At 41.1% G+C, this 53,152-nt stretch overlaps 2 protein-coding genes across 3 annotated transcripts; both read left to right on the top strand.

Annotated features, from left to right (window-relative positions):
* The first annotated feature begins 17,367 nt into the window (after nt 1-17,367).
* On the top strand, nt 17,368-41,486 carry LOC109890816 (DCC-interacting protein 13-alpha-like). Of its 2 annotated transcripts, none has more exons than XM_020482861.2 (22): nt 17,368-17,553; nt 30,010-30,108; nt 30,289-30,348; nt 30,550-30,621; nt 32,180-32,267; nt 32,496-32,537; nt 32,648-32,706; nt 32,846-32,992; nt 33,628-33,710; nt 33,884-34,042; nt 34,317-34,505; nt 34,657-34,699; nt 34,817-34,873; nt 35,112-35,203; nt 35,550-35,735; nt 35,890-35,939; nt 36,153-36,327; nt 36,416-36,452; nt 38,099-38,245; nt 38,553-38,603; nt 38,719-38,808; nt 39,000-41,486. In XM_020482861.2, the coding sequence occupies exons 1-22, from the start codon at nt 17,500-17,502 to the stop codon at nt 39,153-39,155; spliced, it is 2,136 nt and encodes a 711-aa protein (XP_020338450.1). In that variant the 5' UTR covers nt 17,368-17,499; the 3' UTR covers nt 39,156-41,486. The 2 variants fall into 2 exon arrangements, with proteins under 2 accessions (XP_020338450.1, XP_020338449.1); XM_020482860.2 differs by having other exon boundaries at nt 35,887-35,939.
* Nucleotides 41,487-42,312: 826 nt separating this feature from the next.
* On the top strand, nt 42,313-47,180 carry LOC109890817 (homeobox protein ANF-1). The gene is made up of 4 exons (XM_020482862.2): nt 42,313-43,212; nt 43,306-43,490; nt 43,818-43,919; nt 45,999-47,180. The coding sequence occupies exons 1-4, from the start codon at nt 43,074-43,076 to the stop codon at nt 46,104-46,106; spliced, it is 534 nt and encodes a 177-aa protein (XP_020338451.1). The 5' UTR covers nt 42,313-43,073; the 3' UTR covers nt 46,107-47,180.
* The last annotated feature ends 5,972 nt before the right edge of the window (nt 47,181-53,152 follow it).

Raw genomic sequence — 53,152 nt, 5'->3', positions numbered from 1 at the left:
CAGATTAGGATTGTGACTTTTTCTTCCACAGTCAAAGTATGTCAAGACCTTCTCTGCCATAAGAAAAGGCGAGTATTAAATAGGCCTATTAGTCCAGCAGATAAGAACCAAATAAACCTAAGATCATGCATTTTATGATAAAATTATCAAACTTGGTACACTCATATTTTTTATGATTTGAGGCAGTCTGGGAAGCCTTTAAGTCAACTAAGGTGGCCATTTTAATAAAATGGCTGCCATTTGTATTTTCATTTATTAGGGATCCCCATTAGGTGCTGCCAAGGCACAGGTATAAGTACACAGGGGATAATGAGAGGAGATGGGAGACATCTGGTGGGGGTAGAGACAAGCACGAAGACAGGTGAAACAGATCAGGGTGTGACAAAAAGATAAAACAGTACATCATATAGCAGTATTACACCCCTACATATATACAATACAACATGTATTGTGTATATATAGGCTTTACTCAAAGCCAGGGGCTTGTCGATAATAAAGATTGAAAAAAGTAAGGGGCCTAAACAGCTGCTATGGGGAATTCCTGATTCTACCTGGATTATGTTGAAGAGGCTTCCATTAACCATTTGACGCGTAAATTCTAAATATTAATAATGGCATGAGTTCTTTTTGCACGCGGTACCAGAATTATATGCTGCTCTTCTAGAATTTGATTGCTGCATTTTGCTGCTAATCTCTACACCCCTCATTGTATCAATACTGCAATGTCTGCTTCCTGAGGCTTCATAAAACATTCTTCCTATAGTAGTAGCAGTGACTATCTACAGTAGTATTGATAATTTTATAATTATTATTATCATCTATATTACATGTATTAACATCTGAAAGAGGCTTTGGTATTAACCTGTCTGAGGGGCTGCACGTGTGAGATAGGGTGGTACACTGGTGGCAAACAAAAAGTGCGAGCAGGGAATGAGCATATATTACATATGCCGACCATGGCTAAGGCCGGGAAAGGCTGGCATCCTAAATACTTTTTCTTCATTTTGAAAAATATATTTCATTTATCACCACTGGACGTGTAGCCTACAGATGCCTGACTCATCACCAAGCAAGGAAGATTTCTCATCAATTGCTGTGAGTATTATGGCTTGGATAGGTTTTAGCCTGGTCGAGGCAGAGGATAATGAGTACAGAGGGGTTGGACAAAGTCCTGTAAGCAACAAAGTGAGGTAGTTTGTGCGTGCGATCAGATTGAATGGTGTGCGAGTGTAATCAGCTATATTGTGTGCAGAGACTGTGGCATGAGTAAAGCGAGGTTGTAGATATAATTGGTTATCATAAACTATGGCGCTAGACAGGATGATCTAAATTTATATTTTGGCGCCATCTACAGGCTGAATGTTACATGGGCGGACCAGTTAGTTATCGCTCTCCATCCAAAACGTGGTTACATATATAAACTTCAAGTATTACTAACTATACAGTACATTCCTAGGAAAAGTCTATGTAAATTAACAAACCAAATCGTACTCTTCGGTCTACAGTAGTCTACAGATTAGGCTAAAGTTCGTTGTCTAGGGAAAATGTTTATTTGATTGAAATAATCTAAATCATATTTTCCCTAGCCAACAACCATTTGGCCAAATGATAAAACATAATTGCTAGAATGCATTAGAAATCAAGTAATATATACTTTTCTTTTTCATTTCAGAAATGTAGCCCAGGAGTCCATTTCCAGGGGTGTTATTTTTATTCAGCTTTTAAACTTCTCCTGTGTTTGCCTCTCATTAATTGATCAATCCCCCATCATAGTAATATTTCCTCCATCATATCCCCCCCACGATACCTTCCCCCATTTCCAGCCCTCATGCACCTGAAATGACCCCCCCCCCTCCCCCTCCCCCTCCCCTTAGATTTGTAATATGCTGAAAAGTGGCCAAACTAAATTGCTATTTTCTGGGCAATGGGCGGAGCCATCTTTGACTTTGTTTATTTGCCTCTTATGTTGGTTCAAAACAACTGGGCACAAGGTAAACAAGGTAAATTCATGACATCAGTGATCTTCAGGTCGGAAAGTTGGAGCTCTAGAAAGAGCCCAGAGTTGGAATTCCGATTTGGATTACCTTTCAAATCTATGTTTTCCAGTCTGAGCTCATTTTCTTTTCAGAGATCACAGTCGTTTTGAAATCACTGAAGTCTGAGATTTCCGAGCTTCCAGTTGTTCTGAATGCGGCATTACATTAGTCCCTATACATTTAGTCCCTTGTGCTCACCAGATATGTGGTATATTGTAAACTAGTCTAGCTATTAGGTTGCAAACTTATGTTTTGTTTTTTTGTCAGCGCAACTTGTTATTTAGACTGGTTTATGGAATGAGTTTGGCTGTGGATGTGTTCCGTGTGATGCTTAGATGATGAAGTTAGTGTTTATTTTTCACAATAAAAGGTCAAATTGAGGAATAAAGATAAAGACCTTTATTTTCCATCAGTACAATACAATATTTAGATGCTGTTCAGACAACAATGGTGTTTAGACTCCTTTGTTGTGTCATACGATCTGTTGCTACTGTTCCAATCACATATTTGAGATCGTAAGCTGCAGGGACCACTCAACAATGATCACAAATATGTGATTGCATGTGTCAAATGGTTAAAGAAAACCCTCTGTGTTCTGTTAGACAGGTAACTCTTTATCCACAATAAAGCAGTGGGTGTAAAGCCATAACACATTTGTTTTTCCAGCAGCAGAATATGATCGATAATATCAAAAGCCGCACTGAAAAAAAAAAAAATAGCCCCCAATTTTTTTAATCATCAATTTCTCCCAGCTAATCATCAATAATTTGTGTAAGTGCTGTGCTTGTTGAATGTCCTTCCCTATAAGCGTGCTGAAAGTCTGTTTGTTTGTCAATTTGTTTACTGTAAAATAGCAGGCTTTCCTGTTAGAAGGAAATACGGTAAAATCATTCCAAACAATATCAAAATGACTTTGTAATGTTATCTACCCACCAAATAAAACCCACAGATATTATAGACAATAATCCTGATCATAAAGTACTTTTAAGATCTTCATGGGGGTCATATTAAGGTCTTTTTGACCATAATCCAGAGGCTACACAGTTGTTGGGGTAACTTTGTGATAGAGCATCACATTTCACACACAGCTAGGGCATGTCGAAAGATGTATATTTGGCTATAGTGTCATTGCAGATTTTGTCCATTACCACCCTGGCGGCCATTTGGGGTTTCCACTAAATAGCACAGCCACAAAGTCCAAATTTATGAAAACAAAGATGAGCTTTTTGGTCTTAATTTAAGGTTAGGCGTAAGGTTAGCAGTGTGGTTAAGGTTAGAGTTACATGCTGACCACACCGGCTCTGTTGCGTGCGCGAGCATTGAAAATAAATGTACACATACATGTTATTCAATCATTTCATCCAAACTGCTGATGCGCGTCAACAAGCGCTGCAAGTCCCGTATCTCCCATCTCCTCATTGGTTTTTAGGAGCATATACCAACGTGGCTGATTGAAAGATGAATGAGGTCCACACCCCAGTCCAGTTAGTTGCAGTAATGCACCTTAAAGTTGATTGCAAACAGCCATATAAATCCACAGAAGAAGAAGACTGAACCAGGAGAGATTGCTAGAAACTGACTGCTTTCCCTTTTACTTGTAGATTAATTGTTGTATAGTAGAGAACACATTTTATGTGACAAAATGGATCGATATTCTACAAAGATCCAGCAAAAACAAGGACCTTGTATAGTTCAGGTAAAATAAACAACCCAATGTTTATATTGCAGGACAAATTAGCTAGCAACTGCGAGCTTGCTAGCTAAATGTCCATGAACGTTTTATGTGTTTCGACCCGTCTGGTGTGGATGGACAAAATCAACATGAGCTCGATGGTGCACTCGTGTGGTCGGTGTACTCAGCATGTTAGGTTTAAAATGAAATTTTAAATAGATACATTTTAGAAATAGGCAGGGTTTATGATATTGTGGCTATGGTAACTAGTGACAACCACTGTATGGGAACATATTGGACACGATTCCCATGGCCATATCTCTCTCTGTGCAGCAAACACTGGACAAGCCAGAAGCTTCACAGTTTGAAACTATTTTAAGGCAGACTGACAAACCTCAAGTTGATTTCCAAATTGTATAAAGGGTTGATAGAGGCTTTTCCCGATGACACAAAACATGTCAAACAAAAATGTGAGGAAGAACTGGGAGACACTACTGATGATGATGAATGGATACATATATGTTTGAATGCCTAGCCATGTTCATATAATCGCAGTCATAAATGACTATAGTTTAATACCATTCATAGAACGTACTATTTGACTATGAAACTGAATATCAAGCACTCAGAAATGTAATTCCTCTGCTGGAGGTGTAAAACACAAAAGGGGACATACAGTGCATTTGGAAAGTATTCAGACCCTTTTACTTTTTCCACATTTTATTACGTTTGCCTTATTCTAAAATTGATTAAATAAATATTGTTCCTCCTCAATCTGCACACAATACCCCGTAATGACGAAGTTAAAACAGGATTTTATAAATGTTTGCAAATGTATTAAAAATTAAAAACAGAAATACCTTATTTACATAAGTATTCAGAACCTTTGCAATGAGACTTTAAATTGAGCTCAGGTACATCCTGTTTCCATTGATCATCCTTGATGTTTCTACAACTTGATTGGAGTCCACCTGTGGTAAATTCAATTCATTGGACATGATTTGGAAAGGCACACATCTGTCTACATAAGATCCCACAGTTGTCAGTGCATGTCAGAGCAAAAAACAAGCCATGAGGTCAAAATAATTATCCGTAGAGCTCCGAGACAGGATTGTGTCGAGGAACAGATCTGGAGAAGGGACACCAAAACAGAAGGTCCCAAGAACACAGTGGCCTCCACCATTCTTAAATAGAAGAAGTTTGGAACAACCATGACTCTTCCTAGAGCTGGCTGGCCGCCCGGGCCAAACTGAGCAATCGGGGTAGCAAGGCCTTGGTCAGGAAGGTGACCAAGAACCCGATGGTCACACTGAAGGAGCTCCAGAATTCATCTGTGGCGATGGGAGAATCTTCCAGAAGGACATCCATCTCTGCAGCACTCCAACAATCAGGCCTTTATGATAGAGTGGCCAGACAGAAGCCACTCCTTCGTAAAAAAGGCACATGACAGCCCGCTTGGAGTTTGCTAAAACAAGAAACAAGATTCTCTGGTCCAATGAAACCAAGATCAAACTCTTTGGCCTGTATGCCAAGCGCCACATCTGGAGGAAACCTGGCACCATCCCTACGGTGAAGCATAGTTGTGGCAGCATCATGCTGTGGGGATGTTTTTCAGCGGCAGGGACTGGGAGACTAGTCAGGATCGAGGGAAAGATGACAGTACAGAGAGGTCCTTGATGAAACTTGCTCCAGAATGCTCAGGACCTCAGGCTGGGGCGACGGTTCACCTTCCAACAGGACAATGACACCAAGCACACAGCCAAGACAACACAGGAGTGGCTTTGGGACAAGTCTCTGAATGTCCTTGAATGGCCCAGCCAGAGCCCAGAGTTGAACCCGATTGAATATCTCTGGAGAGACTTGAAAATAACTGTGCAGCGATGCTTCCCATCCAACCTGACAGAGCTTGAGAGGATCTGCAGAGAATAATGGGAAAAACTCCAAATACAGGTGTGCCAATCTTGTAGCGTCATACCCAAGAAGACTCGAGGCTGTAATCGCTTCCAAATGTGCTTCAACAAAGTACTGAGTAAAGGGTCTGAATACTTATGTAAATGTCATATTTCAGCGTTTTTTTTGTTTTGTTTTTACATTTGCATTATGGGGTATTGTGTTTAGGTTGATGAGGGGAAATAAACATTTAATCAATTGTACAGTAAGGCTGTAACATGACAAAATGTGGAAAAAGTCAAGGGGTCTGAATACTTTCCAAATGGACTGTATTTAAATATGTTATGCTCTTGTAAAGGCTAACCAAATTCTGGGAAAGAGTATGTTATTTTATCTCAGCATGTATACAGATTCTCCCTTCTTCCTGTTTTAGGGTTAGGGTTAGGGTTTTTGTTTGCTTGGAAATGTTGATACTGGAGACTGTTATCAGAAGAAACTGTGTCACCTAGCATTTATAGTGTCTAAGAAATGCATTGCCATTAATTGGAAGATTGGTTATCCTCCCACAATGTCACAATGAATGTCAGAAACGTCATGTTATGTGTCACTAGATTTCATTTATTACAAATTAAGGGTATACTGTGCAACTTTCATAAGGTCTGGATGCCTTATAAGGAGTCTGTATCGAAAACATGCCCACGGTCAGGGGAGACTTGTTTAGGCAATCCCTAGCTGCTAGGCTGCTCAGTCCTGGCCCTGGGGGTCTGCCAAACTGTTGGTTGTCACTCTGGCCTCGGCCTAACACACCTGAAACAAACAATAATAAATGTTTCACTAAGATCCTAAAGCTGAGTGGGATGTGTTGGGTTGGGGTGTTGCAGAGCAGTGAACCCCTAGAGGCCAGCTATATTGTGTGCAAGTAAGAGAGCTCTACAGTACTATCAGGCCCTCCGTAATTATTGGGACAGTGAAGCATTTTTTTTCTGTTGGCTCTGTACTCCCTAAGTTTGGATTTGAAATCAATGAAGTTAAAGTGCTGATGGTAATCTTCATCCATATCGGGTGAACCATTTAGAAATTACAGCACTTTTTGTACATAGTCCCCTTATTTTAGGCCCAAAAATATTGGGACAAATTTACTAGTATGTGTATTAAAGTAGTAAAAAGTTAAGTATTTGGTCCCACATTTATAGCACGCAATGACTACATCAAGCTTGTTACTCAACACATTTGTTGGCTGCATTTTTTGTTTGTTTTGGTTATTTCAGATTCATTTCTATTGGGCACAAAATAATGTATTGTGCCATTTTGGAGTCACTTTTATTGTAAATAAGAAAATAATGTTTCTAAACACTTCTACATTAATGTGGATGGCCTTCACGATTACAGATCATCCTGAATGAATAGTGAATAATGATGAGTGAGAAAGTTACAGATGCACAAATAAATAAACTCTTTTTTCAGGAGCCTGTCTTTCAAAGATAATTAGTAAAAATCCAAATAACTTCACAGATCTTCATTGTAAAGGTTTTAAACACTGTTTCCCATGCTTGTTCAATGAACAAGCTTGTTCAATGAACAAGCATGGGGCGGCAGGTAGAGTAGTGGTTAGAGCGTTGGACTAGTAACCGAATGGTTGCAAGATTGAATCCCCGAGCTGACAAGGTAAAATATGCCGTTCTGCCCCTGAACAAGATAGTAAACCCACTGTTCCTAGGCTGTCATTTAAAACAAGAATTTGTTCTTAACTGACTTGCCTGTTTAAATAAAGGTAAATATATATATTTTTAAAATTAACCATAAACAATTAATGAACATGCACCTGTGGAACGGTCGTTAAGACACAAACAGCTTACAGACCGTAGGCAATTAAGGTCAGTTATAAAATCTTAGGACACTAAAGAGGCCTTTCTACTGACTCTGAAAACTACCAAAAGAAAGATGCCCAGGGTACCTGCTCATCTGCGTGAACGTGCCTTAGGCATGATGCAAGGAGGCATGAGGACTGCAGATGTGGCCAGGGCAATAAATTGCAATGTCCGTACTGTGAGATGCCTAAGACAGGGAGACAGGATGGACAGCTGATCGTCTTCGCAGTGGCAGACCATGTGTAACAACACCTGCACAGAATCGGTACATCCGAACATCACACCTGTGGGATAGGTACAGGATGGCAACACCAACTGCCCGAGTTACACCAGGAATGCACAATCCCTCCATCAGTGCTCAGACTGTCCGCAATAGGCTGAGAGAGGCTGGACTGAGGGCTTGTAGACCTGTTGTGAGGCAGGTCCTCACCTGGCAACAACGTCACCAATGGGCACAAACCCACCGTCGATGGACCAGACAGGACTGGCAAAAAGTGCTCTTCACTGACGAGTCGCGCTTTTGTTTCACCAGGGGTGATGGTCGGATTTGCGTTTATCATCAAAGGAATGAGCGTTACACCAAGGCCTGTACTCTGGAGCGGGATCGATGTGGAGGTGGAGGCTCCGTCATGGTCTGGGGCAGTGTGTCACAGCATCATCGGACTGAGCTTGTTGTCAGTGCAGGCAATCTCAATGCCGTGCGTTGCAGGGAAGACATCCTCCTCCCTGACATGACCCTCCAGCATGACAATGCCACCAGCCATACTGCTCGTTCTGTGCGTGATTTCCTGCAAGACAGGGATGTCAGTGTTATGCCATGGCCAGTGAAGAGCCCGCATCTCAGTCCCATTGAGCATGTCTGGGACCGGAGGGTCAGGGCTAGGGCCATTCCCCCCAGAAATGTCTGGGAACTTGCAGGTGCCTTGGTGGAAGAGTGGGGTAACATCTCACAGCAAGAAATGGCAAATCTTGAGCAGTCCATGAAGAGGAGATGCACTGCAGTACTGAATGCAGCTGGTGGCCACACCAGATATTGACTGTTACTTTTGATTTTGAACCCCCCCTTTGTTCAGGGACACATTATTACATTTCTGTTAGTCACATGTTTGTGGAACTTGTTCAGTTTATGTCTCAGTTGTTGAATCTTGTTATGTTCATACAAATATTTACACATGTTAAGTTTAACTGAAAATAAATGCAGTTGACATTGAGTGTGAGTTTTCTTTTTTTGCATTTTATAGACGCACAATTATGATAACCCCCCCAAAAAGCTAACCTCCATATCAGATTGTGAAGAAACAGCGAAAACGAGCTTTAGATGCCCAAATAATTCTGAGGGAGGTTATGTCCCACCAGTTCTAAAACAAAGTTGCGCACCTGGATCTGAGGAACCATTTTAGCAGCTACAGAGTAACTTGCTTGGCCCTAGCGACTGCTCCATAATGGCTGCGTGTCAACCTCCCTCTCCTCATGGTGTGCCAGTTGGGGTTGGTGCGCTGTCCAACAGTTGCCTGTCGAATAGCCTCATGCTGCTCCACCAACAGCGCCATACCAGCTAGGTGCCCTTGTTTTTTAACAGACAGGAAGGACAGGGAGGGTAGCGGTTGTTCTGGCTCAAGTTCAAGGAGCCATGCCATTCCACTGAAAATGCCCTTGTCGAACGTTGTATACATTGTATTGCTAAGATGCTCAAAGTAGCTACACTCACTGACACAGGAGAAACTTTATCCCTCATGCTGGCCCTGACCAAACCAGTAAGTTGCCCCTCACTATAGCTGCACTTTTCCACATGGCCAGAGTTATAGAGAGTTATAGAGGTCTTCTCCCTTTTGAAAAATGCCACAAGTTTTGAAATGAACACCAAAGTCAACATACTGTACAAACAATTACAGTATCTAGGCTAAGTAATACAAAATACTTTTTTGATCTACTGCCCTGCTAACTAGCTAGCTAAAGTGTAATCAGTGGCTAGATAAGACAGAGAAAGGGGTTGGGAAGAAGTTTCACACTTCAATTCATTTCAATACATCACATGGATTCTTCATGGATTGGGCACAGGTCTCTGATTGCGCTGGTGAACAGTAGCTGACAGTGTCAACTAGAGATTACGTGCAGGATCTTCCTGCAGCAATTAATAGTCTTGATGAGGTCTTCTCTGTCGCTAAAAGTGGAGGCTCCTCAGAGGAGGAAGGGGAGGAACATCCTCCTCAGTGAATTTCATAAAAATAAACATAGTGAAACATTAAAGTTATCATTTTTAGATAAATATATTTAGTATAGTTTTTCATGTCACTAAATCATTTATTAAAACACACTGTTCTACAATGAAGGTCTACATTAGCCTCACCAGCACTCTGTAGGGTAGCACCATGGTGTAGCCGGAGGACAGCTAGTTTTCGTTCTCTTCTGGGTACATAGGCAATACAAAACCTGGAGGAGCATGCTTGTCACCCCCTTCCATAGAAGACTTACACAGTAATTAGAACAATTTATAGAGGACGTCCTCCAACCTATCAGAACTCTTGCAGCATGAACTGACATGTTGTCCAACCAATAGAATGAATCAGAGAATTAATCTAGTACTGAAAGCATATGCTACAGCTAGCTAGCACTGCAGTGCATAAAATGTGGTGAGTAGTTGACTCAAAGTCAGGGAAAGACAAGAGTGTCTGTCAGAACAGGTCTCCAGAAGTGTACCACGCGGTGTTCAGCAGGCCTTGTGCTCCACTCGGTTTGATTATAATAGATACCTATAGTGGTAAGAGGAAATTGTTCTTTGTCTCTCATCTTCAGGCTGAGTTTCCTAGGCTAAAAGTGCATAAACAGCTGCAGACTGAATGTCCCTGTGTAGTCTTCTTCGAGAGAGTTTCAAAGGGTTTAACCATTTTCTGGTATTGTAGTCTTAAACCATGGTTTATACTGATCTTTATTTTTAAACCATTTCTCAGCGCTGTCTGGTCTGTAGAGATTCCAACCTGTGGATGATCCTCACGTTCTCTGGTCTAAATGGTTGATTATTCAGGGTACAGCTAAGACCACTGTCCACACCGGCAGCAACCCGGCATGTTTCGGTCTCATACACTGGTTCTCAATCCTGGTCCTTGGGACCCAAAGGGGTGCACATTTTTGTATTTGCCCTAGTACTACACAGTTGATTCAAATGATCAACTCATCAAATGGCTTTGATGATTTGAATCAGGTGTGTAGTGCTAGAGCAAAAACACAAATATGCACCAGTTTTGGATCCCCAGGACCAGGATTGAGAACCACTGGTCTAATATATTAATTCTTTAGGAGTCCTTTATAAGCACTCTGGCAAAAGGGGTGTTCCCTCCTTTTTGCATAATGTCTGTGCTCGCGTGAGCTTGGTTACTGACATGAAAAACTATTCTCATCTAGAAGGCTAAAATCACATTTAATCTTCTCACCAATAGTTTAATATTTAATCATATAAATTCCACAACATTTAGATGTAAATCTAATAACTGGGATATAGACATTTGTAGAGTTACCGTTATTTGGTTACACCGTCCTTCATGACTTATTTGACATGATTATTGTTTCGAGCCCCACCAAACATTTCCCACATTATTTACATTAGAAATATTGTTTCAATGTCCAAACTTTTGATGTTAAAGTTTTGGCCAAGTGTCTCTCTGTTGTAACACTCAGACATTACATTTTCAATACTGCAGAGATCAAGGCAGGTATTTATGATCTGGTTGTTAAGTCATAAAACCGGGCCAACTTCATCCCTCTCCCCCTCTGCAGGAGAGAGAGGGCGCTGTAGAGCTGACCCACTGCAACCTGATCCTACGAATCCTCACAGTAGAGTCATGACAGTCCCCCTCTGGTGGATTCAACTTGGAAGGATCCTGCAAGTTGCAACCCACCATAAGAAATGTCCTGGTTTGTGGATCAGCATAGCAGTCTCCTCTCTCTCCCCCCCCCCTGCAAACCACCACAAGAGTGGCCAGGGGATGTCTTGGTTGGTGACCTCTGGGGGGGGGGACCACAATGGGACCACAATGTGCGCTTACATACTCTAAGCGCACATTTAAAAAAATCTATTGACCCTTTATTTAACTAGGCAAGTCAGTTAAGAACAAATTTTTATTTACAATGACGGCCTACCCCAGCGAAACCCGGACGACGCTGGGCCAATTGTGCACCTCCTATGGGACTCCCAATCACGGCCATATGTGATGCAGCCTGGATTCGAACCAGGTAGTGCAGATAAATCAAACCTGTATAGACTATTTGGGAATTCCACTTTAATTAACCTGAAGGCAGTGTTGTGGGATCTAGGTTAATGTAGGAACGTTTAGATTGTCTCATAGACAGAAAGAAATCCATTTGGATATTATGGTCTCCTGAAAAGATTTGTTCGGCAATTTACTTCTTAGTTAAGGGGGATGATACAACGATATCCAATCAGTGGAGACTGGCTGGATATCAGAAGATTAACCACTTCTTACAAATGTGAGACAACGTTGGACCTCAATGGAACATTTTGTTTTTAATCTTTACCAGCAGGGGTCACTTTTCCCTGAGGGCTGAAACCACATGGGATTCCCGTGAAGGCGGGACTTCCGTCAATACTAGATCAGTGAAGTGGGAGTTGGACTCAATGATCTTGCTAAAGCAAATTGAATTGATTAATCAATGTTAATGATAAATCAAACCTGTATAGGCTATTTTGGAGTTAATCTTTAATTAACCTGAAAGCATAGTGTGGGATCTAGGTTAATTTGGAAAAGTTTAAAATTGTCTTATTTGTAGAGCCCAATGAATTTGGATATAATTCACAAAGATCCACCTGAAAAGGTAAGTCTGTCAATTTTGACTTCTTAGTTAAATTGAATGAGACGACGATATCCAATCAGGTTGAAATTGGTTGGATATGATACAGTGTACCCCGTTTCAAGAATTTTGCACGCCCAATTTTTCAGTTTTTGATTTGTTAAAAAAGTTTGAAATATCCAATAAATGTCGTTCCACTTCATGATTATGTCCCACTTGTTGTTGATTCTTCACAAAAAAATACAGTTTTATATCTTTATGTTTGAAGCCTGAAATGTGGCAAAAGGTCGCAAAGTTCAAGGGGGCCGAATACTTTCGCAAGGCACTGTACATACATTTTACATATACATGGTAATTTTATATAAAGCAGTCACATAACAATAATACAATACCAAACAAACTCTTTAATCCCAACCTTCAGCCAATCTTAGCCCATCCCACCTATCACCAGACCACACTCGTTTGGTTTCCATGTGCCATATATTTTTAATTTTGTTTTAGACAATTTTTGAACCTATCATATATTATCCACAAATTGTGAGCTAACGATAAAAACCTTTCCCACAAGTATTATTACATTATTTATTGACTGCCTATGGCTTTCAAAATCACTCAACACTGCTATTTGTAAGGTTACTTTTATGTGCATGTTGTGATTTTTTTTACTATTCCTGAACCAGTGACCAGAGACAAGCTACAGTTGAAGTTGGAGGTTTACATGCACTTAGGTTGAAGTCATTAAAACTTGTTTTTCAACCACTCCACAAATTTCTTGTTAACAAACTATAGTTTTGGCAAGTCGGTTGGGACATCTACTTTGTGAATAACACAAGTAATTTTTCCAACAATTGTTTACAGACAGATAATTTCACTGTATCACAATTCCAGTGGGTCAGAATTGACATACACTAAGTTGACCGTGCCTTTAAACAGCTTGGAAAATTCCAGAAAGTGATGTCATGGCTTTAGAAGCTTCTGATAGGCTAATTGACATAATTTGAGTCAATTGGAGGTGTACCTGTGGATGTATTTCAAGGCCTACCTTCAAAACTCAGTGCCTCTTTGCTTGGCATCATGGGAAAATCAGAAGAAAACAGCCAAGACCTCAGAAAAAAATGTAGACCTCCACAAGTCTGGTTCATCCGTCGGAGCAATTTTGAAATGCCCAAAGGTACCACGTTCATCTGTACAAACAATAGTATGCAAGTATAAACACCATGGGACCACGCAGCCGTCATACCTCTCAGGAAGGAGACGCGTTCTGTCTCCTAGAGATGAATGTACTTTGGTGCGAAAAGTTAAACTTAATCCCAGAACCACAGCAAAGGACCATGTGAAGATGCTGGAGGAAACATGTACAAAAGTATCTATATTATCCTCAGTAAAACGAGTCCTATATCGACATAACCTGAAAGGCCACTCAGCAAGGAAGAAGCCACTGCTCCAAAACCACCATAAAAAAGCCAGACTACGGTTTGCAACTGCACATGGAGACAAAGATCATACTTTTTGGAGAAATGTCCTCTGGTCTGATGAAACAAAAATAGAACAGTTTGGCCATAATGACCATTGTGATGTTTGGAGGAAAAAGGGGGAGGCTTCCAAGCCGAAGAACACCATCCCTACCGTGAAGCACGGGGTGGCAGCATCATGTTGTGGGGGTGCTTTGCTGCAGGAGAGACTGGTGTACTTCACAAAATAGATGGCACCATGAAGAAAGAACATTTTGTGGAAGTTGAAGCTTGGTCACAAATGGGTCTTCCAAATGGATAATGACCCCAAGCACACTTCCAAAATTGTGGCAAAATGGCTTAAGGACAACAAAGTCAAGGTATTGGAGTGGCCATCACAAAGCCCTGACCTCAATCCCATACAAAACTTGTTGGCAGAACTGAAAAGGCGTGTTCAAGCAAGGAGGCTTACTAACCTGACTCAGTTGCACCAGCTGTCAGGAGGAATGGGCCAAAATTCACCCAACTTATTGTGGGAAGCTTGTGGAAGATTAGCCGAAACGTTTGATACAAGTTAAACAATTTAAAGGCAATGCTACCAAATACTAATTGAGTGTATGTAAACTTCTGACCCACTGGGAATGTGATGAAAGAAATAAAAGCTGAAATAAATAATTCTCAACTATTAATCTGACATTTCACATTCTTAAAATAAAGCAGTGATCCTAACTGACCTAAAACAGGGAATTTTTACTATGATTAAATGTCAGGAATTGTGAAACACTGAGTTTAAATGTATTTGGTTAAGGTGTATGTAAACTTCTGATGAGGGGCAATACCAGAATAAATTATCTATTGATTCTGTCTTTTCGCAACAAAATCTACAGAGATGAGATTGTTGTATGCTCCATATATAAGCACTCTGTTGGTGACACGAATTGTATATAATAATTTTAATTGAAAAACTCTAAGTGATGAATCAAGTGTAGTTTTTTTGTACCAGTTCAAAAACCATGTGCCATGGAATTGGTACATCGAAAATCTCCTCCCATTTATTTTGCAACCCATTTATTTTGGTCGGAAATGAGAAGTTGTAATCTGTATGAAGGCAAAAAGGCCATTTTTGAACAAAGGATGAGCCTTTCTTAATAATCTGCTAGAGAACCATTTGGGGTTTAAGTATAACTTATGTATGAGTGAAACTTTTAGTGAGAGGTTTAAAGCTTTAATATTTAATAATTGTATCCCCCCCAAACTCATATTCATTGTATAAATAAACACGTTTAATTTTGTCTGGCTTAGCATTCCAAATAAAATGAAATTCTTTTTGCTCATATGATTTAAAAAACGAGTCATCCGGAGTAGGCATTGCCATTAGTAAGTAAAACTGTGATAGGACCAGAGTTCATCAATCTGATTTTTCCATAAATAGACAAGTATTTACCTCTCCATGGTTGCAGAATCTTATCTATTTTTGCTAACTTTCTATTGAAATGAATTATGGTAAGTTGATTTATATTTTTGAAGATGTGAATACCAAGTATGTCTACTTCACCATCCGCCCATTTTGTTGGTAAATTACAAGGTAGTGTAAACACTTTTTTTTACGATACAATATGTAATATGGTACACTTGTAATAATTAGGTTTTAATCCAGAGTCTAGAAAAGTGATCAAGATCTTCAATGAGACTGTGCAGGGATCCAGATTGTGGATTTAAGAAAAAAAAATTGTCATCGGCATACATTGACACTTTTGTTTTTATCCCCCTGGATTTATTGATGATTCTAATTTTAATAGCTAGCATTTCAATGGCCATAATAAATAGATATGGAGACAATGGACAGCCTTGTTTTACTCCTCTTAAAAGCTCAATACTTTCTGAGAAGTAACCATTATTTACTATTTTACATCTGGGGTTGCTGTACATAACTTTAACCCTTTGTATAAGAGATTCACCAAAATTAAAGTAGCCCATGCATTTATATATACATTCTAGTTGTACTTTATCAAATGCCTTTTCAAAATCTGCTATGAAGACCTGACCTGGTAAACTTCTGACACACTGGGAATGTGATGAAAGAAATAAAAGCTGAAATAAAATCACTCTACTATTATTCTGACATTTCACATTCTTAAAATAAAGCAGTGATCCTAACTGACCTAAGACAGGGAATGTTTACAAGGATTAAATGTCAGGAATTGTAAAAGACTGAGTTTAAATGTATTTGGATAAGGTGTATGTAAACTTCTGACTTCAACTGTAAGTTATCCTGTACAAGATTTTGTACCGAATACATTACGTTGTTACAGGTGTCAAGCTTATGGGCATATGGCAGCAGTGTGTAGGAGGGAGGTTCCTAGGTGTGAGAAGTGTGCAGAATGGAATTTATTGTATGCCAACCTCCGTTAAACCTCATCGAAGAAGAATTCTAGCATGTACACGCTCATTCATGCTCTTTACAAACCGCTTATTGTTTGACATGGGCTGTGTTTCAAACTCATAAAAGACACCCTCGTCCACTTAATCTCACTGATGCCCTTGGCGGAATCTCTGTCACCATCTTGGACGTCGGTCCAAACTATTAGCCAAACAAGGGAAGTTCGCAACGTAAGCCCCTCAGCCCTCATTCTTGATTGAGTTTGCAAGTGTACAATTATGTTCCCTTCGGGGCCTGAAACGCCCCATAATTCCATTCGCGATGATTGTACATCCAGTAAGAAAAGTCAGCCAAAACTTAAAACCTCAACGGCAATATGGAGAAGTCAAGAGTAAGTCAAAACAAATGTAAAAAGGTTACAAATTGTGCTGCTAATGCACATGATGGCACAAACACATCTCATAAAAGAAAATGTTTTTGTTTGGTTAGCTTTTGGAAATTTTTGAAATAAAAACATTTTCCTTCTTCAGAAGTTCCAGCTAAGCAGGCTAACATTAGTTAGTTAATTTGCTAGCTATCATACAGTAGGTGTATAGTAATAATTATATAGTTTATATAAGTAGACATGCAATCAAAATTGACTGTAGCGCATATAAAGCAACCACAACCTACCGGTGGCTGAAAACACAATAATCCCGGGATGAACGAGTTACGAATTTCCAGGCAAGGGCGGTCCATTTAAAAATCATTCCTTCCTCCCTTGCCCTGCAAGTGTATACTCGTCCGAAGTCATGATACGTCATCAGAAGTGTCCACTTAATTTGAGGGCTGAGGGGATAGGGTGTATTTTTTAAGTGTTTGGAATGCAGGCATGGATTTAATGGTAGTTTCTCGCCAAATTGTTAATGTACAGGCCGTCATATCAAGGGCACTCCTTCGATTTAAAGTTGTTTTTTGACGAAAATCTAAAAGTGTCAGTTTGTCACTTTCACGAGGTTGAAGTAATATCATGTTCAACTACATAAGACATTGGCTCGAATGTAGGTTGTGCCTTTAGATTTCAAGAAAATGAACAACTACGGAATCTTTTTTCACTTCTCATATTGACTTCTCAAACCCCGGCATGGTCTGTTTCGGAAGTTCCCGGAAGTATCGCGATGTTGCGCCTCTGGGTTTAGAAACTCTGTGGTTTAGCCATAATTATGACTTCGTGACTGAGGTAACTAGTGACTACCGCTCCAAGTGTGTCCCATATCCGCATGTGGGAGGAGCTGTTTGGGGTGTTGTGGATCTATCTGTAAAGGGAAAAAAATTCAGTGGGAGTGATTGTCAGCTCTTTTGTTTCTTATTGACATATTACAGTTCATATTGATACGAATTGAAATAGCTAGCTATAGCCATGCCTGGAATAGATAAATTACCGATAGAGGAGACATTCGAGGACAGTCCGCAGGTAATATATTTCACGCTATGCTCTGTAGCCTGCTAGCTTTATATCTCTCGTCTTTGTGCCGTGCAAAAGCGCAGCAAAAGCTAGCCCTGCTAACTCGCTCGAGCAAGCATCAAGAGTTGTCAAATTGCTCAAAAAGTGATAACTGGCCTCGTCATATTTGCCAGCTGTCAATGGTATTATCTATTTATGCAACATTATTAATATCGGCCTTTGCACCACCTGCTAAAAGTATGCACGCGAATGGTTTTCTAGTGAAACACATCACACCCTTGTGTTGATGAACACATAAATGAGCTACTGCCAGGTTACGTGACCATCCTTACTCTATCTGGCTGGCTACTGTTAGTCTCTGGCAGGGTGCACCACTTTCTCCTGCCTAGGGACGAGGTTGCCAAATAACAAAGCACAGAATGTTTAATGAAATTACGTTTGACCATACTCTACCGCATGTTGTTGTCTGTGTGGTTGGTCCTTCAGCTGGTCGACATGTTTTTTTTTAAATATCCACAAGACACTATTATTTACCCGATTTTTTGGAGCGCATGTACTGAGGTTGACATTTCACCTGGCACATGCGCAAACATTCCTTACCCCAGGATACTTCAACTGGCGATAACCCGGGAGAATAAAGAAAAGGAGCACACTCTGTTGCTGCGTAAATCTGGTAGATTTATTGACGGGACAAGTAAACGATCAGATTTATGCTGCAACAGAGCGCTCCTTTTTTTATTAACCTGGAAAGACACTAGTTGAAGTATCCTGGGGTAAGGAATGTTTTGGGGATTTTCAAGTCCCTCAGTCTAGTACCGGATTTCCCCTTTTTCATTTAAGATGGGCTGAAGCGAGTTTGGGTATACCTTCGTTCCATTGATATACAGTACCAGTCAAAAGTTTGGACATACCTACCTATTCAAGGGTTTTTCTTTATTTTTTAATTTTCTACATTGTAAAATAATAGTGAAGACAAAACTATGAAACACACATGGAATCATGTATTAACCAAAAACGTGTTAAACAAATAAAAAATGTATTTGAGATCCTTCAAAGTAGCCACCCTTTGCCTCTATGACAACTTTGAAAACTCTTGGCATTCTCTCAACCAGCTTCATGAGGTAGTCACCTGGAATGCATTTCAATTAACAGGTGTGCCTTGTTCATTTGTGGAATTTCTTTCCTTCTTAATGCATTTGAGCCAATCAGTTGTGTTGTGACAAGGTAGGGGTGGTATACAGAAGATAGCCCTATTTGGTCAAAAAACAAGTTCATATTATGGCAAGAACAGCTCAAAAAAGCAAAGAGAAATGACATTCCATCATTACTTTAAGACATGAAGGTCAGTCAATCTGGAAAATTTCAAGAACTTTGAAAGTTTCTTCTAGTGCAGTCCCAAAAACCATCAAGCGCTATGATGAAACTGTCTCTCATGAGGACTGCCACAGGAAAGGAAGACCCAGAGTTACCTCTGCTGCAGAGGATAAGTTCATTAGAGTTACCAGCCTCAGAAATTGCAGCCCAATTAAATTCTTCAGAGTTCAAGTAACACACACATCCCAACATCAACTTTTCAGAGGAGACTGAATCAGGCCTTCATGGTCAAAGTTTTTCAAAGAAACCACTACCAAAGGACACCAATAATAACAAGACTTGCTTGGGCCAAGAAACACAAGCAATAGACATTAGACCGGTGGAAATCTGTCCTTTGGTCTGATGAGTCCAAATTTGAGATTTTTGGTTCCAACCTCCCTGTTTTTGTGAGATGCAGATTAGGTTTACGGATGATCTCTGCATGTGTGGTTCCCAACGTGAAGCATGGAGGAGGTGTGATGGTGTGGGGATGCTTTGCCGGTGACACTGATTGTGATTAATCAGCATGGCTACTACAGCATTCTGCAAGAATACGCCATCCCTTCTGGTTTGCGCTTAGTGGGACTATAATTTGTTTTTCAACAGGACAATGACCCAACACACCTCCAGGCTGTGTAAGGGCTATTTGACCAAAAAGCAGGGTGATGGAGTGCTGCATCAGATGACCTGGCCTCCACACTCACCCAACCTCAACCCAATTGAGATGGTTTGAGATGAGAATCTAAAATATATTTAGATTTGTTTTACACTTTTTTTGGTTACTACATGATTTCATATTGTTATTTCATAGTTTTGATGTCTTCACAAATGATTCTTCAATGTAGAAAATAGTAAAAAAATAAAGAAATTATTACGTTTTTCTTCCATCGAAAGAGAGTCGGACCAAAATGCAGCGTGGTTAATTCAATACATCTTTAATAAACGAAAAAACACAAACAATACAAAAACAAGAAACGGAACGTGAAAACCTAAACAGCCTATCTGGTGACAACTAACACAGAGACAGAAACACTCAAATAATATGGCTGCCTAAATATGGTTCCCAATCAGAGACAACGAGAATCACCTGCCTCTTATTGAGAACCCCTCAGGCAACCATAGACTTTGCTAGAACACCCCACTAAGCCACAATCCTAAAACCTACGAAAAACCCCCATACATAAATACAACACAAAATAAACCCATGTCACACCCTGGCCTGACCAAATAAATATAGAAAACACAAAATACTAAGACCAGGGCGTGACAGAAATACCCTTGAATGAGTAGGTGTGTCCAAACTTTTGACTTGTACTGTATATTCATGTCACCAGTCAACTCCATTACACTCAAGTTACTTTAACTTCAACCAGTGAATTCTAGCGATGGCTAGCTATGCTAGTTATTCTACCAGTCTGCCTTAGTGGGTGTTAGCATGCTAATAGCACACCCTGCACATGAAAATTTGATTTTGTAAGGGGTATGCAGTGGGTTGAAAGCTATGTCACCAACGTATGTTGTATCGGACATTTCAAACAACACCCCCAGCTAATGCAATAACAGTCATTGTATTTCATTTAAGAGAATGAACCAGATTTATCAAGGCAACCTTCGGCCTAATTTGACTGGGTGCCAACGGCAGATTTAGGTCTTTTTTTCCTCATCTGTAACCCCAGTATGATCCATGTGAGCGCAGCGAAAGTTCACTCCGTGAGGAACTAATGTGCAGCGCTGTATTTGGTGTCCACCGCCTAGCTCACGCAACTCTAAGAACAAAGGAATGTTTGGGCCAAAAAGAGGGTCCGACCACTGAGATTTGAGCTAATGATCAACATCTACATAGGTGTGAATTGCAGTATATTACCAGGTGCCATGTACTCAGGTAGAAGCCACATGAGCCTAGTCCAAACAAAGAAAACCATGTTTCAAAGCTGACACGTGCATCCAGGTATAATTGTGTGGGTGAGTCAATTTATTTTAACGACATTGTTTACCATGATTTAATACATGTTATTAACAGTGTACTCCATTTTAAAATAAACTTTATTTACATGAAACAAAATGTTTAGCCTAAGGGCATTTCCATCGAAAAGGACGCGTGAGCACCAACATGTAAAGTTCTTAGGAGCATATCAAATTGGGGGTTAAATGAAAGCGAAGACTATGTTTTTGGTAAATGAAGTCAATGATATATTTTGGGACAATTTTCCATCTTAAAAATATGGCATAAGTTCATGGTTTCATTTTCTCAATGAACAGATGGAAAGGGGTTCTTAGACAACATCTACCAGAACAAGTTTTAAAGGGAATCAAATGAATCGAAACACAATCATGTTGACGTAAAGACCCCTACCAACTAATATCAACACTTATCTATAGTGTAGAAGAAATTGTTTACCTTCTGTAAGATATGTTGCCTTGTAATTCTGTTACCAAAAACCCACATCTTTAATATATTTTCTAATGTCTCTCCCTTACAGAAGTAACAAGTAATGGTAGACCTACCAATGGTAGACCTATAGTGATTTTACTGATGTCAATTTTGTTTATGAATTATGAATTGATTCAAACTCATTACCTCTCCCAGCTCTTACGGACACCTAGCCATGAGCCCCCCCTCTTTCCATATACTGTAACCATCATTGGATCGTACAGTACAGTGGGTAGAGTAAAGTACAAAACAGTAGAGTATAGTACTGTGAGTAGAGTAGAGTACAATAAAAAAAGAGTACAGTAGAGTAATGTAATGCCTTTTATAAATAGTTTTTGGCTTGACTATGAGCGCTGCACAGAGAGAACCATCACATTCATGCATTTTAATTTTCTAAGCATTTGATATGTCATCCAATCCCTATCAGCTACTGTACTGTATGTAGCTAGCTACCTAGAGTATCCAACAAAACATGTACAATACAGTTGTAGGCTATTCGTCAGTCTTTCCTGTCTGTTGCAGAACAGTCTGGCTCTGAACAGCAGTGTCAATGGAAATAGGCCATAGAAATAGAATACATTCCATTCTAGTCATTCTATTTCTATGGTTGAGGCGCTATACTATACTAGAGTTGGTCCATATTGCGATAAATTACCTGAATTAATGCGATAACAATAAAGTGCACCACAATTATAAATATTTATTATCCTTTAAACTACTACTCACTGTTGTCGTGCTCGAGACCGTTCTCAAGTCTGGACTCAAGACCACATATTGAGTGTCTCGGTCTTGTCTCGGATACATTTTTACTCGGTCCCGGACAAAGAGGACTCAGGCAAGACCAGAGGAGTAAAAAATACACTGCTCAAAAAAATAAAGGGAACACTAAAATAACACATCCTAGATCTGAATGAATGAAATATTCTTATTAAATACTTTTTTCTTTACATAGTTGAATGTGCTGACAACAAAATCACACAAAAATGATCAATGGAAATCAAATTTATCAACCCATGGAGGTCTGGATTTGGAGTCACACTCAAAATTAAAGTGGAAAACCACACTACAGGCTGATCCAACTTTGATGTAATGTCCTTAAAACAAGTCAAAATTAGGCTCAGTAGTGTGTGTGGCCTCCACGTGCCTGTATGACCTCCCTACAATGCCTGGGCATGCTCCTGATGAGGTGGCGGATGGTCTCCTGAGGGATCTCCTCCCAGACCTGGACTAAAACATCCGCCAACTCCTGGACAGTCTGTGGTGCAACGTGGCGTTGGTGGATGGAGCGAGACATGATGTCCCAGATGTGCTCAATTGGATTCAGGTCTGGGGAACGGGCGGGCCAGTCCATAGCATCAATGCCTTCCTCTTGCAGGAACTGCTGACACACTCTAGCCACATGAGGTCTAGCATTGTCTTGCATTAGGAGGAACCCAGGGCCAACCGCATCAGCATATGGTCTCACAAGGGCTCTGAGGATCTCATCTCGGTACCTAATGGCAGTCAGGCTACCTCTGGCGAGCACATGGAGGAAAGAAATGCCACCCCACACCATGACTGACCCACCGCCAAACCGGTCATGCTGGAGGATGTTGCAGGTAGCAGAACGTTCTCCACGGCGTCTCTAGACTCTGTCACGTCTGTCACATGTGCTCAGTGTGAAACTGCTTTCATCTGTGAAGAGCACAGGGCGCCAGTGGCGAATTTGCCAATCTTGGTGTTCTCTGGCAAATGCCAAACGTCCTGCACGGTGTTGGGCTGTAAGCACAAACCCCACCTGTGGATGCCGGGCCCTCATACCACCCTCATGGAGTCTGTTTCTGACCGTTTGAGCAGACACATGCACATTTGTGGCCTGCTGGAGGTCATTTTGCTGGGCTCTGGCAGTTCTCCTCCTGCTCCTCCTCCGCACAGGCGGAGTTGGCGGTCCTGCTGCTGGGTTGTTGCCCTCCTACGGCCTCCTCCACGTCTCCTGATGTACTGGCCTGTCTCCTGGTAGCGCCTCCATGCTCTGGACACTACGCTGACAGACACAGCAAACCTTCTTGCCACAGCTCGCATTGATGTGCCATCCTGGATGAGCTGCACTACCTGAGCCACTTGTGTGGGTTGTAGACTCCGTCTCATGCTACCACTAGAGTGAAAGCCCCGCCACAGCATTCAAAAGTGACCAAAACATCAGCCAGGAAGCATAGGAACTGAGAAGTGGTCTGTGGTCACCACCTGCAGAACCACTCCTTTATTGGGGGTGTCTTGCTAATTGCCTATAATTTCCACCTGTTGTCTATTCCATTTGCACAACAGCATGTGCAATTTATTGTCAATGTTGCTTCCTAAGTGGACAGTTTGATTTCACAGAAGTGTGATTGACTTGGAGTTACATTGTGTTGTTTAAGTGTCCCCTTTGTTTTTTTAGGCATGTTATATAATTACCAGCTCCCGTTCAGTCGGTATATGAAACTTCTTGGTCGGGTCAAACATCCACACTCCTTTCATGACACATACATTTTTCTCAATCACGTACAAGCATTTTCTGATCTGTTGAAACAGCAATGAGCAAGTGCTCAAATACATTTATATAACTTATGATATTTTTTTTTAGCCTTTGTGCCTGTTGAATATCTTAGATCCCCTTATGCCAACCTTTAAAAACCAATATCATCCGTGAATACAAAATTCACTGTTAACTGTTTTGTTCACAGAATCTTAAGACATTGTTTTGATCAGAAGAGAAATGTGTGCAATTGTCTTCACTGTTTCCAGCAATCAGTAAATACTAGTGCACAAATGTCTAAATCCCCCCCCCCCTCCCCATCAGTGTCCCACCATGTACAATATAGGCAACGAGCTAGGCAATGGTGATTGTTTAATTTTATATTGCAGAGAATGAAGTTGGATTACTTCTAAGTGACTTTGGGTTAGTCCTAAATCGTCTTAACCAACATTGTGACTTTCCAATTATAATATTGCTTTGGTGTGGATTGAGGCCTGTACAGTGCATTTGGAAAGTATTCAGACGTCTTGACTTTTTCCACATTTTGTTACGTTACAGCCTTACTCTAAAATTGATTCAATCGTTTTTTTCTCTCATCAATATACACACAGTACCCCATAATGACAAAGCAAAAACAGGTTTGGAAATATCTCATTTTACATAAGTATTCAGACCCTTCACTCAGTACTTTGTTGAAGAACCTTTGGCAGTGATTACAGCCTCAAGTCTTCTTGGGTATGCTTGGCACACATTTATTTGGGGAGTTTCTCCCATTTTTCTCTCTGTCAGGTTGGATGGGGAGCGTTGCTGCACAGATGTTCGATTGGGTTCAAGTCTAGGCTCTGGCTGGGCCACTCAAGGACATTCAGAGACTTGTGCCGAAGACACTCCTGTGTTGTTGGCTGTCTGCTTAGGGTCGTTGTCCTATTGGAAGGTGAACCTTTGCCCCAGCCTGAGATCCTGAGTGCTTCGGAGCAGGTTTTCATCAAGTATCTCTCTGTACTTTGCTCTGTTTATCTTTCCCTCGATCCTGACTAGTCTCCCAGTCCCTGCCGCTGAAAAATATCCCCACAGCATGATGCTGCCACCACAATGCTTCACCATAGGGATGGTGCCAGGTTTCCTCCAGACGTGTCGCTTGGCATTTAAGCCAAAGAGTTCAATCTTGATTTTATCAGACCAGAGAGTCTTGTTTCACATGGTGTGAGAGCCCTTTAGGTGCCTTTTGGCAAACTCCAAGCGGATTGTCAGTTAAGAACAAATTCTTATTTACAACGGCAGCTTAGGAACAGTGGGTTAACTGCCTTGTTCAGGGGCAGAACGACAGATGTTTTACCTTGTCGGCTCGAGGATTCGATCTAGCAGTCTTTCAGCCACTGGTCCAACTCTCTAACCACTAGGCTACCTGCCGCCCCTGTAACGTAAGTGAGTGTATATACTGTACTCGATACCATCTACTGCATCTTACCTATGACGTTCTGTACTATCACTCATTCATATCTTTATGTACATATTCTTTATCCCTTTACACTTGTGTGTATAAGGTAGTAGTTTTGGAATTGTTAGGTTAGATTACTCGTTGGTTATTACTGCATTGTCGGAACTAGAAGCACAAGCATTTCGCTACACTCGCATTAACATCTGCTAACCATGTGTATGTGACAAATACATTTGATTTGATTTGATTTGAAATGTGGAAAAAGTCAGAGTCTGAATACTTCCCGAAATGCACCGTATATGTGGGATACAGCGTTGAGGTAGTTATTAAAAAATAATGTTAAACACTATTATTGCACACAGAGTGAGTCCATGCAACTTATTATGTGACTTGTTAAGCACATTTTTACTCCTGAACTTATTTAGGCTTGCCATAACAAAGGGGTTGAGTACTTCTTTCCAATTTGACATTAAGGGGTATTTGCAAATTAATACATTTTAAATTCAGGTTGTAACACAACAAAAGTCAAGGGCTGTGAATAATTTCTGAAGTCACTGTCATTTTTAATGATTGTACAGTGCCAGTCAAAAGTTTGGACAAACCTACACATTCAAGGGTTTTTCTATAGTGAAGACGTCAAAACTATGAAATAACACATATGAGTCATGTAGTAACCAAAAAAAGTGTTAAACAAATCAACATATATTTTAGATTTGAGTTTCTTCAAAGTAGCCACCCTTTGCCTTGATGACAGCTTTGCACACGCTTGGCATTTTCTCAACTAGCTTCACCTGGAAAGTTCCCACATATGCTGAGGACTTGTTGGCTGTTTTCCTTCACTCTGCAGTTCAACTCATCCCAAACCATCTTAATTGGCTGGAGGTCGGGGGATTGTGGAGGCTAGGTCATCTGATGTTGTACTTCATCAAATCAAATCCATTTTTATTAGTCACATGCGCCAAATACAACCAATGTAGACCTTATAGTGAAATGCTTACTTACTTAACCAACAGTGCAGTTAAAAAACAATCAGAATAAAAAATGAAAGCAACAAGTAATTAAAGAGCAGCAGTAAAATAACAATAGTGAGACCATATACAGGGGGGTACCGGTACAGAGTCAATGTGTGGGGGCACCGGTTAGTTGAGGTAATACAGTTGAAGTTGGAAGTTTACATACACTTAGGCTGTAGTCTTTAAAACTAGTTTTTCAACCACTCCACAAATTTCTTCTTAACAAACTATAGTTTTGGCAATTCGGTTAAGACATCTACTTTGACCACACAGCCGTCATACCACTCAGGAAGTAAACACGTTCTGTCTCCTAGAGATTAATGTATTTTGGTGCAAAAAGTGCAAATCAATCCCAGAACAACAGCAAAGGACCTTGTGAAGATGCTGGAGGAAACAGGTACGAAAGTATCTATATCCACAGTAAAACGAGTCCTATATCGACATAACCTGAAAGGCTGCTCAGCAAGAAAGAAGCCACTGTTCCAAAACCGCCATAAAAAAAGCCAGACTACAGTTTGCATCTGCACATGGGGACAAAGATGGTACTTTTTGAAGAAATGTCCTTAGGTCTGATGAAACAAAAAGGAAGTGTTTGGTCATAATGACCATCATTATGTTTGGAGGGAAAAGAGGGAGGCTTGCAAGCCAATGAACACCATCCCAACCGTGACCCACAGGTGGTGGCAGCATCATGTTGTGGGGGTGCTTTGCTGCACGAAGGACTGGTGCACTTCACAAAATAGATGGCATCATGAGGTAGGACAATTATGTGGATATATTGAAGCAACATCTCAAGACATCAGTCAGGAAGTTAAAGCTTGGTCGCAAATGGGTCTTCCAAATGGACAATGACCCCAAGCATACTTCCAAAGTAGTGGCAAAATGGCTTAAGGACTACAAAGTCAAGGTATTGGAGTAGCCATCACAAAGCCCTGACCTCAATCCTATAGAAAATGTGTGGGCAGAACTGAAAAGGCGTGTGTGAGCAAGGAGGCCTACAATTCTGACTCCGTTACACGAGCTGTCAGGAGGAATGGGCCAAAATTCACCCAACAATCGTGGGAAGCTTGTGGAAGGCTACCTGAAACGTTTGACTCAAGTTCAACAATTTAAAGGCAATGATACCAAATACCAATTGAGTGTATGTAGACTTCTGACCCACTGGGAATGTGATGAAAGAAATAAAAGCTGAAATAAATCATTCTCTCTACTATTATTCTGACATTTCACATTCTTAAAATTAAGTGGTGATCCTACCAGCCTTAAAACAGGGCATTTTTACTATGATTAAATGTCAGGAATTGTGAAACTGAGTTGAAATGTATTTCGCTAACGTGTATGTAAACTTCCGACTTCAACTGTATATACATGTAGCTAGAGTTATTAAAGTGACTATGCATATATGATAATAACAGAGTAGAAGCGGTGTAAAAGGGGAAGAGGGGGCAGTCTGCGTAGCCATTTCATTAGATTTTCATTAGTCTTATGGCTTGGAAGTAAAAAACTGTTTAGAAGCCTCTTGGACCTAGACTTGGCGCTCCGGTACCCCCTTGCCATGCGGTAGCAGAGAGAACAGTCTATGACTAGGGTGGCTGGAGTCTGACAATTCTTAGGGCCTTCCTCTGACACCGCCTGGTATAGAAGTCCTGGATGGCAGGAAGCTTTGCGCCAGTGATGTACTGGGCCATACGCACTACCCCCTGTAGTGCCTTGCGGTTGGAGGCCAAGTGGTTGCCATACCAGACAGTGATGCAAAAAGTCAGGATGCTCTCGATGGTGCAGCTGTAGAACCTTTTGAGGATCTGAGGACCGATGCCAAATCTTTTCAGTCTCCTGAGGGGGAATAGGTTTTATCGTGCCCTCTTCATCACTCTCCTTCTTGGTCAAATAGGCCTTACACAGCCTGGAGGTCATTGTCCTGTTGTCATTGTCCTGTTGAAAAACAAATGATAGTCCCTATAAGCGCAAACCAGCATGGCTACCACAGCATTCCTCAGCAATTAAACCATCCCATCTGGTTTGCGCTTAGTGGGACTATCATTTGTTTGAGTAGGTGTGTCCAAACTTTTGACTGGTACTGTATGTATTTTGCGAAATTTGTGTTTTGAGAAGACAACTACATTTTAAAAACGCATTTACTGTTTTACAAAAGGCCACAGACTTCTGTGTCTTGTGGACTCTGTTTTGAAAATCTACAACATTGTTCTGAAAAATGCTTGTACACGATTGAGAAAAGACATTACAGTTCATCTATTGAAACCTGGGCATCCTACTTTACTTGTGACATTACTGTCCTTTTACTTTCATTGAAACATATTCTCAACCTTTCCTTCATTCGCTGGTAGGGAAGAATGGGGGAAATTGTTTGAAAGTTGGCGCATTTACTATTATTAGGGGAGACCGGGGAAGTTGTAACATATTTAGTCTTCATCTATTATGGACCTGTTTGGGAATTTTTGTACTTGTTTCATTCCGTTTGCATCTTTTTAAGAAACGTTTTGCAACAGAATCGGCAGAATGTGCAATATACGACTGATTGTCGTATATCTCCCTGATCACACACGCACACAGTTCACTTTCATAGCAGTCACATAAAGCATAACTTTTCTCGTTATATAATTCCTTCTTGCATCTACACACTCTCCTCTCTTCTTTTCCCTTCACTTGTGGACTTCACAACATAACACAACAGCTGTCTGTGACCAGGCGCAAACACCTCTCCAAGCCAAACCTTCATACCATAACCGCTAACCAGCCTACATCGTTGTTACCATATTAACTTTATAGTCAACAAACTAGAACTAACGCAGTAGTAAACCCACAATCTAATCCATGTGTACAATCACGCAGTACAGTGTACAGCAAGCAGTTTAACAGTTACACTGGTGGTCCCCGGTGTCAATAAATTAATAAAACCGAAAGCTTACCTTGGCTTGGAAGAGTTGCGTTGTTGGTTAGCCTTAGCCAGCTAGCTAACATAAATAGCATTCCTCTCTGTTTGAGCCAGGTTGAGTATGCTAAATTAGCTGCTTTAGCGAAGTAAGTGAAAGGTAAACTAAGAAGAAGAAAAAATACAATTAAATATCTCTCTTCTCTGCTGCTTCTCAATTTTTTAAGAAAATAATTTGTTCAAAACTGTTCAACTATTGCCTTCCTCTCTTTGAGTCAACTACTCACCACATTTTATTCACTGCAGTGCTAGCTAGCTGTAGCTTATGCTTTCGGTACTACGTTCATTCTCTGATCCTTTGATTGGATGGGCGAGATGTTAGTTCATACTGCAAGAGATCTGATAGGTTGGAACACGTCGTCATATTTACTCTATAAGTCTGTGGAAGAAGGTGTGAACCATGAGCCTCCTAGGTTTTGTATTGAAGTCAATGTACCCAGAGGAGGGTGCTGTTGAGGCTACTGTAGAACTTCATTGCGAAACAGTGTCTTTAATCAGTTATGTAGTATTTAGTCAAATTGAATTTAAAAAGGATTAAACATTTTATGATCATTATTTCAATTTTTATGAAATTCACTGAGTCGGATGGACCTTCCATTCCACTGAGGAGCCTCCATCGGTGGCTATAGTCAGAGGGGTTGGCTAAAGCTACAGATCTGGGACCAGATTAGCCTTGCACAAGGGTGACATAAGTGTGCCATCTAAGCTACCTACTTCAGGTAAACCTAACCTGAATGTTTCCTGAGTTGAGTGCTTCCTTCATCCAGTGTGTTTCTCTGTTGCCAGACGCGCTCCCTGCTCGGCGTGTTTGAGGAGGATGCAGCTGCCATATCGAAATACTCCCAGCAGCTCTTCCAGGCCATGCACAGAATCTACGATGCACAGGTGAGCAATGACCTCTGGGATATGCTCATGCCAGTTAGTGTCCGGGCTTTTAAAAACAAGCAAAAATGCAAGCATGCACACACTCAATACTCTCACTCACACACACACACACACACACCTTTTCTTTATATTGCTCCTACAGCTAGTTAGATGAAACGGACATGACTCTTTTTTTTTCAGAATGAGTTGAGTGCTGCCACCCATCTCACCTCCAAACTTCTGAAGGGGTATGAGAAACAGGTAGGCCTATGTTCTCAGTGTCAACATGCTGGAATGATGTACAGTATGTATGTATTTCTTTTTCATGCATCTTCCAAGAAACCCTTACGGTTTGAACATTAGTTGAATGCGCTGACTATGTCCCTCCAGATAAGAGCGTCTGATAAATGGCTGAATTCGCAAATGTAAAATGGTTTAGGGCTGACTGGGCTGTCTTTGCAGCGTTTCCCTCTTTGCTGCGATGACGAGGTCATGAGCTCCACTCTGCAGCAGTTTGCCAAAGTCATAGACGAGGTGAGAACACACGCAGCGTGTCCACTGCTCTGCCCTCATTAACTCATCCTCCTCACTGTGGCACGCTGCTGCTCAAATAGGATTACACCGTCTTAACCTTTTTCATCTCTACATTTTCTTAATTACACCACACTATACACACTCTCCCACTTTGCACATTCACCTCTCCTCTACTCTTCTTTTCTCTGTTCTCTTCATCTTAACCTTTTTCTTCTCTCCTTTCCTTTTCTTCCTTCTTTCTTTCTCTCTGTGTCTTAACCTTCATTAGTTACACCACACTGTAAACACTCACACTTTAACCGCTCCCTTCCTTTCTCTTTCTTTCTTTCTTTCTTTCTTTCTTTCTTCTATTGCTTCCTCCATTCCATCCATCTTAACCTCTCCCTTTCTGTTCTCCTTTCCTCCTGTCTGTCTTAACCTCTCCCTTTTTTTCTCTCCTTTCCTTCTATCTGTCTTAACCTCTCCCTTTCTGTTCTCCTTTCCTTCTGTCTGTCTTAACCTCTCCCTTTTTTTCTCTCCTTTCCTTCTCTCTGTCTTAACCTCTCCCTTTCTGTTTTCCTTTCCTTCTCTCTGTCTTAACCTCTCCCTTTCTGTTTTCCTTTCCTTCTCTCTGTCTTAACCTCTCCCTTTCTGTTCTCCTTTCCTTCTGTCTGTCTTAACCTCTCCCTTTCTGTTTTCCTTTCCTTCTATCTGTCTTAACCTCTCCCTTTCTGTTTTCCTTTCCTTCTGTCTGTTTCAACCTCTCCCTTTCTGTTCTCCTTTCCTTCTGTTTGTTTCAACCTCTCCCTTTCTGTTCTCCTTTCCTTCTGTCTGTCTTAACCTCTCCCTTTCTGTTTTCCTTTCCTTCTGTCTGTTTCAACCTCTCCCTTTCTGTTCTCCTTTCCTCCTGTCTGTCTTAACCTCTCCCTTTCTGTTCTCCTTTCCTCCTGTCTGTCTTAACCTCTCCCTTTTTTTCTCTCCTTTCCTTCTCTCTGTCTTAACCTCTCCCTTTCTGTTTTCCTTTCCTTCTGTCTGTTTCAATCTCTCCCTTTCTGTTTTCCTTTCCTTCTGTCTGTCTTAACCTCTCCCTTTCTGTTCTCCTTTCCTTCTGTCTGTCTTAACCTCTCCCTTTCTGTTCTCCTTTCCTTCTGTCTGTCTTAACCTCTCCCTTTCTGTTCTCCTTTCCTCCTGTCTGTCTTAACCTCTCCCTTTTTTTCTCTCCTTTCCTTCTCTCTGTCTTAACCTCTCCCTTTCTGTTTTCCTTTCCTTCTGTCTGTTTCAACCTCTCCCTTTCTGTTTTCCTTTCCTTCTGTCTGTCTTAACCTCTCCCTTTCTGTTCTCCTTTCCTTCTGTCTGTCTTAACCTCTCCCTTTCTGTTCTCCTTTCCTTCTGTCTGTCTGTCTTAAACTCTCCTTTCCTTCTGTCTGTCTTAACCTCTGTCTTAACCTCTCTCTTCCTTCTCTCTCTTCCATCTCTCTAACCTCCCCCACCTCTCCTCTCCACCTGTCTGATGAGGAACACAAGACACATTTCCCTGAGGAGATTCAATAACGTAACTAACCTGTCTTCTCTCCCACAGCTGAGTTCCTGTCATGCAGTGCTGTCCACTCAGCTGGCTGATGCCATGATGTTTCCCATCACTCAGTTTAAGGAGAGGGACTTGAAAGGTAGGACTCTAAACGAGTTCCATTCTCATGTTGTATTGTTTATACAGAGATCATGTACATTAACGAGAGATGGAGACAGATTAGAGGGATGACTGGTGAAGAGGTGGGACTGGGGATCGGAGCCCTGGTCCCCAAGGGCATGTCGTTCAAGGGTGGCTGCGCTTGGTAGTGGCAGAATGTGAGCCGTTTGAAATGGACGTTAACCTTCTCTCTCTCTCTCCCCTACAGAGATCCTGACCCTGAAGGAAGTGTTCCAGATTGCCAGCGATGGTGAGTGAGAACTATTCAGTAAAACATGAACATTTAATGTTGTGATGTTGGCATGATGTCTTGTTACAAAGCCCATGTTGTAAATGTAATAACACATTTTCTGTCGACAGATCACGACATGGCCATCAACAGATACAGCCGTCTCTCTAAAAGGAGGGACAATGAGAAGGTAAGGTTTCTTAATATAACGTGACGTTGTTGTATCAATAACTTCCTCGCCAAATAAAACCTGATATTTGTGTGCGCGCTTCCGTGTGTATGTCTGCATGCGTTTGTTGTGTATGTGTGTGTGCGTGTCTTCTCTCCAGGTGAAGGGCGAGGTGATGGAGGATGTGTACACCTCCAGGAAGAAGCAGCACCAGACCATGATGCACTACTTCACAGCCCTCAACACGCTGCAGTACAAGAAGAAGATGTCCCTCCTGGAGCCACTGCTGGGATACATGCAAGCACAGGTACATCAGCCTTACTTTCTCTCTCTCCTCTCTCTCTCTCTCTCTCTCTCTTCTCTCTCTCTCTCTCGCTCTCTCTCGCTCACTCTGTATTTCTTTCTCTCTCTCTCGCTCTCTCTCTGTATTTCTTTCTCTCTCTCGCTCTCTCTCTGTATTTCTTTCTCTCTCTCTCTCGCTCTCTGTATTTCTTTCTCTCTCTCTCTCGCTCTCTGTATTTCTTTCTCTCTCTCTCTCGCTCTCTATATTTCTTTCTCTCTCTCGCTCTGTATTTCTTTCTCTCTCTCGCTCTCTGTATTTCTCTCGCTCGCTCTCTGTATTTCTTTCTCTCTCTCACGCTCTCTATATTTCTTTCTCTCTCTCGCTCTGTATTTCTTTCTCTCTCTCGCTCTCTGTATTTCTTTCTCTCTCTCGCTCTCTGTATTTCTTTCTCTCTCTCGCTCGCTCTCTGTATTTCTTTCTCTCTCTCGCTCGCTCTCTGTATTTCTTTCTCTCTCTCGCTCGCTCTCTGTATTTCTTTCTCTCTCTCGCTCGCTCTCTGTATTTCTCTCTCTCGCTCGCTCTCTGTATTTCTTTCTCTCTCTCTCTCCCTGCTGGAGCATATATTCAGACCAGCATGTCTGTCTCTCTGTATATCCCAGATCAGCTTCTTCAAGCTGGGATCAGAGAACCTGACCCAGCAGTGGGAAGACTTCCTCACCGACATAGGAACCAGTGTTCAGAAGTAAGCTTCATCTCCTATCCCCCAACCCCTTGAGATTTGTAGAGATCTGAAAAGATTGGATAGTCTTCAGCAATGGTGGTAGCTCCATCTTGCCCTCTATGAGGCCAAGTGGAATTGTCATAATGCTTAAAAAAAATGAAGGCCGGGCGTGTAATGTGTTTGGTTGTGTCCAGTGTCCGCAGGGAGATGGCCGGGGAGATGGATGTGATGCAACAGACCATCCAGGATATGGAGCAGGCCAATGACCTCCTCTACATGCCTGACCCTGACCCCAGCCTGGTTCCTGTCAACCGCAACCTCACACGCAAGGCCGGCTACCTCAACACTCGCAAGTAAGAAATGACTGCCTAGCCAAACAAACTGACCTTCCTCAGTCCTGCAACACTGTAGTTCAAGACCAACATATATTTTAAATAAACCCCTGGGTTAGTAAATCAAATAAAAAGTCTGCTCGTTTCTATTTGAAGCAACAGTAGGGCAGCTCCTGCTTGTTTTTAAACTGATGCTTTTATTCATTTCTAGTGAAAGTGAATACGGTCCAAAATGCCTTAATCGGAACGGCAATATGTTTCTACCATGTTTTTACTCCTAAATGTGTTTCCTAAGTAAAACGGGCTTAGTGTCTTCATCCTGGGAGCGGCAGTACTTCTTCACCCAGGGAGGGAACCTGATGAGCCAGGCGCGGGGGGACGTGGCGGGGGGTCTTGTCATGGATATAGACAACTGCTCCGTCATGGCCGTGGACTGTGAGGACCGACGCTTCTGCTTCCAGATCACATCCTTCGATGGCAAGAAGTAATTGACTGCATATTAAAGCTTGTTTTGTTTTTTTACTAGCGATAACCGCTTTATGAAGTGTTGTTGTTACCTGAAGATTTCTAACTTAGTCACAAAAGAAAATGTGAATTTCCACAGACGTTACTGATGCGCTCGGTCTTTGTTTCAGAGTGGCCATCTTGCAGGCAGAGAGCAGGAAGGATTGTGAAGAGGTGTGACAGTAGTTTTAATGAAATGTATTGTGGATGTGTTTATGTATTGTATAAATGTATAATGTAGCTGTGGTATCTCTTAATTACACTGTCCTGTGCTCCTCTTTCCTCCCTCAGTGGATTGCAACGATTAACAACATCTCAAAGAGGATATATCTCAGTGAGAACCCAGAGGTGAGTATCTTGCTATGCTCTGGAAAAGCCTGTGCTTGCATCATCTTTATATTTAGTTGATATTATTATAGATAGAGCAATGCTCCAACACCCCTGTGTGTGTCCATGGTGTGACATTCACCTAGCCAGTGCTGGATGTCTGGGATGGGATGTGGTTAGTGTGAATCTCATCTGCCCTCTTTCTCTCTGTTGCCAAGTGCATTTCCTCTTTGCTGAAATGCCCTCTTTCTATTGGCAGGAAATCGCAGCCAGAGTGAACCAATCAGCTCTTGAGGCTGTGACACCATCTCCCTCCTTCCAGCAGAGGCATGAGAGTTTGCGGCCGAGCACGTGGGTTTCTGAACCGTCTCTCCTCACACAATCATAGACTTCATTATTTGGGCCTGGAGTTTTTCCTGATCTGACTACGAAAATCTCTAGGCTTGGTTATACACATTACAGCCTATAACTAGCCTAGCCTAGCTCACCCTGTAACTTGGAGACAAGTGTTTTTCCTGGTTTAGTCAAATGGTCTGGAAAAACTCCTGACCCTACTGTAGTGAAAGGTTTCTTGAGTACACCTTTTTTCTTATGTTCAATGAGGCTAGCATCCCTCGTTTCCATCTCTCTAACCTCCATCTCTTTTCTGTTCCCTGGGTCTCGTCCATCCGTCTCTACATCTATCCGTCCCGTGTAGACAAGGGCGGCCACCGGCAGCGCGGGCCAGCAGTGTGAGCTCGGCAGGCTCTGAGACGGCCTCCCCGGCCCTCTCCGTCCTCTCCTTGGACGCACTGGTGGCTCCAAACACGCCCATCCAGTTTGACATCATCTCTCCAGTCAGCGAGGAGGACGCAGGACAGGCGAAGGCTGCCGGACTGGGAAGGTCAGTACTACCCAGGGTTTCCTTAACGGTGTATAGGGGCAGGACTAGCCCATGGTATGTGTTGAATGGAAAATAGTTCTGAGTCTACTACACTGTGCCAGTCACGTTCTTAAGATGTGGGTGTGTTTCTTTGCTCCCCCTTTTTTGAAAGAAGGACCAATCCTTTTGGTGAATCCGGAGGCACACCAGCTCAGGAGAGTGAAGGTAGGTGTGTGTGTGTGTGTGTGTGTGTGTGTGTGTGTGTGTGTGTGTGTGTGTGTGTGTGTGTGTGTGTGTGTGTGTGTGTGTGTGTGTGTGTGTGTGTGTGTGTGTGTGTGTGTGTGTGTGTGTGAGTGAGTGTGTTTCTATCTCAGGTTAAAAGCGAAAGATGAATTTCTGTGAAAAAGAAAAGAAAATTGACAATATGTGTCCATCCAGGCTCTATCCTGCACCAGCTGTTCTTTGCGCGTTTCCTGGGCTGTATGGAGGTGCAGAATGCGGAAAGCTCTGACGTCATCTATGAGACCATGAGACAGATCCTAGCAGCCAGAGCCATACACAACATCTTCAGGATGACAGAGTCTCACCTGCTGGTCACCTGCGAATGCCTCAAGTGAGACACAAGCTCTTTGCCCTTATTATACAGGCATGGAAATTCATTAAATTCACAGACTTATCCTGTGTGTTGTTTTTGTTTTCAGGCTAATCGATCCTCAGACACAAGTCACACGGCTGAGGGTAGGCATGTGACTGATTGATTGTACAGTTGAAGTTTACAAACACTTAGGTTGGAGTCATTAAAACTCATTTTTCAACCACTCCACAAATTTCTTCTTAACAAACTATAGTTTTGGCAAGTCGGTTAGGAATATTTCCAACAATTGTTTACAGACCGATTATTTCACTTATAATTCACTGTATCCCAATTCCAGTGGGTCAGAAGTTTACATACACTAAGTTGACTGTGCCTTTAAACAGCTTGGAAAATTCAAGGAAATTATGTCATACCTTTAGAAGCTTCTGATAGGCTAATTGACATAATTTGAGTCAATTGGTGGTGTATCTGTGGATGTATTTCAAGGCCTACCTTCAAACTCAGTGCATCTTTGCTTGACACCATGGGGAAATCTAAAGAAATCAGCCAAGACCTCCACAAGTCTGGTTTATCCTTGGGAGCAATTTCCAAACGCCTGAAGGTACCACGTTCATCTGTGCAAACAATATTACGCAAGTATAAACACCATGGGACCACACAGCCGTCATACCACTCAGGAAGGAGACGCGTTCTGTCTCCTAGAGATGAACGTACTTTGGTACGAAAAGTGCAAATCAATCCCAGAACAACAGCAAAGGACCTTGTGAAGATGCTGGAGGAAACGGGCACAAAAGTATCTATATCTACAGTAAAATGAGTCCTATATCGACATAACCTGAAAGGCCGCTCAGAAAGGAAGAAGCCACTGCTCTAAAACCGCCATAAAGACACCAGGCTACAGTTTGCAACTGCACACAGGGTCAAAGATCATACTTTTTGGGGAAATGTCCTCTGGTCTGATGAAACAAAAATAAAACAGTTTGGCTATAATATCCATTGTTATGTTTGGAGGAAAAAGAGGGAGGCTTGCAAGCCGAAGAACACCATCCCAACCGTGAAGCACGGGGGTGGCAGCATCATATTGTGGGGGTGCTTTGTTGCAGGAGGGACTGGTGCACTTCACAAAATAGATGGCATCGTGAGGAAAGAAAATTATGTGGATATAATGAAGCAACATCTCAAGACATCAGTCAGGAAGTCGAAGCTTGGTCGCAAATGGGTCTTCCAAACGGACAATGACCCCAAGCATACTTCCAAAGGCGAACAAAGTCAAGGTATTGGAGTGGCCATCACAAAGCCCTGACCTCAATCGTATAGAAAATTTGTGGGCAGAAATGAACACGCGTGTGTGAGCAAGGAGGCCTACAAACCTGACTTAGTTACACCAGCTCTGTCAGGAGGAATGGGCCAAAATTCACCCAACTTATTGTGGGAAGCTTGTGGAAGGCTACCCGAAACGTTTGACCCAAGTTAAACAATTTAAAGGCAATGCTACCAAATACTAATTGAGTGTATGTAAACTTCTGACCCACTGGGAAATCATTCTCTCCGCTATTATTCTGACATTTCACATTTTAAAAGAAAGTGGTGATCTTAACTGACCTAAGACAGGGATTTGTTACTAGGATTAAATATCAGGAATTGTGAAACTGAGTTTAAATGTATTTGGCTAAGGTGTATGTAAACTTCCAACTTCAACTGTATGTAATATCACTGTCAAGATATACATGAGGTTGTCGAGACTTGATGTTTCACGTGACTTCTTGATTTCCTTCTCTCTCTGCCCCAGTTCCCTCTCTCCAGCGTGGTGTTGTGTGCTGCCCACCAGGAGAACAAGCGTCTGTTTGGATTTGTTCTGCAGACTGCAGAAGGCAGGGTAGACGGACGACCAATCATTGTCTGCTACATCTTTGAGTCCAACAATGATGGGGAAAAGGTAGATTCTTCTCTGCTGTGTAGGTAGAGCATGATATGTAGGTAGAGCCAGTAGTTTAGGGCTGTAACTAGGGCATAGTTACACCACATTTTCCTGGTCAACCACACATGCCAATGTATTTTTATGATCAGGAACAAGTCCTGGCTAGGAATAAGCATATTGTGTCTATGTAGTAATGGCACTATCAGTTAAAACAGCTTATAGTTTCCGTGTTGTGGCAAAATGAAGACATTTGCATGTGTGTCTACTGTTACCCATGGTCATTTCTCGTTATCTCCGAGTGTATGTTGTGTTGTCCTCCTTTCAGATCTGTGACAGTGTGGGGCTGGCCAAACAGATAGCGTTCCACTCAGAGATGGTAAGAAATGTGAGAAGTCGAGGTCTCTGTTCTAGTGGAATTCATTTGTTAAGATGAACCGTCGTTGCTCACGTGGGACCTTTACTGTTTTCATTTTTTTTTTTTGCTGACTCAGGATCGCAAAGCCACGGAGAAGAAGAAGGAGCAGGACAGGGCCAAGGAGAAACAGCAGGAGGAGCTGAGTAAACAGAAACAGATTGAAAAGGTGTCCCAGAAATTCTATCAAAATCACAATATAGTATCCTATTCTCGTTGACTCATAAATCAACGCCTATCTTGGCCGGTTTCTTGTCTGTAATCACAGCTGTATTACATTCTGTGTTCAATGATGTTACAGTAAACGGAATGATTTGATTAATTGATTTGATTAATCAATGAATTTTCATGAACCCACAGGACCTAGAGGAACAGAGCCGTTTGATTGCCGCCTTCAGTCGCCCCACCCCCCTTGCCGCTGGCACTGACGGACAGTTCCTGGTGCTGAGCAACAGCCAGTCAGAGGACAGCGATGCAGGAGTGGAGGGGCGGGAGAAGGGTGAGTCAGAGGCCTAACAGAATGGAACCGAGAGATGTTACTGTTGGCTTTCACTGAATACTACTTTGGATGACCAAACCACTGGAAGTCAGTCATTTTCAATGGAGGGAGGCAACTTGAAGAGGTGACTTGAGGAGACCATGAGAGATGCAACCATTGGGGACAATTTCAACTTACAAGCCAAAGTTCAACTTTTATGCAAATCATCAGCGATGCAACTGCTGGCTTTGATCCTCTGCTGGATAGGCTACCCCCCCCCCCCCCCCCAATGTGCTGTTCAGAGGAAACACCCACGAGAGACATAGCCTTGTCCCAGATCTGTTTGTGCTTTTGCCTACTCCATTGTCATTGTCGAACCAAACAATTGCATGACAATTCCAGAAGGAGTTGGCAAGAGAGCAGAAACAGACTCGCACCCAGGCTACAAGGGACAGGCTTGACTATGTGTTACCACAAAGTAGTATCCCATGAAAACAGACAGTTAGAGATGGACTTGGTTCCTCTCCAGACGCCCACCTTGGCTCCTCAACCCTGGGCCTGCACAAATACAGCCTCTCTGGTTTCACCTCTGGCTCCTACTGTTGGTCAATGAAGGAACAGGATTCAGAGTGCAGATAAACTTGATCAATAAAGGGCAAAAAAAAATACTTCATAACATAAAAAAATTGGAAAAAAAAGACCCCACAAGCTAAGAAAAGAAGAGTAGAAAAAGAACTGTGTGACTGAACAATCAAAAGAATCCTTCCGGATCATTCTCCACCTTGTGTAAATGATCATGTATTTTATAGTCGCAATTATATAGAAGTATACTGTCAGATAATATGGAAGAAGAAAAATAATGCTTTTCTGGTTTTGTTTATTTGGAAATTCAGGTGCAGTTCTGACTGAATACTATGGCTTCCTAAAAGTTAGAGATTATAGAGTGTACTAATATGGAGGGAAGACATTGCACATGTTAATACTGTAATAATAGATTTCTGTATTGTTTGCGTAAACAGTATACGTATTGTCTAATTAAGCAATAAGGCCCGAAGGGGTGTGGTATATGGCCAATATACCATGGCTAAGAGCTGTTCTTATGCACGAAGCAACACCAAGTGCCTGGATACAGCCCTTAGTCGTTAGTCGTGGTGTATTGGCCGTATACCCCCCCCCCCCCCCCCCCCCAAGGTGCCTTATTGCTATTATAAACTATTTACCGATATAATTATAGTAGTAAAACATGTTTTGTCAAACCGCGGTATGCGGTCTGATATACCATGGCTGTCAGCCAATCAGAATTCAGAGCTCGAAGCACCCAGTTTATAATCTACAGCTGTGAAAAAGTACTTGCCCCCTGTATGATTTTTTTCTGTTTTTGCATATTTTTGATACTAAATGTTATCAGATCTTCAACCAAAACCTAATATTAGATAAAGGGAACCTGAGTTTACAAATAACACAAAAAAAGTCATACTTATTTTATTGATTTAATTAAAAAAGTTATGCAACACCCAATTCCCCTGTGTGAAAAAGTGATTTCCCCCTTACACTCAGTAACTGGTTGTGCCACCTTTTAGCTGCAATGACTGCAACCAAATGCTTCCTATAGTTGTTGATCAGTCTCTCACATTGCTGTGGAGGAATGTTGGCCCACTCTTGCCTGCAGAACTGCTTTAACTCAGCAAGATTTGTGGGTTTTCATGCATGAACTGCTCGTTTCAAGTCCTGCCACAACATCTCAATTGGGATTAGGTCTGGAATTTGACTAGGCCATTCCAAAACTTCAAATGTATTGCTTTTTATCCATGTTCATGTAGACTTGTTTTGGATCATTGTCTTGCTGAATGACACAGCTGTGCTTCAGCTCACAGACGGATGGTCTGACATTCTCCTGCAGAATTCATGGTTCCTTCTATTGAAGAAAGTCGTCTAGGTCCTGAGGCAGCAAAGCATCCCCAAACCATCACACTGCCACCACCATGCCTGATCGTTGGTATGAGGTTCTTACTGTGAAATGCAGTGTTTGGTTTTCGCCAGGCATAATAGGACCCATCTCATCCAAAAGGTTGACTCAAGTTTGCCAAAAAAGCACCTGGACGCACCTGGATGATCATCAAGACTCTTTGAATGATGATTTATGGACAGATGAGTCAAAAGTATGACTTTTTGGACGGTATTGGTCCCGTTATGCCTGGTGGAAACCTAACACAGCATTCCGCAGTAAGAACCCTGGTTCTCGGCGGTGGTGTGATGGTTTGGGGATGCTTTGCTGCCTCAGGACCTTGTCTACACTCAGCCTCTCGTCGTTAGCTAACAGGTTTGCATGTGCTTTGGATCCTATCATGAAGATAAATAATTGTCACATACATCCTTGTCAGTTCTTTTTTTTCTCCATAACATTATTACTACCATTTGAATGAACCATGTTTTGTTTGGAGTGTGTTTTGGTTTCAAGATGATGATGTTGATCTTGTACCCCTAACACCAATAGTGGTATGCTCATAAATGAATCAACTTATTGCTATACCTTCTTCCTGAAGTGTCAATGTATTCATCTGCCAGGTTGAAGCAAGAACAATACTGTATTACAAAGTGCTAAATTAGGGCTGTGGCTTTAAGGTGTTTTTAACCCGTTAAGTACGTTAATCTGTAATGTATTGGAATGGTTTGTATGTTTCTCAGATCATTTCTGTATAAAGAAGCACACTACGTATGTATGCTATGTATAGGGCATATTTCCAGAGGTGTTCGCCGACCTTTACCCATTGCTCAGATGTAAATTTGTTCTGAGCTCTGGCTGCAAATTTGATCAGCTCATAGAGAATACAACTACCATATCAACAAAGTGAAATTGATTTGGTTTATATAAATAGAAGTGATATCCCAGAAGGGTTGAGAATATTTATTATTTCCATTTTGGGGAAAGGTTTTGGGAGTGGAAAACTGGGTTACCTAGATGTTAATATGGGGGACTGCACTTTAGTACTTTATGCAGTGGGGGATATGCACCTATTTAATGTACATATTTCAGTGATTACTGTTTCAGTGTCCTAAAATAGCTTTTCAACAATAAATATACACTAATTCAAGGATTAGGGTTGTGTTTTATCGCTCCTGGTTCAAAGTGGTGTGTGTGTGTGCGTGCGTGGTAGCCTATAGGCTGCAAATAAGCCATATTAAGTATTGCTCTTCTTTCAAAACAAAAAGACTGGGCGCGCCCGTGCACATTGACGTCCCTTGTGTTCAAATCCTCTCCGTTCCATTCAGAGCGAAAAGTAAACAAGTGAGCTATTTGTTTAAAGCTCCCGTTGTTCTGTTCGTTAAGGCGAGCGAGCACTAATCTGCTTTTGAATAGGTCGATTCGAGGAGGAACAAATGTTACACACGATTTTCCAGCAACACGCCAACCTGCCGCTTTGACGGCTTTTGTTTGTCCCCAACATAATTCACCGTCCTATATGCATCACAACGGCAGGATGAGAGAATATTCATCAGGATTAAACCTAATAGTATTAGAGGATTATTATTAGGATTGGAATTATGTGATACTTGACTGGTCCCGCATAATAATGCCTGCAGACAGTAGGCCTATCTAAAATAGTGCCCAGGTTTGGCGACATGTGGGAATGGGTTTGATTTTCTACCTTGGTAGTTTTGAAGAAAAGGATGGCATTGCTTTTTTGTTTCAGTTCTAATATTACGTTTGACGAATCCACTGTCCTTAAGAGATAACACATTTATGCCTAAATCTATTTACAACTCCCCTAATCTGAATCCGGTAACCTGCGACTCATCGCGCCCAGTGGTGGGGGGTATTCGATTCACATGCTAAACTTTTTAGAACCTCTGATTTTAATTAGTGACGTATGAAAATCCCTGATTCGTTTAAGTCGTCACCTGAGCAGCCAGCATTCAGAGGCCAGTAACTTTTCAGAAGAGAGTTGGTTGACAGTATGGCTGCACCTACCGTTAGTTGCCAGATCAGGCTGGTTGACGCAAAGCCAGTTTTCACCATAGACAGCATCCTTGGGTTGAATTTGGACAGGCCAGGCCTACAAAATGTGTCTGTGAAGCTGTATCGACCTTGGACAGGTAAAACACTATTTATTTCTCTCAAGTAAATTCTGATAATAACGTATGTCATTGTCTGTGGAGTTATATTAGGTTTTGTCTGGTGTTTTTCAGAATTGGAACCAACGCAACAGAGAAGTCACACCATAGTCAATAGACCATCGGAGCCTTCCGCAGAGATAAAGGGGATAGTAGAAGAACAGAAGCTCAACTGTAAACGACACTTTACGGAGTCCTACAGGAGAACATTAAACTGGTACATTGGGCGCAGGCCGCGGACGGCATTCAGTAGCACACAGGTAAAAAAAAATATATATGTTTCATGCACAGATATGCGCAGTGTTCACATGCCTCCATCGTGGTGCATCAGTAACAAAACATTTTAATAACACATTTATTGTAGATAGCCTATATATCGGCTGAAGGGCAGTTAAAGTGTTTTATTTTACCAACATTTTGTTTGTATGATGTCATAACTGTGGGATTTTGCTGCAGGGTTACAGTTATCAGTATTTACATTTATCAGTATATACATTTGTGTTAAATGTGTATCAATTTGTGACAGATGTTTTCATGGAAATACAATTTGATATGATTTATTGATATGATTTCTTCTTGGGGAGCAGATTGAAGTCTTGGAGAGTGTGTTTCTCATCAACTCATATCCGGGTATTGACATCAGAGATGAACTGGCACAAAGGTTACATCTGGAGGAAGATAGAATACAGGTAGGCCTAAAATGAGCTGTTTCGAAATTACATTTAAAATCGGCATGTTTTTACCCTGAGGCCTAACAAAGTAAATTTACTGTTCAATATGAAAAATAAATCAAATACAAGTTTTTTTAACAATGAATTTGATTCATGTTAATTTATATACAGTTGAAGTCGGAAGTTTACATACACTTAGGTTGAAGTCATTAAAACTCGTTTTTTAACCACTCCACAAATTTCTTGTTAACAAACTATAGTTTTGGCAAGTTGGTTAGGACATCTATTTTGTGCATGACACAAGTAACTTTTCCAACAATTGTTTACAGACAGATTATTTCACTTATAATTCACTGTATCACAATTCCAGTGGGTCAGACAGAAGTTTACATACACAAAGTTGACTGTGCCTTTAAACAGCTTGGAAAATTCCAGAAAGTGATGTCATGGCTTTAGAAGCTTCTGATATGCTAATTGACATCATTTGAGTCAATTGGAGGTGTACCTGTGGATGTATTTCAAGACCTACATTCAACCTCAGTGCCTCTTTGCTTGGCATCATGGGAAAATCAAAAGAAACCAGCCAAGACCTCAGAAAAATAATTGTAGACCTCCACAAGTCTGGTTCATCCTTGGGAGCAATTTCCAAACGCCTGAAGGTACCACGTTCATCTGTACAAACAATAGTACGCAAGTATAAACACCATGGGACCACACAGCCGTCATACCGCTCAGGAAGGAGACGCGTTCTGTCTCCTAGAGATTAATGTATTTTGGTGCGAAAAGTGCAAATCAATCCCAGAACAACAGCAAACAGCACCCCTGAATAAGGCAGTTAACCCACTGTTCCCCAGTAGGCCATCATTGTAAATAAGAATTTGTTCTTAACTGACTTGCCTAGTTAAATAAAGGTTAAAACATTTTTTATTTTTTTATTTTTAAACTGGACAGAGGAACTTTTCCTAGAAAGCCAGCATCCCGGAGTTGCCTCTTCACTGTTGCCGTTGAGACTGGTGTTTTGAGGGTACTATTTAAAGAAGCTGCCAGTTGAGGACTTGTGAGGCGTCTGTTTCTCAAACTAGACCCTCTTGCTCAGTTGTGTACCGTGGCCTCCCACTCCTCTTTCTATTCTGGTTAGAGCCAGTTCTGTTCTGTGAAGGGAGTAGTACACAGCATTGTACGAGAGCCTCAGTTTCTTGGCAATTTCTTGCATGAAATAGCATTGATTTCTCAGAACAAGAATAGACTGACGAGTTTCAGAAGAAAATTCTTTGTTTCTGGTGATTTTGAGCCTGTAATCGAACCCACAAATGCTGATGCTCCAGATACTCAACTTGTCTAAAGATGGCCAGTTGAATTGCTTCTTTAATCAGAACAGTTTTCAGCTGTGCTAACATAGTTGCAAAAGGGTTTTCTAATGATCACTTAGCCTTTTAATATGATCAACTTGGATTAGCTAACACAACGTGCCATTGGATCACAGGAGTGATGGTTGCTGATAATGGGCCTCTGTACGCCTATGTAGATATTCCATAAAAAAGCAGCCGTTTCCAGATACAATAGTCATTTACAACATTAACAATGTCTACATTGTATTTCTGATCAATTTCATGTTATTTTAATGGACAAAAAGTGTGCTTTTCTTTCAAAAACAAGGACATTTCTAAGTGACACTACATTTTTGAAAGGTAGTGTGTATATATGCAATTATATTTTTATTAAAAAACTATTCGCTTGATCGCTTCACTTTACAAAATATTAATTTATATAAATTTGTTTAACAGTAAATCAACTTTGCAAGGCCTAACTTAATTGTATTGGGATTCTACTTTGATTATTGAATTATAATTGCATTGTAATAGCTTTCAGCAGTTCTTGTTATTACACAGAATATGGACTCTTTCTTCTTGTAACAAACATGAAATAAAAAATATGTTAATTACAATGTAACATAAAAAACAAAAATATGCCTGAGTACTTACAGCAATAACCTACTAGACAGGCATCTGCTCTAAAACTAAAGCTCATTTTTTGTTGATAAAATTTACACCATAAAGGCTGTTCTTAAAATCTCTGACACTGTTCCGTTCTCCACAGATCTGGTTTCAGAACCGCAGGGCCAAGCTGAAACGTTCTCACAGAGAGTCACAGTTCCTAATGGTGAAAAAAGCCTTTGCAGATCTCAAGGACAAAGAAGAGGAATAGTCCTTATGATAAACACAGACCTTATAGGGGCCTTAATTACCTTAATTAAGCTTCTCACTCTTTCTCCCTCTCTCTTGCTCTCTCTCTCTCTCTCTCTCTCTATATATATATATTTAATATATTCTAATGATGTAAATGTACATTTTTCAAGGGCAGCGTTTCCCAAACTCGGTCCTCGGGTCCCCAAGGTGTGCACGTTTAGCTTTTTTCCCTAGCGCTCCTAACCCTACACAGCTGCTTCGAATAATCCAAGCTTGATGATGAGTTGATTATATGAATCAGCTGTGTAGTGCTAGGGCAAAAAAGTAAACAAAACGTGCACCGAGTTTGGGAAACCCTGTTCTAGGGTATGTTCGTTTTTATAAACAGATAAGACCATTGTCAAATACATTTGTGGGTCCGGCGTTTGAGCTATATTGGCAAGAATGTTTATCTTCTCCCTCCAACAACCGAATACATTTCTGAAAGTTTAGATTATTAAATTATTTAGTTTGCAAGCAGCTGCAGGTTGTGGGTTAAGCTCTCCTTATTGTTCGAGAAACACCCCGGTAGGAACCAATTTGTCTCCTTCAGTAGCGCCTCAGCAAGGCAATTAAGTTTAGGGGAGTGAGAGACAAAAGAGTAGCAGTGAGGAAGCCTGCCCTGCAGGCAACAGGAAGGAGAAGGTATAAAGGTTTAGATCGTAGAGAAAGCTTTGAGAAAAGAAAAGAAAAAAGTAAGATAATTTCAGATAATTGCATTTATGCTCTGGCAGGCATCCGCACCTCTCTTTTCTGACTAAAGAAGTAGGCCCATAAACCTCTACTTGTGGTGTCATGCAGTAAAATAAAGATAAGGAACAGGGAATTTAAGTTTACAACTCAAACCAATAGGCAACCTCTTGATTAACCCACTACTCTACTAACATGGTATGGCTGCAGTTTCAATGCCTTAACACAGGAGGGTGCTAAAGAATATCAAACGATTCTGTCTGTCTGTCTCTCTCCTCTCCTCTCTCTCTGTCGAGTCCTTTGCCCCCCTACTCTGACTCTCTGGGTCTATTCTACACTAATAAAATATAATTTCCCACAGAAAGAGTGAGTGATTCTGTTTTTTGTCCACATGTAGGCTACTGGACTCCTGTGTGATAATGTTTCCAATGCTCAGCGTTCATGCAGCAGTAAAGAGGATATTTTTTTCATGACTTCAAATCAAACTTTTTGTCACATGCGCCAAATACAACAAGTGTAGACTTTACCGTGAAATGCTTACTTACAAGCCCTTAACCCAACAGTGCAGTTCAAGAATAGTTAAGAAAATATTTACAGAGTAGACTAAAATAACAAGCAACACAATAAGAATAACAATAACGAGGCTATATACCGGTACCGAGTCAGTGTGCCGGGGTACAGGTTAGTGAAGTAATTTGTACATGTAGGTGGGGGTGAAGTGACTGCATAGATGATAAACAGCAAGTAGCAGCAGTAAACAAAATGGAGGGGAGGTCAATGTAAATGGTCCGGAGGTGATTTTATTAACTGTTCAATGGAGACACCAGATCACCTGAAATGTGTGATGGGTGTAACTGCACAGATACTGTCCCACATGCATCACTTTCCCATTAGGTTCTGAGTCAATTCCCACTTTGATCTTCTACCATCTTATGTCTGTAGAAATCAGAGAACCTTGGCCAGCAGGAGTGCCACCGTTTCTATGTCTCAGCATCCACTATGAAGGAAGTTGGAGGTCGTTTTGAGAGGCAACTAGCATACTACCTTAGACTTCCAGTCATTGCACTAATGATATTTAGCAACTTCCTTCAAACTACACACAGAGACACAAAAATGGTATCCACAAGTTTCTGACACTAGAGAAGTAGATAAAGGGCTTCATTGTAAAAATCCCAAACTGTCCCTTTAATTGATAATTGCTTAACCATTTACCGACTGAGTTGTCTACTACAGATTATGAGAACTACATAATGAAAATGTATGTTTGCAAAGTATAAAAATACGAACTATTGTACTATTATGCCTATTTTGATTTTACTTCACAGTAAGTAAAACAAATCTGATATTGACAGAGATTTACTGTATATAATAACAAATGCATCCCCAATACATAAAAAATGTATCCACAATGAAGTTGTTGGGGTCTTTTTGATAGTGGGTGGGGGGGGGGGGTCACACTGCTTACTGAAATTGCAATAGTCAATACAGTACTGTCATACCATAATATATGCCATTATGTAGAACCCGCTTTTATCAAAAGTACAACCGTGAGTCCACACATTTTCATATATGAACTCATTGGGAATCAAATCCACAACTCTGGTGTTGCTAGTGCCATACTCTTCACTTTTTTTCTCACTTTGGTGCAATTCTCACAAGTATCTGGTACACTTTCACAACTCTATGCACAGAAATCAAAACAGATCAAAATGGCACTTTTTTAATAGACTTTTCCCTGCACCAAATCACTCTTTAAATTGATACATATTCAATCTAAGTATAGTTTTTCAAAATGCAATATTCACTTTACTTTAGATTTTTTTTGTCATGTGTTAATACAATTACACTGTAGAATTTTTAGTTTTACCTCAAATGTATCAATTTGGCGTACATTTATAGTAGAAAGAGGAAGGGAAGCGCTACTAAGGTACACAACAGTACATTTTGGTAGACAGAAGGTGCTCTTTGGTAAAAGGAGTAAATTGGTCATCAAAAAGGAGGACCAAGGCACTCTTCACATAATTAATTAAAATGCCTTTATTAGTATGGCATGTTCAATAGAAACAAAGTTTATTTTTAAACGAGGAACCGTACTTCCTGACGAAGGTCATGCAGCCGTAACGCGTCGGTTTAAAACAAAAACAAAAGAAACTTGTTTCTATTGAACATGCCATACTGATAAAGGCATTTTAATTAATTATTTGAAGAGTGCCTTGGTCCTCCTTTTTGTTGGCACACATTTATGTTCGAAGTTGAAACAAAATCATATATGGATGCGCCTGTAAATACATCATTCTCCATCACCCAGTGTGCTACAATAAGACAAAGTGGAAAGAGTCACTATGTCAAATCAAATTTTATTGGTCACATACACATGGTTAGCAGATGTTAATGTGAGTGTAGTGAAGGACTTGTGCTTCTAGTTCCGACAGTGCAGTAATATCTAACAAGTAATCTAACAATTTCCCAACAACTACCTAATACACACACATCTAAGTAAAGGGATGGAATAAAAATATGAACACATAAATATATGGATGACTGAGCGGCATAGATGAGATGAGTAATGCAAGATATGTAAACATTATTAAAGTGTCATTATTAAAGTGACTAGTGATCCATTTGTTAAAGTGGCCAATAATTTCAAATCTGTATGTTGGCAGCAGCCACTCAATGTTAGTGATGGCTGTATAACAGTCTGATGGCCTTGAGATAGAAGCTGTTTTTCAGTCTCTCGGTCCCCGCTTTGATGCACCTGTACTGACCTTGCCTTCCAGATGGTAGCGGGGTGAACAGGCAGTGGCTCGGGTGGTTGTTGTCCTTGATGATGTTCTTTTTGGCCTTCCTGTCACATCAGGTGCTGTAGGTGTCCTGGAGGGCAGGTAGTTTGCCCCCGGTGATGCATTGTGCAGACCGCACCACCCTCTGGCAGAGGTGTGGACTCGAGTCACATGACTTGGACTCGAATCAGACTCGAGTCACATATATGATGACTGGCAATACCCAATAGACCAACATTAGATGTTATCCTCATAATAACTGCACATGGTTTTACTGCAACAGAGTAGCGCTACACCCTTCAATTGACACGGAGGGAAACAAACGAAAGTGGGCACATCTCTCACAAAAACGGATAAAAAAATGAAATCAAGGATAATTATACAAAACAAAAATTTAAGCGCAACATGTAAAGTGTTGATCCCACGTTTCCTGATGTGAAATAAAAGATCCCAGCAATTTTCCAGACGCACAAAAAAGCTTATTTCTGTCAAATGTTGTGCACACCTTTGTTTACATCCCTGTTTGGGAGCATTTCTCCTTTGCCAAGATAATCCCTCAACCTGACAGTAGTGGCATATCAAGAAGCTGGTTAAACAGCATGATCATTACAGGTGCACCTTGTGCTGGGGACAATAAAAGGGAGCGTGCAATTGGCATGCTGGCAGTACGTTCAACCGGCCTCAAACACACACACACGTGTAACTACACCAGGGGGAATGTCCTACCAGAGCTGTTGAAGGTTCTGTGCAAAGAATAAATATTCCAAACAATCCTGGACAGTTGTGGGATGAGAGACCCCGAATTAATACAACAACTAGCATTAAAAAAAAAGACAACAGATCAGAACGTTTAGCTTAAAATGTTGATAAACTGAGGCTATTTCATCACATAAGCAGCAATGTGCTAACGTTTTCCATTAGATGAAAACATTATCAAAAGTATTTTGTGTTTCTTTATTTGGTCAGGCCAGGGTGTGGCATGGGTTTTTGTATGTGGTGTGTATGTATGGGGATTGTAGCTAGTGGGGTGTTCTAGCTAAGTCTATGGCTGTCTGAAGTGGTTCTCAGAGGCAGGTGTTTATCGTTGTCTCTGATTGGGAACCATATTTAGGCAGCCATATTCTTTGAGTTTGTCGTGGGTGATTGTCCTTAGTGTCCTTGTTCCTGTCTTTGTTAGTTTTCACAAGTATAGGCTGTTTCGGTTTTCGTTCATTACGTTTTGTTTTGTAGTGTTGGTATTAATTTGTGTTTAAGTTTGTTCATTAAACATGGATCGCAATCTACACGCTGCATTTTGGTCTGATCCTTGTTCCACCTCTTTGTCAGAGGAGATAGAAGAGAACCGTTACAATAGGTACACTTCAACTATGACAGACAAAATGAGAAGAAAAAAAAATCCAGAAAATCACATTGTGGGATTTTAAATTAATTTATTTGCAAATTGTGGTGGAAAATAAGTATTTGGTCACCTACAAACAAGCAAGATTTCTGGCTCTCACAGATCTGTAACTTCTTTAAGAGGCTCCTCTGTCCTCCACTCGTTACCTGTATTAATGGCACCTGTTTGAACTTGTTATCAGTATAAAAGACACCTGTCCACAACCTCAAACAGTCACACTCCAAACTCCACTATGGTCAAGACCAAAGAGCTGTCAAAGGACACCAGAAACAAAATTGTAGACCAGTACCAGGCTGGGAAGACTGAATCTGCAATAGGTAAGCAGCTTGGTTTGAAGAAATTAACTGTGGGAGCAATTATTAGGAAATGGAAGACATACAAGACCACTGATAATCTCCCTCGATCTGGGGCACCATGCAAGATCTCACCCCGTGGGGTCAAAATGATCACAAGAACGGTGAGCAAAAATCCCAGAACCACATGGGGGGACCTTGTGAATGACCTGCAGAGAGCTGGGACCAAAGTAACAAAGCCTACCATCAGTAACACACTACGCCGCCAGGGACTCAAATCCTGCAGTGCCAGACGTGTCCCCCTGCTTAAGCCAGTACATGTCCAGGCCCGTCTGAAGTTTGCTAGAGAGCATTTGGATGATCCAGAAGAAGATTGGGAGTATGTCATATGGTCAGATGAAATCAAAATATAAATTTTTGGTTAAAACTCAACTCGTCGTGTTTGGAGGACAAAGAATGCTGAGTTGCATCCAAAGAACACCATACCTACTGTGAAGCATGGGGGTGGAAACATCATGCTTTGGGGCTGTTTTTCTGCAAAGGGACCAGGACGACTGATCAGTGTAAAGGAAAGAATGAATGGGGCCATGTATCGTGAGATTGAGTGAAAACCTCCTTCCATCAGCAAGGGCATTGAATATGAAACGTGGCTGGGTCTTTCAGCATGACAATGATCCCAAACACACCGCCCGGCAACGAAGGAGTGTCTTCGTAAGAAGCATTTCAAGGTCCTGGAGTGGGCTACATCAAGTAGGCTACATCAAGTTCTGTGTATTGCTTAAAATGGCAGGTGTATCATGGAAAACAAAATGTATTTGTTACGTTATATACCAGATCAAATTGTGAATAAGCCACTAGGCTGTCATTTGTTGTCATTATATCCAGAATAATTTATCAAGCAGACAGAGGATCAACATCAATTAGATCCTACTAAGGAATGAGACACTAAAATATTCTGAACATTCCTCGCGAACACCATTTTTCCCTGCACTTGGGCTGTTGTTGCATCGCATTCTCTATCACAACAGCTGCTCACCACTTGAATGTCATTTGGAAAATTCCTTCCTTGTAACGGCTTTCTTCCTGGGAAGGAGAGGCGGACCAAAACGCAGCGTGGTTATAGTTCATGTTTTTTAATAAGAAAACTAAACATGAACAGAATACAAAACAATAAACGTGGCAAAACCAAAACAGTCCTAACTGGTGCAGAAAACACAAAGACAGGAAACAACCACCCACAAAACCCAACACAAAACAGGCTACCTAAATATGGTTCCCAATCAGAGACAATGACTAACACCTGCCTCTGATTGAGAACCATATCAGGCCAAACATAGAAATAGACACACTAGACACACAACATAGAATGCCCACCCAGCTCACGTCCTGACCAACACTAAAACAAGGAAAACACACAAGAACTAAGGTCAGAACGTGACATTCCTTGACCAGATGATGTGAAAATATCAAGGCATAGCTAAATCAGCTGGACACCAAATGGTAATCCAACAAATATTATGCATAATTATAGACAAACCACATTAATGACTATCGATTTAGGGTTTAAGTATTAAGGTAAGTTGACTCTTTCATTTAGAAGCATTCAATTTTGCAATCACATTTATTGTTTTGGATTTGTGTCCCCATGAAAACTGTCTTCACCCAGTAACACAAGACACAAAATGTTATGTACATAGTTGCACTGCATTTCTTAGATCTCTATACAAAAAAACTCCCTGACAGTTCAAATTTAACCGATTAATACTTAATATACTGTATGTTTTTTATTTTTTATTTTTTATTTTACCTTTATTTAACCAGGTAGGCTAGTTGAGAACAAGTTCTCATTTACAACTGCGACCTG

This window comes from Oncorhynchus kisutch, linkage group LG5, assembly GCF_002021735.2.
Source record: "Oncorhynchus kisutch isolate 150728-3 linkage group LG5, Okis_V2, whole genome shotgun sequence".
NCBI lineage: Eukaryota > Metazoa > Chordata > Actinopteri > Salmoniformes > Salmonidae > Oncorhynchus > Oncorhynchus kisutch.
Note: the sequence above shows the minus strand (reverse complement) of the source record. Positions and strands in the feature narration are given on the sequence as shown.

What these genes read in the sequence shown, in the direction of transcription:
- LOC109890816 (XM_020482860.2), top strand. Translation starts at nt 17,500, where the DNA reads ATGCCTGGAATAGATAAATTACCGATAGAGGAGACATTCGAGGACAGT. An exon ending in GGCTACCTCAACACTCGCAA is followed by an intron (nt 34,043 to 34,316) that starts GTAAGAAATGAC and finishes GTGTTTCCTAAG; the next exon opens with TAAAACGGGCTTAGTGTCTT. An exon ending in GAGAGTTTGCGGCCGAGCAC is followed by an intron (nt 35,204 to 35,549) that starts GTGGGTTTCTGA and finishes CGTCCCGTGTAG; the next exon opens with ACAAGGGCGGCCACCGGCAG.
- LOC109890817 (XM_020482862.2), top strand. Translation starts at nt 43,074, where the DNA reads ATGGCTGCACCTACCGTTAGTTGCCAGATCAGGCTGGTTGACGCAAAG. An exon ending in GCTGTATCGACCTTGGACAG is followed by an intron (nt 43,213 to 43,305) that starts GTAAAACACTAT and finishes GGTGTTTTTCAG; the next exon opens with AATTGGAACCAACGCAACAG. An exon ending in TGGAGGAAGATAGAATACAG is followed by an intron (nt 43,920 to 45,998) that starts GTAGGCCTAAAA and finishes CGTTCTCCACAG; the next exon opens with ATCTGGTTTCAGAACCGCAG.